This window comes from Mytilus californianus, unplaced genomic scaffold (genome assembly GCF_021869535.1).
Source record: "Mytilus californianus isolate M0D057914Y unplaced genomic scaffold, xbMytCali1.0.p SCAF_1, whole genome shotgun sequence".
NCBI lineage: Eukaryota > Metazoa > Mollusca > Bivalvia > Mytilida > Mytilidae > Mytilus > Mytilus californianus.
This window is the reverse complement of record NW_026262581.1, coordinates 79,553,810-79,625,898: the sequence shown is the minus strand read 5'-3', so window position 1 is coordinate 79,625,898 and position 72,089 is coordinate 79,553,810. Positions and strand designations below refer to the sequence as shown.

General features: G+C 32.1%; 1 protein-coding gene across 1 annotated transcript; it reads left to right on the top strand.

Annotated features, from left to right (window-relative positions):
• The first annotated feature begins 26,800 nt into the window (after window positions 1–26,800).
• On the top strand, window positions 26,801–69,903 carry LOC127707981 (FRAS1-related extracellular matrix protein 1-like). The gene is made up of 11 exons (XM_052212763.1): window positions 26,801–27,471; window positions 29,815–30,231; window positions 51,319–53,540; window positions 57,818–60,421; window positions 61,119–61,321; window positions 63,744–63,893; window positions 64,252–64,358; window positions 65,653–65,916; window positions 66,127–66,289; window positions 67,091–67,264; window positions 68,143–69,903. The coding sequence occupies exons 2-11, from the start codon at window positions 30,013–30,015 to the stop codon at window positions 68,409–68,411; spliced, it is 6,375 nt and encodes a 2,124-aa protein (XP_052068723.1). The 5' UTR covers window positions 26,801–27,471; window positions 29,815–30,012; the 3' UTR covers window positions 68,412–69,903.
• The last annotated feature ends 2,186 nt before the right edge of the window (window positions 69,904–72,089 follow it).

Sequence of the window (72,089 nt, the reverse complement as noted above, 5' to 3'; positions counted from 1 at the left end):
AGTCTACAGAAATCAACCGACCAGCTAAAGTAATAGGAATTGGATCGACAGTAAAATAAGGATGCTACACAAACAAGAAAAAAAAAACATACGTCTAAAGATTTGTGCACAACGATGTCGATTATAAATAATTACGAACATGAAGAAATTATGTCGTATAGAAAGACAAATATCTCAGCAACACAAATGACCTTCGTCAAAGTCGGTCTTTTGCTACACACACACACACACATATGTATATCCCAAATGTATTTACAATGTTGTATAAACAAAATTCAATAATGACTGATGGTACAACTTTATGATTACTTTATTTGCTGTTCACTTGTTAAAAGTAGGGCCGGGGATATAATATGTTTGCTGATCCATCCATAAAACCATTATAAATGAAATTAAATTCGAGTCCGTCTTCTTTTATTATTTTCCGGATACATTACCTCTAATTTCGATAGATTCTTGTTAATGGTCTTTTTCTTTTTTAGCCATGGCGTTGTCAGTTTATTTTCGACTTATGAGTTTGAATGTCCCTTTGGTATCTTTCGCCTCTTTGACATTTCTAGGCTTTGTTCCAATTTTAGGACTGTTTTCGAGGATACTATGCGTATCTACAGTAGACAGTTTTGAAATAGAAAAAAATTGTTTTTTAGCTTAATGAGATTGATGCTGAAACTGATATTTTTTTCATTTCGTTAAAGATTGAGTTGTTACTTTGTTGATACTATATATATCTTCAACCTCTTCAAATCAGAATGATTTATGACTACCTTAGTCGTTCATAAAGTGAAAATTTAGTTTGAATAATGTGTAGTAGCAAAGAACTCAGAGTCATATCCACTTTCTGCGACCAGCACAATTTTCACTGCAATAGTTTCTTATAGGATCAATGGCTATATCCTATCAGATGAAATTGTTTTCAATTTGACTATAGATGTGGTTTGAAGCCTTTCAATTAACAAAACCGCAGACGTCCTTCTTGTCAAAGTCATTTCATCATGTAAGCGGTTATTGTTATTACAGAAAAATAACCTCAATAATATATGCATTCTTTAATCGATATACCAATGCATTGCCTTTTGCATTCATGACATCCAGTCTTGCATGACTTTATATTCAATCCTGGTTGAAGGTAGCTTTAGACTTATCTTTATGGCTGGATTTTACCTGTTTTATAGCAGAACATAATGAAATGGTTAATCATGGTTATGATAACACATCATAAAAACCGTGACAGAATTCGATCTCTTAATCTGTATACAATCGTTAGAACTGCAAAGACTCGATTCCTAATTTTACGTAAAACTCTTATAAATGAGCCCCAAACCTACTGACTTTAGAACAGCTGTCCTTTCCAAATTAAAGGAATAAGTGCTCAAATAAAATTCAGCAGCCATATTATCAAGTATAAACCAATAAAAAACGTACGGTGATACTGTTAAATGTTGAAATAAAACGATATTTTACAGTATCAACATTGTTAAGGTGATCACCAATAATCAACATTGTTAAGGTGATCACCAATAGAAATAGTTTCTTGTTGGTGTAGGTAAAACACGATGAGTTTCTTGACTTCCGACAGACACATAGATGGGCTTTGGTCATTGTTGAAGGCCGTACGGTGACCTATAGTTGTTAATTTCTGTGTCATTTGGTCTCTTGTGAATAGTTGTCTTATTGGCAATCATACCACATCTTCTTTTTTATACATTAACACGAAGCGGCTTTGAAATAATTTTATTTGTTATTGGCTTTGAACTAGCTGTCAGTAATTGCGAGTTCTCTCAGATCTGTACTTAGTGTCTTTTTTGTTGTTAGGGATGAGGGACGGATATATACCCTGCAACTTCCTGTCTGTGTTTTTGTTTGATGTTTTTCTTTGTATCGATCTGATGAGTTGATCCTTTTTCAACTAATTTTTATAGTTTGTTCTTATGTTATGCTGTCACACCACTATCCCAGGTTAGGGGGGGGGGGGGGGTTTAGCGCTCAAAAACATGTTCAACCCCGCCACATTCTTTATGTGCCTGTCCTAAGTCAGAAGCCTGTATGGTTGTCGTTGGTTGACGTCTGTCATATTTTTTTTCGTAAATTGTTTTGTTATAAATTAGGCCGTTAGTTTTCTCAATTGAATTGTTTCATATTTTTCATGTCGGGGCCTTTTATAGCCGACTATACGGTATGGGTTTTTCTCATTGTTGAAGGCCGTACGGTTGCCTATAATGCTTACATCCACTTTATTTGAACTTTGGTGGATAGTTGTCCCGTTGGCAATCATCCCACATCTCCTTATTTTTATATTTATGCAGGTCCCAACCCTCTCTCCTTTAACATCAATTAATGGAACAATAAAATGCATGAAAGGACGTACAAGAAAAAAGTACAGAAACAACACTGAACTCTAAAATACAAGTATAACCAAAAAATGCAAACAACAAACACAACACTAAAAACGATACCGTTTCAAAGAATGCTTGCAGCTATTAAAAGTAAGCTCAAAGTACCTAATAAACTTGCTGATACAAAAGTATGCGATCCCACACTGTTACGCATGGTGGTTTTTATAATTGTCATGTTTTTTACAGTACTTTTAGATACAATAAAATTAAAACTAGTAGTAAAACGGATATAAACCGATCAATTCCCAAATATGTATTGTCAGAATAAAACATATCAATTGATAAATATTTACTGTGAGAATTAAAGAATGCAACACTGAATGGTGTGCACCCCTACAATGGATTGTAGTCAATAAATATTACTCATTGACAAATCTATAGATTGCATGACATAAGCTATAATCAAATGATTTTTATCTTCACCTCTGACATAATGTTTCTCAAATTATTGACACCATCAATACATAACGTGCTGTAAGAGACCTCATTTGACACGGATTGAACAAGAATTTTGACATAATGACAGAATATCTAGATAAAGAAACAAGAATGTTCAACTCAGTCGTAGGGGTCCAGAGATGATACCAGTGGATAGACAAATACTTGACATCATAGGAAATTCTTTATCATTTTGATTAATATAATCTAGAAAGAAATTCAAAATTGGGACAATTAACAATATTTTGTGAATTTGGACATTTTGTCATTTTTACAGCACTGGATCAATACCGCTACTGGTGGACTATACAGTCCCCGATATTATCACCAGCTCAGTAATCAGTACTTCGGTACCGACATGATTTATAACAAACCTTTCTTAAATCATCCATTAATTAATTAAGAAAAACTCAAGTTTCAATTGTCTCAGGCAAAGTTGACCTTAAATGGATTTGGCTATTATGTTTAGGTACTTTTTGGTCATATAGCTCTTCAACTGTTTCGGTTCTTATACATCATTGGCTTTCAAATATTCCCGATGAAGGTAAATCCAGAAAAGCGCTTTCAGACGCATGATTGTTTTCATTTTTTGATTTTCCTTTTATTATAACCGTCTCGATACTTTTTACGTCATTACAACACTTAAATTCAATTTATGATCCAAAAGTGTATTCAACTTATTATTACATAATAAATATGTTTCCCCTACTTGCAGTAAAGTAGAAAACAAAGGATTATCATATATCAGTTGAAGTGAATATATATTGGATTAATGTCATATGTCAAGTTGTCTTAAAACAAGTCTAATATCAAAGTCATTTCACGAGTAGTTCAAAAATTTTAACTAGTAAAACATACAAACACTACAAGACCTTATTTCACTTTTCACCAACGGCAAAGCAAAATCATAAACGTCTAAGACAGCAACCAATTAGATGGATTGATGAGATAATTTTTTTCGGTTTCAGTTGACGTATGAAGAAATCTGTATATCGGGAAATATAGAATTGAGGAGTAAAAAAACATTGTTTACATCAATTTCTTTAAGGTGTAGTTGTCTCATCAGCAATCATACCACTTCTCCTTATTCTTGTATGCAATAAAGCGCTCTGTATATATTATTTCAGTGCCGGCTTATTTTCTAAATGTGATTGATATTTGGCCGTTTGAATGTTTATATAAATTCCTGAAATAAAATCATCTAACATTATAAAAGAATCAAAATCGCTCTCTTTGTTATGATACATAAGAATATACAACAGCTTATAGAGGATTAAACATTGAAGAGTTGTGGTTAGATGTCAAGTAATTGTAAAATGCAACCATCCATTGTAAATCAAGTATATATGAGGCAATAACCAGATTATTAAATTTGAGCAAATGCATGATCTACTGCTTTATCATAAGTAAGATTTTGGTATCAATTGGCCTTCAGATCGAAAACATCTACCGAGAGCATAGAATGAAAATTTTAGTTAACGTTAAAACAGCATGGACCAGCATGGTCAATACTTTGTGAAGGTCACATTCACAAAGTATTTTGTTTTCAGTTATTCAATGGAAAAGATTACATATGTAGAGGAAAGATAGTTTATTTTTCGCATTTGTTTGGTTTTACTATTTTCCAGAAGAAGTCTGACGTCTAAATGTCCATTCACCTCCAACAATTTCTCCCAGGTTATTTCTTCATTCAAGAATCAATGCACAAAAACTTCATTAAAATTACAGGACAAGTGTATTTTACGAATACAAATTTAACGTACACTGAAAGAATAAGTATAACAGTGCAACAAAGTACAATCAGAAGGCGTAACCAAGTGAACCCAAAAATTAAATGCGCCCCACCAAATAAAACGAGTACACAAAGAAATAAAAAAAAAAGTCGGGAGAGAAAGACAAACACCCAAGCACACTATACATAATTTATAAAAGACAATGTTGCAACTTCTTCAGACAATGTTAACCTTGCTACTACAGTCTTAGTTGTTAATTTGATGTTTGTATAAGCTTTCCAATCGTTTGAATCTGATCTAACGTAATGGAGGTTATTCCAGACCCGCATATTATGGTTCGTTATTGTAGTAATTATACACTGAACCAAACAACTTGTACTTTGAAATCGCTATCATACTGGTCAGTATTGCTGCCGGTGGATCCGTGATGAAACGTCAAATACCCAATGCTTTATTATTGGCATGATTGGATATGCGTGTGTTTGCAGTGACGTGTCGGATTTCATTGACATGAATAATGTTTTCGTTACCGTAAAAATAGATATTTTATTAACTGGTAAAAAAGTTAACTAAGATTTATCCCAAAAATAGAGATTTATTGTTGAGTATGAATTAATTGAAAAAAAATGTTTTGCATATATATTTATGGCAATACTATTCATAAATCTAATGAGTTAATGAATTGTCCTTTGGATTTATAGGCTTATTGATGGAGGTAATAATACAGCTGTATTGTTCAACCACTCCGTATGGTATTGCTTGGGATAAACACCAATTCGCTTATTTAGTTCGAAGCAATGATAAATAGTTTCTTTCGTTTTTCTGCATTGTAATTCTCTACAATAGGCCCATGTACAGGATAATGTCTTCCTGTACTGTCTATGACATTGCTGTATGAAATCTTCTATAAAGTATAATGTGTGTATGACGACATGATTAGGTACCTTGACCTTGCTTTAAAAAAAATGCATGCATTCTATGTTACGATATTAAGAGTTTATTAATTTATGTTTGTTTTGCGTGTTTGTTTATTATCTATTGCACTTTTTATTAAAAGTCTATTGCTTTTCCTGTACTTATTTTTTTTAAATATTGTTTGTTCTTGAATAAACCTTTTGTTAATCTGTTGATTGAAATTAAAAGGAAGGGGGTTGAGATATAAACAAAAACTAGCTAAACCCCGCCACATATTCATACGCCTGTCCAAAATCACTTGACTACGCCGGTGATGGTCGTATCATATCTCGATGTTGTTTGCCTTTCGGAAAATTTTCTCTTAATGCCAGATTTGTTATAGTACCTGTTTAACCTATTAAACATTTTCTACACTCAGGGCGATTTAGAGCTTGCTATATTGTATATTTTTTCTGTTGAGACTGTATGTCACCCTCTAGATGTGTCATTTAGTTGCTATTTCATTGTGTATTCCCTTGAGATGCAGTCATCTAATCAAAACAAGCGATTACGTTGATGATAACAGCTTTTGATAATTTCTGTTTGGATCAGTTATTTGAGTATGATTTTCCATCCCTAAAAAAGTATGTGTATCTACGTTGACCATTTTGTTTTTGTAAAAAGGAGTTCACTAATTCTTTGAACCTGTCTTTACGTTTAGAATATTAAACATACTTGTTTTATATGTATTGTTTTGTAGACTGCTGATGGTCTTTTCGTCGTTTTTCGTGTTTTGCCATAGTTTTGTCGGTGTCTTGTCGACTTATTAGTTTTGAGTTTACCTTTGTTTGGTATCTTCTGCCTCTTTTACGCTTCTTCTTTGATCTCAATAAATCAATTTCTCTGAAATACCATTTGTCAATTATAATGTCCTTTAAATTTTACTGAAAGTCATCTCTCTTATTCAGTTTTTCCTTTCTAGCCTTTTTTCTATGTGTTTTTGTTTTGTAAACAAAATTGCATTAAGCCTAAACTAAACTCTAAATGGCTAATTACCTTCTCAGTCCATCCAATCTTCAAGAAAAATAGGACGAGATTATATTCTATAAAAGTTCTTCATTTTTTATCAGCGTTTTCTTTGACAGTTCTCACTGTCAAAATTCTTTTAAAATGTTTGTCCATGTCAAAGAAAACTTTGATAGTGACAACAGGGCTTAACATATTTTTATGAATTTTTGATTATCCTCTTCTTATTCACCTCTCCCCTAGAAGAGACAGTTACGAACAACAATGCAATATAACATACTTATAAAATTCAGGTATCCAAAAAATGAAAGAAGATCCAGTTCCTCGTCTTTAGTTGAAATTCCAAATCAACATAAATAAATTTATGATTGACCAGAATTTCAATTTAACAAGTGTCGTTGGAGTCTGATTGAGTTCCAAGTGAATTGTCGAGACCTTACATTACCTTAAAGGCTTTACGGTTTATGAAATTAGATTTGTTTTGGGGGCTTTTGAACAAAAATATGTGTTATTACAAGGTGTATCTGAAAATGACTTACTAGTATACAGTGCCATAGCAAACTAGTCACACGTCGACCATTTTATTGGATTGTGGTAGGGCTAATAACTACTAATGTGTTAAGTGAGTTGAGAAACATAAGTTTGTAAAATCTTAATGTGAAACTATTTCAGTTAAAGAATTTAAAAAAAAAAGCTAGAGATGACATATTTGCAGAAATATTATCATTTTGACACATTTTTTGTGTGTTATATATCCTTTTAATATCGTACATATACTATCAACGATATTCATGGGCTCTTCTATAGAATTCTCTCATTATCATGATTTAAATGCCCATTACTAACTGATATGCTATGATACTCTCTATAGACTTGAATTTGATATCAATTATATGATGGCCTTATGATAAAATTTGACATACATTTCATACTTTTAGCTAAATAACTTATTCAATTACCCTATTCTGACGTGCTACTCAGTTGTAAATTAGAGTCTTTCATAAATCACATTCAAGATGTTCATTCAATGAAATATCATACTACAAATTCAAACCGCAATTTCGAATCCACCTGGTCAAAACATGGCATAGGTTTTTCCAAAAGTCATATCTTGTTCTGTTTCTTAATGTTTTCCCATCCTCTTTACTATCTTTTCTTGTCATTTAATTCATTTCTTTCAATGACTGGTTTTTTTTAAATTTATTTTAAACGGTGTTTTGTTCTGAAATAATCCTGTTTGTATGATTATTGAAACACTTAGCTATGTGGACGTATTTTTTGTGTAGGCTTTCAATGCATCAAGCTTTCATAATAGACGTAATTTGTGAATATAAAATATTTTTCAAAATATTGTATGACTTTTTGACAACATTATCATGTTCTTGGACGATTATTCTCAGCCACTGCAGGTGTCTTTCGTTTTTCTTTTTTTTTTTTTAGATAAGGTGAAGAAGTTTCCATATCCTTGTCTAGAAGCAGGTACAACATAATGATCTCATAATCTTGATTATCAAAACACTTACCTATGTGGACGTATTTGTTTGTAAACTGTCAATGCAATCAAGGTGTTCCTGCTTATTTCAGGGTTGCTTTAAACATATTGTCTGACTAAATCAATGGCATCAAGATTTGATAATCGACGTAATTTATGTGTATAAAATATTTTCGAAATATTGTACGACTTTTAGTCCACATTATTATTTTCTTGGACGATTATTCTACACCACTGAACATAGATTTGTCCTGGGTAGAAATCACTTAAGTTCGGGATCTGCGGGTGACATTCGTTTTTCATCCTTTTTTCAAAGTTTTTGTCTTTTTCTATTATATAAGGTGAAGAAGTTTCCATATCCTTATCAAGAAACAGGTACCGCATAATGATCTCATAATCTTCATTGTGAATGATGTTAAAAGACGGGAAACCTAAAATGCACTAATCCACCATTTTCTACATAAGGAAATGCCTGTACCAAGTCAGGAATATGACAGTTGTTTTCCATTGAGCTTTTGATTTTGCTTTTTTATAAAGGACTTTCCGTTTTGTATTTCCCTTGGAGTTCGGTATTTTTGTTATTTTACTTTTTACAAAACAAGTTAAAGTAAGTGTAACAAAACCTGAAGCAAGAGCATTCCCCAATAGAGTAAACTGTATACATCGAATAGATTTTGATCGGATTGGACCTTTTGTGTATACAAATGTTAAATAACTTAAGACAATTCATTTTTCTTCCACACAAAAATGAACTTTTGACGGGCTTTAGTTTTACCTTTGTTGATTTAGGCAGGTTTCATAATATGAAATATACCTTTGGTCTTAATCCATTAATTGGAAAATGACTTTAAAGGTATGATAAGTGTAATACTTGTATAAAACTTGGGCAATAGTTGTGTCAGACTTTAAGACGAGACGGTGATATTTTTTTTCAAAATGGAATACATAGAAATAAGAAGATATGGAATGATTGTCCATTAGACAAATCTCCGCCAGAATCCAAATGCCATGAAAGTATGTCTGTGAGGTGTTTGACACAAATCATAATTACAAATTTGATGGGTTTGTGAACACATACCTTCAAAGATTGAAATGGTGCATAACACCTGTCTTATCTCTTATATATGTAGTTTACAAGCAGAAAACCACCAAGCAACACCATTTTTGCATATAAAACTTTAAAGGAATTAAGCATGACAATACATTTTGCATATATCCGTATATAGACACATTTTACACGTGTTATTGTTTAGGAAAATTTCAAATTTTTGCACATTTTTTAAAAAATTTTTGTTTAAAATGGTCTTCAACTTTGTTATTGATTTTGCCTTCCGATTGTTTTGATTTCAGCACTCATTGTTAGTCTTTATATAGACAAAACACATGTCTGGAATAATAATGTTAAGCCTGGTATCTTTGATGAGTTATTTCATAGTATAAATTGAATAACTTTGGCCTAAATCCGTTAATTTGAAAGATGACTGAAAAGTTCAAGATGCCCATATGTTGTGGTTTCGGTTGGATATTGTGTTATGTCTTATCGTCTGGGGTTTGAATTCTGTATTTTCGGTGCATTTCACATATGTCTTAATTTTCAGTATAGTCGAGTTAATTTCCATTTTCCATGGATAAAGTATTGTGTTAGTCCAAATAATTATGACGTCGTCACAGCATTTATTTGAAATAGCCTTTCAATACCATTATAGTCATGAAAATTGTTTGGACTAGTATTGTGAAAATAATTGTATGAATTTCAAGATTATATATTCGTTACAAAAATACGTAACTGTTTGTGATGTCCTGTACTGTCGTTAATGGAAGATGTTCGTTGTTATTCTGCGGTTTACATGTTGTAACGACTATTATATTATTTATTTGTGCGTTTCTCTGTGCTGAGTGTTCTTGCTTTTGTTTGTGCTGTATTTCTGTCACGTAGTGTTGTCATTTTTGCGATATTTATTAACATTGCCATATAAGCGGGAGGTTTGGCTAGCCATAAAACCAGGTTCAACCCACCATTTTTTTCTTAAAATGTCCTGTACCAAGTTAGCAGTTGTTATCAAATAGTTCGTTTCTATGTATGTTGGCGTTTGTTTTGTTGCACTTCAGTGTTTCTTTTGTTCCGTTGTTTTCCTCTTACAGTTGATGTGTTTCCCTCGGTTTTAGTTTGTAACCCGGATTTGTTTTCTCTCAATCGATTTATGACTTTTGAACAGCGGTGTACTACTGTTGCCTTTATATATATAAATTTATATGATTTAGCATTTTATTGATATATAAATATATTTATGTTATTTAGTGGGCATGTTTTACTGATGAGTCATATGTAGACGAAACGCCGGTATCATAAGCCTGGTATCTATGATGAGGTTTTACAACCACTGGGTCGATGCCACTGCGATGGATGTTTCGTCCCCGAGGGTAACACTAGTAATTAGCACTTCTGTGTTGACATAAAAAATATCAATGATTTTTTCTTTTGTGTTGTTGTAAATCTACTGGTACTTAAATGGCTAAGTATTCCGAAACACTCTGTGTTTCTACCTAGGTACAGATAACCTTATTTGGTTCACTTCTTTTGCAACTTTAAGTTTTCAATGCTCTTCCACTTCTTTAATGATTTGGTCTTCCAACTGCTATGATTCGAGCGCCACTGATGAGTCTTATGAAAACGAATCGCGCGTCCTGCACACCAAAGTAAAAAGCATGGTATCGTTGATGAGTTTTTACAACCACTGACTCGATGCCACTGGTGTTGGCAGTTTCATTCCCGGGGTATCATTTAACATTTTTGACTTCTGCAGCAAAGATATGAGGACGATTTACTGAAATTGGGAATATACCAGGCTTAAGTTCGCCATCACGAATTGGTTGACAGATAAGACTTATCTGTGTCAGACCTACTAGAGACTTGTTTTCAATATCTTGCATCTAAAGATACCAGGAAAGTCGTCTGAAATATAACTTAACCAATTGTTTTCTAATCCCTTTCTTGTTTGATTGAGTCCAATTTCGCTTTGAGTGTGATGCATCCATTGAAGAGAGGCGAAAGATACCAGAGGGACATTCAAACTCATAAGTCGAAAATGAACTGACAACGCCATGGCTAAAAAAGAAAAATACCAACAGACAAACAATAGTACACAAAACACAACATAGAAAACTAAAGACTGAGCAACACGAACCCCACCAAAAACTAGGAGATGTTTATACTGTTCATGCACCTGGTATATCTTAGTTTGGAGTTTATTAGATTCCCTCAGTGTTTTAAGTTATCTTGGTTGTGTTTTTTCAAATCTAATTTACAGTGTGAACATAAGTTAACTACTGTTGCTTTTTATCTTACTGGAAAGTTATATAGATAGTTTTCTTTGCAAATTCATTTCTTATTTTCCCGTCTTGGTTCAATTGATGGATGTTAACACGCAAAATACTTTTACATACGCTTTTATGAGATGGTGCATAATTTCCCGCTGAAATATAACCAAACAGTGCCTTTATCTCAGTGATATCTCGTTCATTAAACACATAGGTTGTTTCCGTCGATCAATCATTCGTCGTAACTATAAATAAAAGTAAAGAGGGTAAACACAAATGCTGCTGTTAAACAGTTTATAAGTATGAAGACCAAGTTTGTGCCAAATATGGGGATAACGGATTTATCGTTTGTTTTAATTAATTGTTTACCACTGATTATGATACGGCTAGTTAACTGGTCAATTCAACTGCATGTAGTTGTGCCTGTCGAAGTAATAAACTAGACATTCACAAGTTAATGTCTTTGTGTATTTGTTGTTATTTTGTTATGATTGTTCTGTTTACTTCGTGATTTTCATAAACATTTTTCAACTCGTTTGTATGTGATGTTTTTCCTCTCTAAATTTGAGTGATTATTTTTTTTATTTTGCTTGCTGTAAAAAAACCGCAGAAAAATATCCCCTCGCTATCATTATGAAGACCGAAATAGGGTATAAGAAAAAAACACAAAAAAAACCCTCACATACCAGTTTTGAACTAGAAATCGCGAATTTGTAAAGTTCTCTAAAATAAACCTCTTTACAGTATATGGTTCATGACAAGTAGAAAAAGTATTAACAAAAATACCGAACTCCAAGATAAATTCAAAAAGGGGAAAGTTCATAAAACCTGATAAAACCAAATGATGGACTATATCAACCAACGGAGCTAATGGAAAACAACCGTCATAATCCTGACTTGGTACAGGAATTTTCTAAACAAAATGGTGGATTAAACCCGGTTTTATAGCTAGCTAAACATCCGCTTGTGTCACAGTTGTTTTGACAAACATATTGCTGTATACTATTTAAGATTTTAAATTGCTACCCATATCGATCTTCATTCATTGATTTTATTTACCAACGACAAAGTTGTTGCTGTCTAACTATATATTCAATATACATAGATATAAGAAGATGTGGTAGACATGCACGTATTCTTTTTAAAATACTACAGGGTCGTTAACACAGTCAAAACGACCCATACTTTAATTGATACAAATTCTTCTTGACGTAACAATACATGCTATAAATAGAGGCTTTTAAAGCATTAAAATAGTATATTCTTGTAAAGCATTACACTTCGCTTTCTGACTTTGCAATAAAACTTATTCAAGGGCTTACAATTTCGTTGTCATATATAATTGATTTGAGTATTTAATGTCTGCACTTACAAGTACATATTTCTAATAAAACAAACATTAAGACAGAAATCAACTAAGTTGGAGATGTTTATTTTTCTGTCTACATATCATTTGTGTGTGAAACATCAAAGATGTTATGGTATTTTTAATAATTGTCTTTCTGAGTTACTCTTTGATGTTGGTTTATAAAATCTATATGATTTTTAATGAAAGGTAGTTGTTTTATATCAGTCTCCACCATTATTAGCTTATATCAATCCTTGATTCGACATCTGTAATACTCCATGCACTCAATTTCGTCTCACACTTGCTTTTTTATTCACTCTTTTAAGGTTTTGCTATTGATGAAATGGTCGAGGTTTGATAATGGTTGGATGACAAACCCATGTTTTATTCCTTTTTTATGATATATAATTGTAGTCTTTCAAAGAGATCGATATGGGTTTTTATGGCCCAAAGAAACCAGAATTCACCGAGGAGGTAGGTCGAATACTATGTGTTCCTTACGTTCATATATATTCGACTAACGAAGAACATACTTTACAGTTCAACCAACTGTGCCCTCTTCTTGCCGACTTGTTCCTTTATTCTTATGAGGCTGACTTCAAACAGGAACTTCTTAGGAAGAAAGAATAGAAGTTAGCAGTATCCTTTAACTTTACTTTCCGCTATATAGATGATGTTCTCTCACTAAATAATTCAAAATGTGGTGACTATGTTGAACGCATTTATCCCAACTAGAGATAAAGGATACAACAGATACAGCTAAGTCTGCCTCATATCTTGACTTATATCTAGATATTGACAATGAGGGTCGGTTGAAAACAATACTTTACGACAAAAGAGATGATTTCAGCTTCCCAATTGGGAACTTTCCATTTCTATGTAGCAACATTCCAGCAGCGCCTGCATACGGAGTATATTTCTCCCAATTGATACGATATTCCCGGGGTTGTATTTCCTATCATGATTTCCTTGATAGAGGGTTGCTGCTCACAAGGAAGCTATTAAGGCAAGAGTTCCAAATGGTGAAGTTGAAATCATCCCTTCGTAAATTTTACGGACGCCATCACGAGTTGGTTGACCTTTATGAAATATCCGTTTCACAGATGATAGCGGATATGTTCCTAATGTCGTAACTATAATCCCGTTCCCTTTTCACGAATGTGACCTATCGAATTAGACTATTTACCTGGTTTATACTAACATGAGCAATACGACGGGTGCCACATGTGGAGCAGGATCTGTTTACCCTTCCGGAGCACCTGAGATCACCCCCAGTTTTTGGTGGGGTTCGTGTTGCTTAGTCTTTAGTGTTCTATGTTGTGTTTTGTGTACTATTGTTTGTTTGTTTGTCTTTTTCTTTTTTAGCCATGGCGTTGTCAGTTTATTTTCGATTTATGAGTTTGAATGTCCCTCTGGTATCTTTCGTTCAAAGTCCACTGAGGGCAAGACAAACGTACTTTACCGCAAAGTTGCAGATCTAACTGTATTGGGCCAAAATGCAGACAAAGAAAATGTAATGTTTTGGGTGTTAGCCCTATTAACTAGTCCATTTAATAGAGAATGTCTGCGAAGTAAGTGATGTCATTCTTCACGACTGATGAAAAACAGATGATTTTCAAGGCACTTCGAGTACATGCAACCATGCATAATGTACTGTTACGACCTTAAATAGAGCCGACGAGGAAAAGCGTTAATACACCTATGAAAGATATATTGTACAGCGTAGTTGGCGGAGTGGTATAGGGATGGATATAGTGTACACGGAGTTGCCACGATTTTACAGTTCCATGATGTTAAGAGAAAGTGTCTGTGAACCAATACCAAGTGTACGAGTTTTAAACACCCCCAAAGTTAATAGAAATTGCTAGCTGGACCACTCATATCGCATAATGACAGATGGTGATATGCCGAGGTGACGAACAGACGCTGCCATTTAGTCAGTGCGACGTTTTATAGGAGTTACTCGTGCAGTTTCATTTGCGATATCGTCATGTGTGATGAGGATAGGGTAAAAAGGATAAAACGGATCGGAGGTTATGCATGGTCATGTATAATGATATAGGTTTTCTTGGGATAAAATGTACTTTCAACCGACATACAATAAAGTAATACCATCACGTTTGATGAGATTGGTTGAGGGGTTCGAAATCCAGCTCAGCCAAAAAACTTTTAAGTATAAATGTACAGTGTTTACGAGTAAAGTCAAAGATTAACGGCTTGGAGTCGTAAAATATATCTGGGTACAATGACATGTATTCGTGTACAATAATATATCTTGTGATCTAGCAGATTAACATACTCCCTGTCCCAGTTTAGTACAAATCAGGGTGTATTCGTATGACATTAACGTGTATCTTCCTGAATATGCAAGTTATATTAACAGCTGGACATGAAACAATCAATTGGACATCAATGAATTATTCCATGCAAGGAACACTAAATATATATGTGCATATATAATTATAAAAAGCAGTGTTAAAATGCTTACACTAAGAACACTCATTATAGTAATCTAATTTTACCCCTAAAAAAACATATGACCTGAGATTGACTGGACATTATTGTAATATTTTCAATTAACAAATAATGGGATATGCAGTCAACATAATTACATGTTCCTGGATTTCATAAACGCCTCTTCATTTGAATAACAGTAATTTGATTTGAGCCAATAAAGCATTCAATGGTTTAATTTTTATTTATGTTGTTTTTAAAATAAGTTCACATTCCTTAACCGTACGCTGACACTGCAATCCTACAAGTTTAACACACTTAGACGCTTTTAAATTTAAATGTTATTGGTTAAAATTTAAATTCGGTAACATTTGGAGATTTCTATCTAATTTTAAGTTTGACTGTTAGCCATTTATTTTCAAAAAATATCTCGAAAAGTTTATCATATTGTCGGCACATTTTTACGAGGTAACGATAACGATGATTTCTGAAATCATCACAATACTGTCTTATCTACAGAGATTTTCTATTTCAATATTCGATTCCTTTCTTGTTTTATGTTTCTCATTTATATATGCTTCATATGTTAAGTGCAAAATTTAATAGATAGAAATACGCGTATGAAATTTAAAAAAAAAATTGAACACATTGTTTTAACTCCCTTTACCAGATGACGTCGACCTTCTGACAGTGAAGGTCACGAATCAATATTTCCTTTTTCATCGAAATAAGTTTTAATGATCTGAATTTTAAAAACGTTTCCTGGAGAAAATTATATGAATGGTAGTCATTGCGAGTACACAACTTGGCGATGTACATTAACATCCGTATTTGCAACAGTATCGAAATGTATTTGCAATGGTATCGAAATACTAGTAAGCGTCAATAAAGACACTTATTGTTTTGCCTCCGCCCTCCGAACAAGAAAGAAATGTAACAGAAAGTTCTCTAAAACTAAAGTGACCGAAATGTCAAAAATCTTTTTTTACTTTTTTTTTTGTTATTTTGTTTTGTTTATTTATCCTATCTCTCATTTAACGTTTAGGATTTTACTAGTAGTGTTCTGTATATCCAGTCATTATAAGAAAACAACAGTTTAATAATAAATCAAGGGGTTAATACTTATATTTTTTCTCTGTGCAATCAAACGCAGAAACAAAAATAAATAGATGAACATTGAATTAATGTAAATAAAGAAATAGTAAAAATGTAACCAAATGCACTTTTTCTATTCATGTCTTTCAACATTTGAAATAGACAATTCTGTAATTTATTCTTTTCAAAGATGAAACGGAACCTATGAAATTTGTTTATAAAGAATTAAATCATATGGGGATCTCGTTTTACCATTAAGAAAAAGATTGCAGTTTTTTTTCTCCCGATTGAAAAGATACACATTGTCAAATGAATCATATTTTGATTAATTATATGTATATTACAGTACCGATTCCCTAAATAGCCCATATATCTTGTGCACTAAATCAAATAAAACGAAACTTAATCTTTTAATTCCTGTGTTATAGGGGTGAATTATGCAGCTATCTCCACCTCCTTTAATCCCGAAACTATTAATTGTCTTGTGGTTGTCTATCTTAATCGACGAAATCACTCCGAAGGTCTTCACTAGTTTTGATGCATTACATTCACTTGACAAAGAGTCAAACTAATATTTACGTTGCTTAGATTGAGTTCACATCACTCATCGTTATTAAGGTATATATGTCTCCATTTTATCAGCTGGTGGGATTTTTTTAAATTCGTTTTGACAGAAAGTTCGTGTTGTTATATCATACTTATTAAAGTAGTATAAGAGCATGTATAACAAATGGTATACTTTTTATACAATTTGTCAAAAGGCAGTTTATATCAGTTTATTCCCTAAATCATATTAAAAGTACATGTCACCTAGCTTATTTTCAAGTTTTGGGATTGTGAAAAAATGCATATATTTTGTTGTCACTTGAAGGAAAACTAAATGGTTGAATTTTGAAATAGAATGCAAGAAAATGGCTGTTGTTGAGTACCTTCAAAAACTGATAAAGAAAAAAAAAGAGATTTGTAGTCTATTGTTTTTTTATAACTGGATTAATTCAATAGTATCATACCAATATTTAAGTACATAAGTGATATCCCTTATAAATCTAGGTTTTTAAATTTGAGATACAATCTTTTTCTAAGTATAATGTAAATAATGTTATTTTGAAAGTTAACAGGTTTTAGTATAAAATATTTTTACCGATCATTTGCAATTCAAGATAGTGGCCTCATTTATAATTATATTCTTCTTTAATACTACCTTCAGTGAGTACAGTCGAAGGTTAATGCTCGGTTAATAAAACAGGATTAGAGCTGCATATAAAGTATCTAAAAAAATTCAAGAAAAATAAATAATTTATACAACAGTCGAAACTAGTAAAAAAAGTAGGACCAGAACTCAAAAACTTAGTTACATTCCGTTAGTGTTCAGAGATATATTGTCGGAATTCATGTTACATGCATGACTATGCGAAAATGTAAATTTTAAAGGTTTAAAGGCTGTCAAAAACTGACGTCGTTTGTGGAATAAATAAAAGAAATATCATCCCTGCTAAACAGTGCCAATATTCCGAATACGCTTACTGGCTTCAACAATCATCTATAAACAAAACAACGTATTTTAGGTACATGTGATTCTTATTATATATATAGTAAAACTGAATTTTGTGTGCGAATTATGACTGTTTCATTAAAGTATTATTATAAAGCAAACAGAAAACAGATTTTTTAACTACGAAATGGTTTGGGATTAAGAACTCTAGCCTTTCATACACGTATAAAAACAGACATAATAAATATTTCAAAAGACCGACGTTGGCATCTTTATATTTTTTCGGTATATCTTATTCATAAATCAATTATGACGCAGTTTTTATATTATATAATTAACCCTAAGACTTAGTGGAATGCTATTAAACTTCGTGATTATTATGAATGAGAATAAGTGCGTGTTGTAACGTTATGAAGAGACTTATCACACATTTAAGACGTAACCGTTTGACACCAAACACCTTTTTAACTAATTGTTTGTAAATAGTAAAAGATTTTTCGTTCCACTGATTAATTTGTAGTTAAATAACTGGATGGACTTCTAAGGAAGACCCACCACAACGATAGCAATGTCAACCTTAAAAAACAAACAGAAAAAGTTTCTTAATCCTCTTGATAGAATTATTCCAACGCCTCTTTGTTTATTTTGGGTTTGAAAGTAAATCTCTCAAACATATACTTAAGATCATTATGCAATTAATTTCTTTAATGAAATACTAATGATATTCAACTTTAACGAAAAAAATACTTTGCATAATTTGATATGTCACTTCAGATATTGTATCAACATGATTAAAAGTTAGGAGTAACAGTGACTGTTTGATTAAAATTAATCAAATCTTTTTATTATTTAGTTTATATTAACGTATAGGTGAAATCCTACTTTGAGGTTATCAGGTATAGAGTCCATGCACATTCGGTTTACCGATACGTTGTATCAAATTAAGATTGTCTTCAAGTTAAATGGGTGGTTAGTCCGTTGAAAGAGTTCTTGAAATTGTATTTGAATTTTTTCCTCCCATACTTTTGACTCTGAACCTTGTCAACGAGGTAAATCAAGAATTTATTTTCGAGTCGTGTTCCCATTTTAGAAAATAGTACTGGAACGGACAAACTACCTCCCAAAGTTTAAATCTAGCAATGCGCGTCGAATGGCGCAGATTCGGTACGTTTGACCTTTCAAACGTAATATAACGAAAATTAAATTACTCATTCAGCGTGAAAACGATATTAGTGACAAATTGACGTTATGAATATTCTATCGATTATGATACTCAGTGATCAAGCATTAATCATATAATCACGGTCTCGATCGCAGTCTTGAATACAATACTGACGACTCGATCACAATGACATCACGTGATCGCGATTCAATATACTAATGAGGGGAATGATAGCTTTTTGAATGTGGGGTATACCTGGGACTATTATACTATATTATGTCCCAGGGTATACGGAGTAAAAAAAATGAGGTGTAGAATAATTAAAAGGGATAAAACAAAAGTGGGAATGTGGGATATAGGGGGGATCTGGATAAAAAAAAAGGGGGGGGAGTGAAAAATGGGGAAAATAACAAAAAAGTGGGATTTGGGAAATGAACCCCCCTCCCCCCTCATATATCGTCGACGTGACCACTACCAGCTCAATTATAACAATATCTGCAAGATTACAATAGAACTGGATATATCACAATTATATTTCAGACTTGGAAAACATATGAAAGAAAACAAAACAAAATTCACAAAAAAACTTATTTATCTGTTAAAACAAATCACGTGAAACTCTTCCATCTATTTCCACCTGCTTATCATGTCTATTATTGGAAGATAAAGTTTTGTTTTTTGTTTGTGAAAATGTTTTGTTTTTATTGTTATTTTGTTGTCTTCAGATTTTGTGGATTTCTCTGATAATGTTAACACTATACATTAACACGATTAAGTAAAAACTTTTTATTACTCCTCTGGTTTTATTTTTTTAAACTGACATGTGAGACAACAATACCATATCACCTTCCAACACAGACACAGTCAAAGCAGATACAATTAAACACTATCTAAAATGGCAGATGTTTGCTTTAAAAATTAACAAATAATTAACAAAATGCATGTGCATACGCATGTTATCAGCATGTATAGGTGCACCAGTTGTGTCTGGTATTGTGCACGAATGTGTGTCACTGTTATACAAATGTCTGCTGCTGATAAATGCAAATTCTTTACCTGCTTTAAAAAGTAGCACTTTCGGTTTTTTTTTCTTTTATCAAATGCCGTCGCTATTTGTAGATTTGACCGTGATGTTATCTTAACAATTAAAAACATACTGATAAACGCGCATTTACTGTGACTTTCTAATAGGGACAATCTTTTGCTATCTGACTTTCTAAAAGGGGACGATCTTTAGCTATGTAATACATGGTTAGGAACGATTTTTCTTAGATATAACACTGTAAAAAGAGAAAAGAAAAAAAGTTCTTAATGGTATTTCCATTTCTCTACATGTTCATTCTGTAGACAGATCACTCAAGAAGAAGAAAGGCAGCAGACAGCCATGACTTTGTCTTACGTCATAAGCAATATGCAATGTTTTTGTTAAAAAGAAACATAGATATATGATATATTTTTTTCTTTGTTACAAATTACATATTTTGACGAGGTTTACCACCAACAGCTTTACATCAATGTTTTTTTCTGATTGCTGCAAGCTTCACGGATGATAGCAACATGTCAAACGATGTTTGCAACTTAGAACTAAAGCATCTTTTGAAAGAACTTTCCAAATCATTACCCAAAGTAAGAAGTTACAAACAAAAATATGATAAAATCATAATTATTCTTAAATGACTAGACGCAGAAGCATCTTTACACAACTTACAGAATCATATTCGTTACATAAAAATACATTGCTGCATTGGCCATACATCTTAGTGATCTGTTTTATGATTAGGAAGTTACAACGTACAGACTCAAAGCTTATTCAAAATTCAAATTTTCAAATGACAAACGGTGGATATATAACAGGCCAAATTTTTATAACGATATCACAGAAATAAAGGCGAACACTTTAGTCCCAACGATTATTATTTCGAATGTTTTATAAACTTTGATATCGTGCATGAATAGTTGAAACACTTGACTAAATTTTATATTTTAGTGATAAATTCGGAACCTCATTTGCTTGTTCTGTAAACGATGCATATAAATACAAAACTAACTCCACAATTTTTAGAAAATGGGTTGTTTCATTAAAAAAACCATAGATAGTCCAAATCAGCAGCTAGTCTCTTGTCTGAATTAATGTAAATTCTTTTCATTGGTTCTTATCGGCATATAATTTTTGCATTATATATTTATTTGAAGTATAGTTTTATATAAGTATAAGGAAAGAACTATGTATAAGTTGAAAAAACTCCAATCATATTGCTTGATTCAACATAACATTAAAATATTATGATATGATATAAAGATGTACTCAAGATTAAGATATACAAGACACGCAGATGCTCCTGACGGGTAAGCAGTTCCTGCTCTATATACTAGTGGCACCTTTGGCTTATGCCAAGTAACCTTCCGGAGTACTAGAGATCACCCCAAGTTTTTGGTGGGGTTCGTGTTGCTCAGTCTTTGGTTTTCTATGTTGTTTTGTGTACTGTTGTTTGTCTTTTTCATTTTTAGCCATAGCGTTGTCAGTTTATTTTCGACTTACGAGTTTGAATTTCCCTTTTGTATCCCTCGCCTCTCTTTTAATTATCCGTTGATAAGTCTTATTCTATTTATCATGAACGACGAAAAATGGCGAGGTTGTAGCTGTAACAAATCGAAAACATAGGCGGTCATCTTTGCCACAGTTATTCCGTGACGGACAACTAAGTCATGATTTCGCATTACTATAGTAACATAAACAAATAATGTGGTAACTATCGATCCATAATATTACTGCGCAATATATTGTTTCGCTAGATAACTAGATACAAAAAGAAAATGAAACTCAGTTCAGACACAGTTCACATTAATATCACGGATGGAGTACATAAAAAATAGGCAATCATACTACATTTATATTTAGTATTTTTAAGGAATATGGAAAATGAATCCATAAAGTTTCCAGTTGGTTTGGTATAAAGGAATCCCGACATTCTTATATACGCGTATACTAAAAGAGGGGCATCAGTGACCGAATGGTCTGAGTAGTTTATCTAAAGTGATCAGTAGCCTGTCAACACGGAGGTTGTGAGTTTGAACCCCGCCAAGGCAAGGTGTGTTAACCGCTGATCTCAATTTGACTAGGATTGCCAGTTTTCCTCCAAGCACTCCCTCGGCTTCCTCAACCAATAAAAACTGGCCGCCATGAAATAGCCAAGAGTGCTGAAATAAATTATATCTAAACGATATTTTTTGAACTCGCTGAATAAATCTTTCGGGTCGACCTACATGCGTGACCACAGTCCTATAACGTTACAAAAAAAACTGTACTAAGTATCCAGACTACACATGTAAAGTTGACCTACCGGAATGTTATATATTTGTACTTTTTGATGTATACATGTTTTGAAGGATTAGCCATCAGACAGAATGGCATATAATACATAGGTTATGACCAGAAAAATAATTACAACATAATAGAACAATTAAGTGATTATTATCTCTCTCACCTGCTCTTTACCTCGTGTTTTAATGATCTTGTCCATAACACATTAGTTGGAAAAATACTATATGAACAATCATCATTTCTACAGATGTTTCCTGTATACTATGATGGTTTTGCCAAGAAGGTAGTGCAGATTTATCTATCATAAGTACATTCTTCTTATGTTTTATTCTGTTAATGAGAAAAGTTATAAGATACTTTGTAATAATCGAAAAACATAAAAATAAGGACATAAAAAATGTCCTAACAACAGTTACCAACGGGAAAATGTCAAAGGAAACTGAATATGAACCAAATTGAAAACAGAGAGTGAACTATATATAAGAGACTCATAAAAATATTGGTTAGTCGATCATAGTTTTTTCGATAATTTCCATCTCATCTCTATTTGCATGAAATTTTCAAAACAATGATTTTGACAGAACTACGGTTATTTTTTTTCACAGGCAGAATAATCATACTTATATTGCCCCTATTTATCTGTAATGGTATCAAATATTGGACCTGGACGGCGAACCTAAAGGTATACTGAAAAAGGATTCCAAATTAAGTAATAACTTAGTAAAATGTCTTAAGATTGATAAAATATTTCAGTAACAAAAAGTGTTCTACTGTCCACATAATCCAGGAGAGAGCAATTGCAAGGTATTTCTAAGTATTTTTGTTTCGTTCTAAAATGAAAATTTAATAAAATGACTCAAAATTGACAAAATATTTCAGTAATAAAAAAATGTTCTACTGTTCATGTAATCCAGGGTAGAGCAATTGCAATGTAATTTTAAGTGTTTGTGCTTCGTTTTGAAAAGAAAACATTGATATATAAATATGCAGGAACAAATGAGAAAAATGCTTATGTTTTATCTATCTTACGTGGATTTGCGGGTACAAGCAAACTCATTTTTTTTTGCTAATGTTATTTTTGTTTGATGCTCCTGCATGTTTGCATTCTGATTTCCAATGTTTTTTGTCTACAGAGTACCTGGTGAAGATTATTCCAGCACGTGTGTCGTGCATACTTATAAAGATGCCATTCGTTTAATTTTACAGTCTGATCTATATAACAGACATCCATAATGTCGTATTAATAATAAATGATTATTTCCGCCGCTACATTTTATTTCAATGTAAATCACATTTCTTAAACATGTAGATCACCAGTGATATCCCATGTTATAGGGAAATAGTTTACTTACACTAAGCGATAACGGAAATTGTAGAAAATGGCAATAAACTTTTTTAGTAACATTCGATACATCATTTATCATACCTTTTCTTCAAATAAAGATACTTAAAACCCGTATACGATATGATTTGCATGCGCACAACACTTTTTTCTGGAATAGCATTCGTCAGGTCCGCAGTCGAATAGAGTAAATTATTAGATTCTATATCGTGTGAAGACTAGCGGACGACAACAACAAAAACCAAAAACTATAACATAATTTTGTAGACTTTATTTGCGACCGGCAAATCGCCAATTGACGGCGGAAATCTTCAACTACCTCGAGTCAACTACAGTACTGTTAATCCTTAGTTGGTAGACATGGATCAATACATAGACTGTCAACTAATATAATCATAAAAAATGGCACATGTAGAGCTAACGTTTGTTTCAAGAATATTCAAAAAAGCAACTATTATAGGCTCACTGGTTGAAGTGACAAGTTTGTTTCCTCCAATCAGAGGAAATTTTCCATATTGAAACTCTAGCCAAACACGTTTGTAGTCCGAAATTTTAGTTTCAAATTTCTTAGCCAGGCAAAATAATTTAGCTTATTTTAGATGGACGATAAAGGATTGATCCAACTTAATACATTACGTTTTGTGGTATTTAAGATCACGGAAAATTAACCAAAAAACCTCCATTTTAGGACTCATGAATATGAAGTTACAGTTTACACAGTAATATCTTTAGTTACGGGATGTCTTTTCCAAAACTGAAACTTTTAGAAAGACTAATGGTTACATTCAAATTTGTTTAAAGTTATGCTTATTATTTGTAGAACTTTACCGAGACATCATAAATTGATAAATTTTCACAAAATAAATATCAAGATTATTTTCAGCATTAATATGGCGATAACTTAACCTCTATGTGAATGCATCTCAGAATTTATATACATTTTTTTATGGGGAAAGACTTTTAGGTGTGAAAACCAATAGTTCTCGCCTACTTTCAAATTTTACAAAATCGTTCAAATCTTGTCACAATGCCGAAGCACTATAGGTAAATAATACCATAAAACTTGAAAATAATGTTAGTTTTCATTTTGTGTTATTACAAAAAAAAAAAACAACAATGGTCTAGATCTTTTCACAAGTTGTTTTTGCCTAAATTAATCTGATAAATCATGCACTGATTGGGAGGAAGATACCCCTCAGAACTAATTAGTTAAACTATATCTTTCAACAGCTAAAAATCATATCTCTCTCTTTTTTGCTGTTGCTGATGCTTCAGTGGCCATGTTGATAAAGAGATAGGCGAATATTTAGTCTCGTTTTTGGGATTGAGTAACATGAGATCATTGCATGCATGAAAACTATTCGAAATTTGTCTATATAATGTAGTTTAAGGCTTTACAAGTGTGTCGCTTAAGGCTGGTGTTGATTATATGTAAACACGACATATAATATTCATAAGAATAAATAAATAAATAAATAAATAAATAATGTTTGTAATCCTTATACCTATTATAAAGCTTACAACTAAGCACTTTTTCGTTAATACATTTAATATTAGTGAATTTAAAGTTGATCTTGAAAACTTTATTTCAAAGTTTATAAAAAATGTAACAACCTAGCTTGGAAAAAAAACTCCATTCATAAACAATGATAATGTTTTCGAAATGCATCTGAATCTAAATTACTCGGATAAAAGAAACAAACATTTTGTCTCAACGTCTGTGTGGTTCAAAGAGCAGTTGTTGAGGGTTTTTATACATTCACGTACAATACAGTATAATACAATACAATATAATACAATTAAATACAATGTAATACAATACTATACAATATAATGCATTACAATACAATTCTTTACATAACTATACAATAAAATGCAATACAAAACATTGCAATACAATACATAGCAACACAATACAATGCAATACAATGTAATATAATGCAATACGATACAATACAATAGAAAATAATACAATGCAATAAAATACAATGCAGCGCAATGTAAAACAATACAATATAATACTGTGTAATTCAATACAATACAATACAATACAATAATACGCAAAATAATGCAATTCAATCGATGTATTGTAAAACAATATAAAACAATACAAAACAGTACAATGTAATTTAGTGCAATGATATACAATACAATACAATGCAATGCAATATAAAACAATACAATACAACACAATACAATACGTACAGTGCAACTCAGTACAATACCATTCCATACCATACCATGCCATGCCATGCTATGCCATGCCATGCCATACCATGCCATGCCATGCCATACCATGCCATGCCATGCCATGCCATGCCATGCCATACCATACCATGCCATGCCATGCCATGCCGTGCCAATGCCATGTTATGAATTGCCATACCATGCCATGCCATGCCATGCCATGCCATGCTATGCCATGCCATGCCATGCCATACCATACCATACCATGCCATGCCATACCATGCCATGCCATGCCATGCCAAGCCATACCATGCCATGCCATGCCAAGCCATACCATGCCATGCCATGCCATGCCAATGCCATGCCAATGCCATGCCATGCCATGCCATGCCAATGCCATGTTATGAATTGCAATGCAATGCAATGCAATGCAATGCAATGTGTAATACAATACAATACAATACAATACAATACAATACAATACAATACAATACAATACAATACAATACAATACAATACAATACAATACAATACAATACAATACAATACAATACAATACAATACAATACAATACGAATTTATCCCAATTAAGGTCACATTGTTGTGTTGATTGCTTAACTAGATGAGACACAAGAGTCGTACAAGTACGATAAGCCCAATGTCTACACCAGCAAAGCAAAGAGTTCAAGTGATTTAGTATGTATATGCATAATATGCATTTATAGGAACATTCTAACATTATAAAACATTCATTATGGCATATAAATAAATGAAGTACAATCTTGTTGAATGTTTATAAAGAGGTTTGCAAAGGTTTTATAAAGGCATGTCTCAAGGGTTCTGTATCATAAATTGTCATGCCTCATGTGACAGGCAAACATGCTATATGTAGAGAAACTTGTTTAAAAAATGAAAAATGTATATAATCAATGATAAAGTTCAAATACAGAACATGATTCATATAGGGACTAATCAATGCCATTAATTTTAATTAGATAGTCAAATAGAAAGTTATTTCTGTCGAAGAATAATTATGGCGGTGAAAATAGATATAAACAGCAAGAATGTTATATGAACCTGCATAGGTAAAAAGGTGTGGGAAAATGAGAGATCATTAATTTAACTATGTTTTCTACCTGGCTATTAAAGACAGTCTTATGCTCAATAGAAAAAATTAAAGGTTTTATATGACGGCTATGATAGCATAGTCACGTGGTCAAACACAACAGAAGAAATCTCTAAAGGTGCACGCGAGAAAAATGATTAGAGATTTAGATACATTTTGTACCATTGATGTGAATATCTCGTGTTAGGATAATTTTGTTGTGAAATTAAAATAAAACAAATTCAATTATTCCGTTTTTGATATCAAACTGGGCATTATTTTGTCAAGTGAAAATTCTTGTATGTGATTTGATTCAATGGACATCGAATAAAATATGTGCATAGGAAATTTCTTATTGGAAGAAGTATTATCAATATTATTAAATGAAGCATTTGAATTTTTTGAAAGTCAACCGTAAAATGGGCGTGCGACATCCCAATGATGTATATCATCTTTAAGTCTAATTGAACACGAATATTTTTCATTTGAAAGCACTGGGATAATTTTTAGTAAAATTGATTAAAAAATCTTTTCACTTTTGGAACATCAGTGAATGAATAGAAGATGATTTATTTGGTTGTACGACAAAGTTTCTACAGTTAAAAGTTTAAATTTGAGAAACCTGTGTCAGGACTCGGTAGGATATACATTTCGTTCATATTTCGGCTCAGTAAGTAATTATTAACTTTACTAATTTCTAAATTAAAAACTTAGTACTTTATGCTTTCTCGTAGATAAGCGAAGTTTATAATAATGTACTGCAAATGATGTCATTTTACAACGATATACAAGTTTACAAAGATAAGCGGGTTTATATGTGGATAGGTGTTGACCCTATTTGACTGAAAGAGATTAATGATAGAATAGTTTGGCTGTAACACGAATAAGCAATGTTTTATTAGAGAATATATTAAATGTAAATGATTAAGATAATAGTTACAAATATCTAGCATCATTGCTACGAGCTTGTTTCTTTTATAACTTTGATTTACTCCCATATTTTATTGGAATGTAATTGCTTTATACGTGGTTAAAAATATTTTAAGAGTATAATATATTATGAATTGTAAAGGGGTTTTTATTGATTTTTTGCATAATTAAACGCTAGAAACTCGTCTACGAATACCATTAAGGCATCCATTCGTTTGTTATGTAAAATAAACTTTCTCATATAAAGATCGCTATCTATAGCCGTTTGTTACCGTACAATGTCGATTTATACGCTCTTTTTATGAAGTAATGAATTTTATTGTCATATTTTCGTATCGCGGTTGCATATTGTCCGCATACCTTGTTTTTTATGTCCTTTGAATAATTTTTTTCCTTTGAGCAGTATGAAAGTAACAAAACACTGACTATGCTGTACAGGTGTAACTTAGATTAGAACACCTGTGTTTTGGTTGACAGTTTGCGTGACTCGGTCTCTGTATACTTGCACCCCACATACCAATTCTATTATTATTCAAGATATATTAAAACCACTGTCTTCCGCTTAGTCGAATTTACCATCATCGCTATTTTCAAATTTACGGTTATCAAATTTCAAAAATTATTATAGCGATAATTCTCTTAATATTTATTTAAGCATATTGGGTGCATGACATGAAAATGGTTTACAAGATTATCTCAATTGATTTTAGGATTTTGTTTTATCATATTTTATTTACTTACCCGAATAGATTCCTTTGTGTGCGAACATTTTTCTGTAATTATTATAATGTTCCCATTCTTTCGTTGTTTACCGTTATAATTGTTATTTGTTTTAACGTGTACATGTGAACAAGTTACGTACCTTATATTTGATCTAGATGTTTTCTAAGTAAATATATGGCGATTCGGGTTTAAGTAAAGTCACTGAATTCGTTTCTCATCTATGACCTATACCAATAATTTCAATATTTTTCTATTTATATAGCAACAGGACAGTTTATGATTATGTATATAATATTTCATATGAGCATAAACACCAACTGCTTACATCCACGATAAAAAATGTTAAAATTTAGGAAAATTAATTTTTATGGGGTTCTTAGCAGATGTTGCAATTACTTTCATTCACAATTTTAAAGAAACGTATATTCATATATGTTAATCTGAACAATGACATATCGGCTGGACTAATATGTCAAATCTATTAACATTTGTCACGCACCTAATTGTCTTGTAAAAATAAGGTACAGGTGTCAGTAGTATAAATCTGTTTATAATTCATTAACTGCAATCTTTACAATATTTTTTTCTATTAATGTCACAATTTATTTTAACATCTTGATATTCGCCTAGTATAAAGGAATGAATGGCTTTTAGACACGTCTTATAAAGGCCATTTCAAGATACAAATAGTATATATAGAAATGAAAACAATGCCTACAGCCATGAAGAACTTAAGAAGTTTTTTTCAATCAAAAATATTTTTCAATTTGAAATATTTTTCGCGCAAAGGACAATGAAAACCAAAAAAGAGAAAATGTAATTAAATTTTAAATACAAGTTGAAAATCAAGGTGTGAACTTTATCAAGTAAAGCGGTGAGGTATTTGATAGATTGTAATGTTTGTTACAGTTAAGCGTCCAAACCTGACACTCAAAAAGATATATCACAAATCTGGAGTGAGAAAGTAGATGATTAAACTAACTGTATATAATTCTTAAAACGTAAATCTTTGTTTATATAAGTGTAATCTCACCTTACCTAATCTATTTTATTTTAATTCCATACTAAATATGGCCCTTTTAAAGTCGCATTGTTAGATTTCATGATCTTAAACACCTATGATCACTCAAAACAGTCAACGTGCTCCTAGTTAGAAGGCGTTCACATTTATGTGTTGCAATCGCAGCTAGAAAAAAAAAGTCATAGTAACATTTTGTGTGGAAACTGCTAAATCCGTTGGGTTATCAGTTAGCTTTTTCTCTTCTGCATGTTCCCATCGTGGAATTATTAGCTATAATTAAAAACGAAAAGCGTAACGAATGTTGGAAAATGGATTTATATTAGCTGTTTATTTTCGCAGGTGTTTGTTTGTTTTCTCAGAGAGGATTGTGTCTAAACAAGGAGAAAATCAACAAAAAGTGAAAATGTGAAAGTTATTTGTGTCAGGAAAATAAAAAAATAATATAGTGAAACAAAGAAAGGGAATGTGATGGAAGCTGTCAAGTAAATGTGGTGCAAAATGGAGTACTAAGCACTGACAATTTATGACAGTGTAAAAATGAAAATTCTACGATTTGCAGTTTTGTCGCTGCTTTCACTTTGTGCTTATTGTCAAATTGTGATGGATACTAAGGAGTTAACAGTCAAAATAGGAAGAAGCGTGTATCTTAAACGTGATGATATTCGGTTCACTGTAACAGAAAAGGGGGACGAGTGTAGAGTAGAGGTTGTCAGAAATGACCCCATCACACAACGAGTAGGATTCGTGGAACCACATGTAAGTACATCAAGTTCAAAAATATTTTTTTATCTTATCTACAAAAGCAAAATAACATTAATAAAACTAACAAAAAATATCCTTTGCAAAAAAAAAGCAGCAAAAAATCAACGTAATTAATAGTTCTTGCATGTTGAGAAAATAATTTAAAGAGTAATTCTTGCTGTTTTATTAATTTCTTTATTCAAAACTTTTAACCAAATTGTCAAAATCATACAAAATTGAGAAGTAACCTGTCTTGGGTTTATATAATCTCTTTTTTCACAATGATGTTATCTTATAGTAAAAAGATATCAAACGAAATAGTAATATTTTAAAGTGTTGTACTTTTATCTTCCTATTTTTTATTTCTTTTTCGGAGTTACTTTTATCTAATCGTGTCATATTTTAGATTCATTGTTGTCTTTAAATATTTTTTTAAGTAAGTCAATATGCAAGTTAACATTAAGTTTTTTCTACATATTTTCTTTTCTTTTTTTAATGATGTCATTGATGATCTGTGCAATATATACATGCAGAGCCATTTATTTTGCTTTAATGATGAAAAACCCTGCGTGCTTCTCGTCAGTAACTGTCACTGATTCATCGTAGTTTTGTCTATTGAGAATTCAGTCTTTTCTGTTGAAAATATCAACAACTTGTCTAGAACAAGGCTAATTTCTTGTCTATAGAATAAATCTAATTTCAACCTAATCAATCGCGCAGAATTGGGCTGATTTAGACCTTACCATACGCTCTATAATTAGGACGATTTAAACCTAACCATACGCGCAGAATTGGGCTGATTTAGACCTTACCATATGCTCTATATAAGTTAGCTGATTTAACCCTAGCCAAACGCGCAGAATTGGGCTGAGTTTAACCTTACCATACGTTCTAGAATTAGGACGATTTAAACTTAACCGTTCTCGCAGAATTGGGTTGATTTAGACTTTACTATACCGTCTTGTCGTTATCAATTGTTGGAAATCATGTAATGACCTATAGGGCTATCTCATGTTGTCTTACAAGTGTTGTTAGGTTGCTGTCTCATTGGTGTTTACCCCACATCATCTTTAACCCATTTTCAAAATGGTGATTTTTTTTTGAAACGTTGCAAACAATAAAACAAAAACAAAAAAATGTATATATAAAAACAACTTAGGCAATATAAATAATAATTGCGGAAATCTATTAAAACAAACGAGAAACATCATAACTAATGTTAAAGGTAGTTACACCACAGGCAAATTTAACGTTTTCTTATTTTGTGTTGACACGCTGGAGTGGTATGATACATTTTCATATTAATTTTTATATAAATAATGGCAGTTCTCATATTCTTTTTGTTGAAACTAAAATAACTTTCTCATTAATGCCCCACGAAGTTGTAGATCACATTTCTCTTCTTTAACTTCACATTAAAATATATAAGAAACAGGAATGCGAGAGAAAAGAAATCTGTACTTTGAATTTCATTGAGATTGAAAACAATTATATATCTGTGATCAGTTTTAATTGAAACTGTCAAAGGTACATATATCTGAATGACAGCAATTTCCACTGACGACTTTTATTTGTTTGTTAAATAAGCCTTACTTGTCACATTTGAAAATTGATAGGTCACGATAAGTGAAAAAAAATGGATTAAATATTAAATTAAAAGTAAAACTATCGATCATTATGTTTAAATCGAGAGAAAAAAAAAAGCAAGAATTGACGTTCATGTTCGAAAATACTTTGTGGTTTTTACTGAAATAGAACGAGCAATAACTCGCAGAGTATATATGTAGCTGGTAGTATAGACACATAAAGATGAAAACGTTGGACAGCAAAACCACATATTATATGTTGTTCGTGTTTTTGTCATTCATACAACTTTTATTCGTGAAGTGAAACGTTCTCGAAGAAAAGGATATGTAAATGTTTTCCAAAGTTTCAACGTTAAAAATATTAAGGGGTAGCTTCTTTTCAGGATTTTAGATGGACTTCAGATTTCTTCATTGTGAGATATCTTGCAGGGCAGAGAATAACCAAATAAGTTATATTTTTCTCTATTCTTTATTCCTCTGGTCCATTATTCTCTATTCTTTATTCTTCTGGTCCATTATTCTCTCTATTCTACAAATCCCATCTAGACACTCACATATCCGACCGGCAGCGATTGATCATGGATTGTTGTTTAAGAAATTCCCAGTTATTCTTTTTGTAAGTTTGATCCCAGTTGGTCTTGAATACATACACAATGCCACTGGAGCTCGCACTGGAGTATATAGAGGAGCTGTATAGCCTTCGCGGAGCAGCTGACAGTTTCATGGTGTTTCAGTAAATTGAAATAATTTTGCCCTTGAGTTAATGTCAAATTTTCAAATGACAAAAGAATCAGAATTAAGTCTTGCAGCCAGATATATATATAATCAAGTTTAATTCTATTTAAAAAAAAAATTTTAAAAAAAGCTTCAGTTTGGACGCAAATTGATAACAGCAGCCAAGATTTAATATATTAATTTCCATCAGTTTACGCGTTGAGATTTTTTTTTTGTATCTGATATTTGTTTGTTTTTCTTTTCTCCCAAAGATACCATTCAGTTATAAGTTGCTAAGTATATGAAAAAAATTAGGAATTTCGATAGTATCTTATCAATATCTGCTGGTTACACTGTTGATGAAAGTTTGTTGAGATATTACTCAGTTGATTATCATCAAAGTCGTAAAATTATATTGTATTTGCACATGACACCTGTGCTAATTTTTAACATTTTACTTTCTCTAAAAAAATATCATTCAAAAGAAAATAAATAATTGTATTATATTTTCAATAAATAATGGATAATGTGACTATTTGCAGTTACATACATTAAAATTAAAGCAAAGTACATACGCATTTAACATCAGTTATAACTTCTGGTTTGACACGCCTACAATCTACAGAATAGCAATTCTATTCCAATAATAAATTCAAATTATGCATTTAAAATCATGGGAAACATAAAATTTGAATGCGAGTCTCATCTCTTTCTCTAAAGTAGGGTAATGTTCGTGATCCCGGACAAACTGCATGGAGAAAAGATGGCATAAAATAAGCCATTTACAATTGTTATGTTTGCCTTGAGCACTTTTTAAGCTATACATTATGATTTCTTTCTCTCTTAGTTATTTTTAATGTATATAGGGGGAAAAAAACTTTATACCTTACACGTAGTCTTACTCAAAGAAAGAAAATAACTCATTATTCAAGTAAAAAATAAACATTCTCCATAACAAGGAAGGATGGCTAATTTTAGAGGTTGATACTATTAGCAATATATAAGTATTGGCTTAAACAAAGAATCGGGATTATACTCATACAAGTGAGAGGTTTAGCTAGCTATAAAACCAGGTTCAGTCCACCATTTTCTACATAAGAAAATGCCTGTACCAAGTCCGGAATATGACAGTTGTTATCCATTCGTTTGATGTGTTTGAGATTTTGATTTTGCCATTTGATTAGGGACTTTCCTTTTTGAATTTTCCTCGGAGTTCAGTATTTTGGTGATTTTACTTTTTGCTGATCTATTCTAAAGAAATATGAAATTCATCTTTCGTAAATTGCAATGAAAGGTATCTATATATATATTATAAGATCCATTTTGTTACATCTTCGTGATCCGTTTATTTGGCAATCTCCAATGGCAGTCAGCAGGGTTTAAGAACATCAGTTGTTCGACCTGCTAGTCAAATGCGTTTTGTTAAAATATATTTTTTCACTTTTTTGGTCTTTTGGAAAATGTTGTTTGTGCTGTATTTAGACCCCTCTACCAAGAAATTTGTTTTGCATGCACACGTATAAAAATTGCGGTTTTATCCAACGCAATCATAGGGTTGAACGTTGTTTTCAATTTAGACTTCTTTATATATATATGGTTTGAAACATTAACTTAATGTGAATAAAAGAGTTACTACGTCGACTTTAAAGTTGTTAAGTTGACGAAAAACAAACGCATTGCAAAAGGGGGGAGCTGTTTAAAAGCCCATGAGTATAAAGTAACTTCAATGAGTTCAAATAACATACTTAATCTATGTTCGAAAGTTTAGTTTAAATTAAATCGAATTAGATGATATACTCTATTTACTATCTAGACACTTCCGTGAGGGAGAATATTAATTGTCAAATCAAAATACCAGGTAAACACGAGGCTGAAATATTTTTGCCTGACGGACGATGGACAATACAAAGGTTATTTACCAGGTGTTTAGAGTCGGGAAATTTTCACATGAAAGATACTGTGATGGGACAGAACCTTATTCATTTGACACTTTTATATTCTACCCACGAGTAACGAAGGTCGAAAACCATTTTATAAACTTGTTGACAGACAAATCTACCAATTCTCCTGACATAGTGAATTATAGCTTTAAATTGACACTCTGTTATTACCGATTCATTCATATACAAGACACAATAGGAGAGATTCGTTTTGTGTAACTAATATATGCTACTGAATATTTTAAATATGCTCTTGAAAAAATGTTATGTCATGCAAATGGAAGGAAAAAGAAAATATACGAGGCCAATTATACTTTCAAATCTACATTTTACATCGCATCACGTCCATTTATATATATAGACACTAAGACTTGGAAATAACACTTAAGTTTCATTCAATTGTATACCTTTTCAGTAATTAAAACATTAAACATTGCATTTCACACAGCTAAAAAAGTTTACTGTATGTTTAATGTTTGAAAGGGAGTCTTATAGTGTCCAATAGAAATCTGGGTTACATATCAATTGTGTAGTTTATAGTTTCTAATATGTATGTAAATGATCATGATAAATTTCAGGTAGGTTCTTTTGAATTATAGAAATTTAAGAATCTATGCATAGTAAATCATATAAGGTAGTACGTGTAATTGCTCTAAACTCCTGTAAATGAAAGTCCTTTTGAATTTCAGATTGGTTTCAATCTTTCCAGTTTTATTCGACCATTCATGCATAATATATGTGATGTATTAATTAACAAAAAGATCATCCGTTAAATTATGTTTATTACGTTGATACACCTCCGAATTGATATATTTGAACCACCAATTTATCTGTTAATCACGATTCCGTTGATATTTGGTATTCGCAATTTGATTGAAACGCATTTTAGCCTTCGCCTTCGATGTTCAATAATCAATCATGGAACTATTGGTCATTCATATAGTCTGGTTTCATCTGATCTCACTGCTGTTATCAACGACGAACGAAAAAGTAGAAACTAGCAATTATTATCATAATATGTAGATTTTTAGCCAACGAAAAGGTTTATAGAGTACAAAATATGTAATAGTTTATCATTTAATCATTGCAGATTAATACTTATATCTAATTTCCTTCAGATATCTCTCAACTTTGCTTTACCTCGCTCGCACATTTATCTATATCTTATTCGTCTTAAACCTTCAAGAAACTTTCAACCTGGTACAGCTTGAATGTTAACAACATCATTTTAAGACGATTATATTATCTCTTTCTTTGTAAACAACAATGAAACGATCCGGGATTATATCTAGAAGCTTCTAATGCCTCAGCATGTTTCAGAACAAACTGGCGATAAAAAACCTCGAATGTGAACAGTTTATGATTAAATGAGCGCAAATTCTAATCAGAAAAATACTTTTTACTCTTCAAGTCAAACGGGTCATAAACAAGATATCATCTTACTTTCAAAAACTGATAAATCATTTAAAAAAAAAAAATGCTTGATGCAAAATTTGAAATTTATACTTTTGAAGTTCTAAGAATTGCATATTTGTGCGCATTGTGTGTTTGTGCCCTATGACACTTTTTTCTCCTAGATGGAGAACTTTTACGTCATTTGGTCTCTGGTGGAAAGTTGTTTCATTGGCAATCATATCACATCTTCTGATTTTTATATAAACATTATATTATTTGATGTTTATCCGGGAACGTTTTTCATCGTTTAAATGTTTAGTACAGGAACCTGTTTCCTGAGCTGAAAATTGAATTTTTAGCACATTAAATCATTTTTGACAATATACCAGTTGTAGAAGTGCTTAAGAAGTAATAAAATTCACATTATCACAGCAATTGGTTTAAGTATCTATTGAGCAGTTGTTGAATGGTAGTCGTGGTGGGGTGAAAAGATTCGTGTACTCCATCAAAAATCAAGTCATCACCTATTCAGACTTCTATAGATTGCTTGTCATTGTAGTCACTTTAATGGCGTTTTTATTCATCAAAATTCTGATTTGTTAATCTCTTCATAATGAGATGAGATTTCTGAAGCGTTCTTCACGAAAAGTTGAGATCTTTTAAAAAGAGGTGTATACGGTCAAGAAGGGTTATATTTCCGGTAAACAGAACCAATTGAATTTTTCTTGTGTATTCTTCTTTTAAACAAATAAAACCAACAATACTGTTCGCTTTCAATGTTATAGGAACATACTGTCGTGTACAAATTTGTATAATTGATTTTAACTTTACAAAAATAAACACCACACGAATAAGAACAAACTTGAAGCTACGTTAAGTTAACATACAATCCTCTACGCCCTAAAGAATGCGCTTCATCGAAGCAATTTTTTTTTGTGGAATTCGTCCTTAATATGATTATGACTTTTCCTATGTGATATGATTATTGTTTCTTCAATCGAAAAAGAGTTGGTCCATGATCCTTTCGCTCCATTTTGCAACTCCAAAGTGTCTGCATGTATATTGCCATTTTCTTGACATGAGAATAAGCTCAAAATAAATTAACTTTTACTTTTTAATATATTTAAATATGTATACAATAGTAAAATCTCCATTCAAACTTTATAATCAGAACAACAACCACAACAAGACAACAATAGCAAAAATGCACTTTATCGAAATATTGAACAAAACATATTTGAATGTATCTGGTCATGTGCATTCACAAAAATAATTTTGCCAAATCATAATACGTTTCAAGAAATGCTCCCCCTGCTGAGTTTAAAAGTAATATTTATTAATTTTGAATATTTTGGATGAAACGGAAGACACGATGAATATCATCTTAATTCTGATTTATAGTGATCGAGACATGAGGTTAGCCACATGACACTTTGAAAAGTTAATCATGTGTAGTTAATTACCGTCTATTTTGTATGATGAATGTCTTTTTGTATAAACTTTTGAAGAATCTTGGTATTGAATAATGTAAACGTTCATACTTCTGGAGAGGCGGATGTTGCATGCTTCTTTTCTAAATTTATTTGTACTGAAGTATTTGTTCTAGTAGCTTGATGGAAAGGTTTACAATACCAAATCATGCGGGATGTCATGTGTTTTTGTGCTTCTTTGCTCGTAAAGGTTCATTATCCAACTTCATAAAGCTGATAAAATAATCTTAAATAATAAAAAAAAAACAAATACTCAATTTGATTTCTAACTTTCCATCCCCATCTGGAAAATACATTTAAATTTTCCTTTGATCTTCAAAGCTCAAAGCAAAAACGACCGAAACATGCATTTAAAAATGAAAAGAATTTGAGCAAAAACTGCTTTTGCTGCAAGTGATAATTTTGTAAATGGCGAATTAGTAGAGTTGTGATGTTGAATGATTAGACAGAAGTCAACCCCAAGGCCCGTACTGATGGAGATGTTCGTTCAATAACTCACCTACTTCATTTCTTTGACAACTGCTTTATTTAAGATAAATAATAAGGCTGGATATATGCCTCGGTGTTAAATCGCTTACAGTAAATATTAAGAAATTGGAAATAAAATGATTTGCTATGACTCTACACCTGCACTTTGACTCCAGGGTTTTTCTCATTTAACTGGACAAAGTCAAGTTTTCCTGGTTTATAGACCATGTTATATATACACATGTGTCTTAATTTATAGTTAAAGGCCTTTATTTAATATGTAGCTCTATTGATCATGAAAATAAAAAAAAATCACATCGTTTACATGGTAATTTACAAAGAGTCAATTAAAATTAGTTAATAGTAAAACGGATATTTAAGTCCACGAGAGACCGATCAAGCATTTGTGATTTATAGTGGTATAACTTCAATAGATATAAATGAGCCTTTTAGTTTTTATTGGCACGGAAGCAACTGTTTTAACAACATTTAATACGTTTTCTTTAAGAAATATTGGCCATTAGATATATAAACTGAAAATTTAAACTATTCAACAGGAATGGGGTAATTATTCTACCTCAGTTGATTGCATGTTCGATATGATAGCTTGCATGCTGCTGGTAGTGTAAAACAGATTATATGTATAGCATTGCACAGCTTCGCAGCATAACATCAACGTAATGAGCCGGAACTCACTGAAAAATACTAATCAAACACAGTATCTGTCGTTAGATATATGTCTGCAAAATTCCCTGCACTTTTCATCCGCAAAAATGTTTGGCAAAAGTACTTTATTTTACAAACATTGTGTAACCTCATCAATTAATTCATGATAGCAATATACAAAAAGGGCAGCAAAGGAAAATAATGGATATATAAATACGAGACATTGTCAAAGGATATTTTATAAATCTTTTATTTCAAAATATCTCATTTGTAAAATTTTAGTAAGTTTTTAAACTGGAAACATCGCTATCTTTTCCAGCATAAAATAGGGCGGATCCATCGGTGGAGAAGGGGAGGACATACAAGCCATCTATATATATATATATATAATGGTCGAAAAATAGTTTTATGTACATTTTTCGGGTTGTTTTACCGCCGCCCCTTATTTTTCGGCGATCCCCTACACCCTTCCCATTCCCCCATTGCCAGAATCTGGAATCATCCATAGTAAAGTTAATGTGCAAATTTCAGTTGATCCGATATGTCATTGTAAGAATTGAAAATTTAGGTGTATACGTAAATGAATATCTTATCCAAATGATAAATCCCAGCAAACACAGACGACCAAACGAAAATGGCTGGATGTGACGCATGCGTGACATATGATCAATCATAGAAGGAATTACTCACCCTATAGTCGTACCTAAGTTTCTCTGCATGTTTAGAGTTCTTTGGAGGAGAGCTTCTTAAATTCCAAAATTTAATTGTTTATACCTGGACCTCTGATATTTGGGTTCATATCGGAACACACTTAGTGGTACATTGTATTAACATTGAACACCAACTTGTCATGATAACTTGCTCTAAAAGTTGACATGATTGTGGACCTCATCAATGGATAAGATCACTTTCAAATATGAAAACAATACTTTATAAATTTCTAGCATCCGAAGTGCTTTTCTAGATTTACCTTCGTCGTGAACGCTCAAACCTAAACACAAAATTTGAATTCAAGGGATGTATAAATACGTAGAACCATTACGAGAAATTATGTATATGATATATTGAATGAAGCTATATATATATATATATATATATCGCCAAAAGGGACTTAAAAAATAGCCACATTCGTCTAAGCTAAACTTTGGGAGTTGTAAAATTTATGGTTAAACCACTGATGACAACTGACATTAAAAACAATCTGACTACAGGAATGACTGTAAGGAAGCATTAACTGGGGGATATGGAAACCAAAAATAACGAAATCTAGTATACTACCAGAAAAACACATTAATCATCGTGACATAAGCTAAAGAAAAATTCGTCTAAGAATTTCTAATTCTGATTGAATGAAGCTAAAATCGGATTGATATCAAAGACTTGTTTATTATACGATGTAAAAGCAATTCTATGTCTGCAATGATAAAACAAGAAGGCACTTATTTGTAATTTTGTACAAGTGTTACCAATATTGTTTTATCGTTTTCTGACAGAACAATTAAGAAAGGCTCAGTAATGCAGCTAATATATTCTTTGCTTGTCAACATCTGAAAAACTCTAATGAAGCATACCGTGAAACTGTCGATAATATTTATTCAGCCATTGGTAAACATGTAATGGTAAAATACTAGATGCCCGTATGAAAGAATCGCGATCAAAACTTTGACATCTGTAGTTTGAAATTGAAATTACAGATGGTATACGGGAATATATGATGTCCGTGAAACAAATTGTATTGGCGCTTCTCCAAATCACAATTTGTACATACAGACCATATATTCTCATATTACTCATCAACTAGGATCAACAAGTCGAGGAACTTGATTTATTTAGTTTATTAATTATGTTTTTACAATATTATATTTTCTTTCGCTTCATTTAACTTTGTTCATTATACGTTCACTCTAGACTAAACATTTGTAAAATTATAAATGTTTCTTCGACATAAATATCTTCTTGTAAAACTTAGTTAGCCCTCGCAGAAGTGGACCCAAAATGGGAAAGCCCAGTCCCTTTCCAGTTCCGTTAAGTATTAATACTAATCACGTAGGTAAGAAAAATACACTTAGACTCCTTTTGCTATAGGCATAACCCGAGTAGCAGAGAAACATGCCATATTTATATTTTTAGTGCTGGTAGTTGGTGTAACTAACCATACACTTGCTGAAGCGCGCGTCTATCTACCACTTATAACAATAATCATTTTATCTTCATCTTATTTAACGCTAATTTTACTATTAGCATATTCTCTTTTTGGTAAACCACCAGGGTAGTTCTGGTTAAAATTAACTTAACGAAGAAAAAAGGTATAGCTTTGGATTATCTTAAATACAACATCTGTTTCTATACACGTTTGTTCAAGTATTAATCTGTGTAATTGATATATTAGAATGTGGATGCGGTATACAGAATAGAAAATAACAGGCAAAAACTTGAAAAGCAAATAGAGAAAAATAGGCACAAATGAAAAGAAATAAATAAGGTAGTACTACAATATAAAGAATAGATATTAATCGGGGAAAATATAAACAATGGTCTAAGAAATAAAGAACCTCATCCAGCCCCATAATTATTCAGCCACTCTCAAGATTATTTTTTATTCTTTTCTTTTTTTAAGTTTTATATTAAAAAACAGGTGTTAAACAAAAAAGGTAAAACGGTCTAGTTAATCTAACTTTTCTTAAAAATTGGAAGATGTGTTATGATTGCCATCCACAAGGGACCAAATGACGCAGATGTAAGCAACTATTTCTCTTTAATTAATTATAGTGGTGTTAACCTATACACAATTATACGGACACAAAAAGAGCTTAAAAATGTAATTGAAACAAGATAATCTGATGGAGTTTCAAATGCATTAAAGTTTATTCGATATCCTTGTGTTCATTCGGAACGAGGTCTATTTATCAAGACCTTATTTCAGTAAGCTTCTCAGTAGATAGAGACAAAAAGATCGTCGTGCGTAAGGTCTGGCTCAGGTGTTCAGTATTTTATTTTTAAGCTTAATCGGTTTAGTGGAATGAGTAGTATTTTCCGTAAGTAAAGACATGTATTAGCTTGCATCAGCTGTTAAAATGAAGCTTGTAGGATTTTATCTTATCAGAATATTCATGTGTGAGAAAGTATACCTAAGAAATATAAGAACAAGCTCTTAAATTAAATGCTTGTTATTTTCTGCGTTTTAAGCTGGAAACATTTCAAATATTTTGAGGGTATATACATGTACATCCAATTTTGCTTTTTGTTTTGTTTGAATGTAATATTGTATCGTGTTGTGTGCACGAAACAGACTTACATGGCCATGGCATGTTTCCCAATCCAATTCGACTTATTTTGAATAGAATATTACCTAAACAAACTAATTTTGCAAAAACAGGAAATTTAAATCTTTTAGAGAGTACAATCCACTGAAAAACACAACAGCTCTGTGAAAACTATGGAAGACATAGCTTTTTTCTGTTATACATTCTATGTATTTGTATATGTAATATCTCTGAAATGAAAAGGTATTCAATTTATATTTTGGCTTGAACATCTCGTTACTGTTTAGACACGGTCTCCGAAGTTTTAAAACAATACTTGTTGGTGAGGAGTTGACTTTTGTCGTTATAAATACCAAAACGAAGGGTAAAATCCTTTTCATACTGGTGAATTTGATCACATGTGGAGTGGTTTTTCGTTTGCAAACTACATTTTTCTATGACGGATTTATCCCTTATAAAATCTGACGTCCAATCAGAATTGACCAAACAAAATATCGTTCCATCACACATGTGTTGTTGAAAATATAGAAATCGGATGAAATTACTACATTAATTTAAACTAGTACATGTAATTTAGCTTAGAAATTCGATTTCATATCAATTTTGCTATTAACATGTTGCTATAGATTATCTTCAAATGAAAACAAGCCACAACAATTGATATAGTTTGGTCATACAGTGCACAAAACAGATAAAATGTGCTGGGGAAAGAATAATGTGGCAATGAGTTTAATTTATGGCCTGTATAAATGTGTTACAAATGTAGATTGATTATATAATCTGACAGAATTACAGTTCAAGATGCACAGCACTCACAAATCAAATTCCTCCTTTTCTTAATTAATATGTTTGCGAAATAAAATTACATCATGACGAATGTGTAATTAAAAGTTCCACTATAAGAGATCTTAATAAAACACAGCTAAGTTAAATCCATTAGCTCGCTTTCGAATATGTAAACAATGCATGCAAAGGAAGAGTATAACTCTCTAACCCCTATACATGTTTGTGAATAAAACTGCATTATTTAGAAGTAGTTTTGCAGTTCATGCTGTGATAAGTGGTCTATATTTTGCCCGTGTAATTGATAAATCTGTGTTATAATTGACACTTATCTTCCCCGTGCGTATATATGATATAACTCAGAACCCAGTTTTACACATAGTTTCGTGGTTTATGCTCGTCTGTCTCTTTTTGCTTCAAAAGTCTAACACTCGACAGGAATATTTTGGACAGTAAAGATGATACTACTTTTCAAGAATCAGTTTTTTTGTGATGGTCTTGTTTTGATCATTTTAAACATGAATTAACTGACTCTTTTCAATTTTTATCTCTTCACTCTGCATTTACGAACGTTGATTATATTTAGTCATGAATTTCATTTTTAGAATACTGCAAATGAATACATCATTTATAGTTCATTTACGCTATGAATTATTCTTTCTTATTTTCTGCATTTTATAATCAAAATCTACTTTGAATCGTCTACTTCGAATCAATCAAAAATTGCGCCTGTCAGTCCGTTACATAAAAGGCTTGTTTGTAACATCAAATGCTAAATTCGAGTCTGGGGTATCCGTTACCATTAACACGTATGACACAATAAATATCATTAAGTTTGTATAGGAACCAAAGAGCTTTAAAACGCTATACATTTTGAATCTTGTTTTCCATCTTCACCAACTTGATATGATTTTTCCAGTGACAATATTGTGAATCCTTTCTAATATTAAGGCCAGAGGACAAGGTCAAGTTCACTTGGTCGTATTAAAAGGTTAACTTTAAGATATCAAGGTCAAGGTTACCAGATATACCTATGTACGAGACCGTTTAAATATCGATTTTAATGTGGTGCCGAGTTAGGCTCATAGCAACATTATAAAAATATTGCACAGAGAAACTTTAAGAACAAAAATTAATGAATGCATCGAACTCCAAGTTATTTGTATAGAAAATGCAATTTCGGATAGATAGTGTGACATTCCGGAAAAGTTAATTTCAATACATGTATCTAGACGTCTTCTCTGGTGAACAGTTGAAAGAACAGGGTTTTCCCAACTCAGTATAAATCAATTTGGTACCATTTTTTTCCCCGGCAAAGAAAGTACCAGTTTCCTTATCTGGAGTTCTACTAATGCTATAATGCAAATGCTATAAATAAAAAATCCTAGCTTTTATGTGTAAATAAATCGCAAAACTATATAGTAATAATAACTTACTAATTACTGTCAATTTTCATTTTTGTAAAATTGATGCAATTTGGGTTTTGTCAGTTGTGCACTCTATAAGCTATCGCTTGTCTATATTACTTATTAGCTGTATAAATTACATGTTTAATAACAGTCCCTTAAATTCCAGGTCACCGCAAAATACTTTAAATATATTGACATTTTATTAACTTGCTATGGATGACAAAGCAGTTGTGCATGTTTTACTCAGTAAATGAGATAAAATTATCACAATAAACAATCAGATATTGAGTGCCACTGAGTAGATACAGGTGTTTCTTAAGTCATTAGGGGGTAATAGTGTGGAAATTATAAAATATAAATCATTCGGTCACATTATGTATTGTATTATTATTAATTCAAACGTGTAAATTATTTAAACAAATTATTGAATATGGTTGACTAGATATGCACTATAGAATACCTAGTTGATATTATAGGTTTATATTACACCGATGCTTCAATATTAAAGTAACCAGTATCAAAAATTAAACATTGTTGTGTAAAGAACCTTTACGTTACAGAGGTCATAGATTGTCCTTCAGATACTGAATACCATAATTATTGACGTGGTATAAATTGTTTCCGTGGGTAATTAATTCGAAACTAGCGGTTAAATAAATTTCAAACAATGCCACCACTTAACACCTGGTACTAGCCTACGGTTTGTGCTTTCCACCATAATTAGACCACCTTCTGTGATTCTTAACTGAAGAGTTCTTGTACATGACGAATTGTATAGTCCAACCATCTTCAAATAAGAAATGACAGCTTCAAGATATTTGCCCTGAATGACAATGTGTCTCATTAGCGAGTAGAAAACGAAAACTTGCACAATGTCTCCAACTAATTAATTCATTATCGAATTTCTTGACAGAGTTTGATTTGAATAAGATCCGTTAATAAACCAACGGTTTGGAAAACAGAAAATTTCGGCCGTGGGTAGTTTGTTAAATATTCACAACATTATTGCAACATCATCTATATCTTATAACATTTCAATTTTCCCACCACAAAAAGTCGTGGTATGAAAGCAATTTGGAGAAACGAATATTTTGGAGAAAGATAAATTAACTAAATTTGATTACATGCACTCAATTTTAAACCACATTATTAAACATCGCTGTATTAAGCAATAATCCCAATATCAGTTTTCTTATGACATTTCTCATTACAAATATTATGAAATAAAGGTAAATTTCTTTCAAGTTTAAAATGCAACTTCAAGTTTTCAAGCATTAATCTGAAATCCCATTACCTTTTATGAATTATTCTGTTTGAATATACAGCATAAAATGGAAATAGAAGGAGTTCGTCGTCAATGGACAAATGCAAAATTATTCAATGAATTTTATAAATGCGATTTTTAATCGTCGGGAACGGTCATTATTTACCAACTTTGAAGTTTTATTGCTTAAACAATTTACAGTGTTTTACAATAACAACATCGTAATGTGTTCTTTATAGAAAACAGTGTTCCATACTATTTCCCATGCAACCCATCGAACTTTCAAATATTTCGTCGCCAAACGTCTGTCTGCTAACCCTTTCTGTAAAAAGCAATAAAGTTAAATTAATATTTATCAAACGACTTTTGGTGCAAATTTAAATATCAAAACGATACTCGGGACTAAACGTCAATTTATGACATTTTTGGTCATGCTTCTTTTAAAGAGATACTTATTGAAAAATAAGTATGATTACTGATACACTTACATCTGCTTTTTATCTTTCATAAAAAGACTATAAAGAATTTTGTTAAATATAAGTAGTGATATAAAAATGAAGAAGAAAATAAAAGGAAATACACAGCTAGCATTAAATTTTCAATTGAAAATATGTGGATGAATTAGTTAATCGACTTTCAAACCTTATTATGATGGAGTAACTATAAATTTACCAATTTTACATGCAGGGAAATTGGGCCAAACTTTTAAAAAATATATTGTGATATAAAAAAGATGGCTTAGGCTATAATAGCGTTTAATACCTGCCTATCTCAATGTGAATTAATATCTTTTTACAGTAAAAACTTGACTAAAGAACAATATCCTACGGCAGATCAATGATTTTGATAAAGGGTTGGGGCACTATTTAAATCGGTAAACTGAGTGAACTTATATATTCATTTTTGTTTTAGTTTTCAATGAGGAATAACTACATAAGCCTCTTTTCTTAATCCAACACTTGTACTGCACTTTGTAGATGCATGACAGGCATGTCTGAAATAGATCTAAACAAACTAATATTGAATTAAGACGTGGCCTTTTAATTGTCAAATGACTGAAATTCTAACTTTATTGTCGCATAACATGAAAAAAAAATACCAATTATAACAATAGGAAATATCATCACAAAGAAGGGTAACACCTGTGTTAAAAAATTACAGCTATTTATCCTACTTTTTGTAAATTACTAAGTCTGGGTATTAATTCTATGGCTTAGAGCTTTGCTTATAGTTATTAAGTGAATTTATGTGGTTTTTAATTTTTTTTTCATTGGTTATAATCACTCTGTAAACTCAGATGTGCATAGTTAGTCGAACAATGAGATCGGTCCTTCTAATAACATACCACCTGCTGGGTTAAAATGGTCTCCATTTCAAATTTGAAAATAAATTGATTTCATTCATTAAAGGTTATCATAGACTTAATAGGCGGTTAATTCCATTAAAATATTTTATTCACCTCACAAAAATGCTTAACACGCAAATACACTTTTAAATATACTTCACATTGAAGTTGATATCTTATATATATGCTTTACTTTGAAGTAAATTAAAATTTAACATATGAAATACGTTTTTTGCTTTTTCCTTTAGATACTTGACATTTTTAAACAGTTATATCGATATATGTAATTGACCGTTTTTATAGATCAAATAGGTTTCATGAGGAAACGTTTGTTTGTGTCTTGCACTGTATGTAAGAGTATTTAATTGTTGACGGGTTTGTAGCTTTAAATTTTTTACTGTTTAGAGGCAAATGCAAAGATATCTCTTGTCTGCTATCTTTGATGAAAATTGGTTTCTGTGAATGCAATACAAATGTATATGATTTTTTTTCTGGTAGGATTCTACCTGCTCTTTTAATGAAAAAAAACCCCCAATATCATCTTGTTGTCCATATGCATTTTTTAGGGATATACTTTCAAAGAAAGGGTCGTTACACATATTCTCTGATTGAATCCATGCTGTGAATAAATTGTAGCCATCTTTAGGTGATCCATATAGAATATCTAACAGTGCTACGAACATAATTATTATGAACGGCACCCATTTAATAAAATAAAAGCACGAGAGTTAGTCAGAAAAGGATTATCTGCCACCATTATGGGGTAATAACACAGGCACTACAGTTTTTTTCACGATTGGAAATCACGCCTAAATATACGGGTGGCATCAATCAACGAATTTGACAATCATAATAACCAGCGTTACAAGAATATTGCAACTGTGCGTTTACTGATTCAGTCTACATATTCAAGAAAATACTGAATGTGTACAAAACCGAACAACAAAAGATTAAGCAATAACAACTATTAGTGAACCAGTCCTCATTCATCTATACAACTGTTCAATCGATGTGTGAAACAGTTATAAAAATATACTAAAGATCAAAATGAAACATTTTATTCAGGCATTAAAAGACATCACAGATATCAATACATGACGTAGTTTATGAATTTTAAAATGTTCTATTTTTATTTAATTCTATTTTTTTTCTTTTTTGCGCTCTCGCGTGTAGCGTTGATTGTTGCTATCGAACTGTAAACTCGATAAATCTCCGCTATCACCTTGATCGGATATTTCGCAGACCTAGAAAAAACTCGACACTTTCTTGTAAACGGAACTGATATTTATTAGTCTAATCAGTATTTTCTTTGCAAGATCAGGATTTTTTGTGATGTTGATGGGTAGCATGCTACTATACTCGAAAATCAAGTTTATTTTCCCTTTAAAATCTCAACATACAACAAGTCTTCAATTCCTCAATCGAGTTTTTATCAGTACACACACTTCAATCTTTATCAAATGATTTCTTTATCTTTTAATTTCATGCATTTTTATCGCTATATTCAATCTTCGCCAATTACCATAATCATTAACCTGTCAAAATACCACACTCCACGTTTTACCTTCTAAATGCATTAGTTTGTTACTTCTTCATTGAAATCGATCCGTATTGCATCGATTGCTTGGACCTGACATTTGTCTGTGTAGCATATTTACATCCATTTTAAATATTTCAAATATAAACTTATTTTCCACATGGACTAATCTAAAGTGTATAGGTCTAATGGATATCGGTCAAGAATATTGCATGGTTTCCATGTGTTACATCACAACACCAGTATTTCCAAAAAAAATGTCTTTGCTTCAGAGAAGGCAATTATTAGCAAATGAACAGTGTGTTAATGAGCTCATTAGGATATTCCTATTAGCTTTTTCTTCACAATCATGTATTTTTATTAGTTCCGCCTAAAGCAGAAATCTTACAAAAAAGCAAAACTTGGAATTTTGCCGTCGTTCATCAGCTAAAGCGTTCAATAAGTAGAAAACTTCTAGAGAAACTATTTAATGAAGTGATGCTACATTAATTCATTTGTCAAAGTTCTATGTCTTCTTTGATAGTTTCGTGCCTACAGGTATTAATTAACAGGTATATGGTTTCTTCCTCGTCTGCCTTGAAGTGTTCAATTAATTCCGCGCTGTCAAATTTTTTTCAGAAGAAGAATTCTGTTATCTTTCCAATTGCTGTTTTCTTTCATTGATGCATTGACAGTTGTAAAATAAACACTATGTTTTCATCTGCACCATTTAACATTTGAGTGAACTTTCTTTGCTCCCTGACAACATTGTTGAAATGTGCTGTCAGTTATAAGCCGGAGAAAGAATAGTTGATCAGTGTCCAACATTGGAGTTTTTAACGGCATTTTTTTCATCAATAATGTAAAAGTACTTTGATTTCTTGGTCATATTTTGGGTATTTGTGAACCGTCGAGTATTTGGTTAAAGTATGTGTTTCATAACATGAGGCTATTTTCCACTTCTACGTTGCTTTACTATTTATTTTTATTTACTCTTTTCTTTCTTTTTTAAACGTTGGGAAAGGGTAATATTTAATATGTTGAAAAGAAAATACAATCATCTGCTTTTCGGAATCCTTAGCTTCAGTTCTTTAGTATTTGTTGCTGCATGTACATTTTAGAAATAATATGGGATTACTTAAATTCAACATTAAATTTGTTTCTGACATTTGCAGTTGTATTGTCTTTTTTATCGTGGACATTGTTTCTATGTGCATATTATATTCTATAATTTAGCAGCAAAACAATGTTCCGAAAAGCAATACATTGATTAATTATAAAGCATATTGTTATTACCGACACGAGCCTGGCAGAAGATACCACACAGGCTACTAAGTGTTTTGCACGCTACCTTCTGCTTCTGGACAATAAATTATTTTCAATTACAGATAAACAGATAATAATTCAGTTGTATAAATATAAAGAGGTCTCCATTAATGCAATGTTCCTTTGATCTGAGTGGAAATGATGTCGAATGATTTTGACATATATTTCTAGTTCTGATAAGCACACTTTAAAAAGCAAAAAACTACATAAATTAAATTCAAATTTCTTGTTGTATAAACTCTATTTAATAGCATCTACTATACCGATATAATGAATGATGTGGTCACAATATTACCTTTATTCGTTTTAGGTTTTCCAAAAACTGACAAAAAGTATTAGGTTTTCATTTGATTTGTTGACAGGTCAGAAGTATTTAAATGATTTTGTCAAATTATGGTAAATTTACACGCAGATAATCTTTGAAAAAATTTGATACCTTCCAGGGGATGCTATCGATTTGTTAATATTTGGCTTCCAGTATTGAGTTGAAATGTTAAAAATGCGTCATATTTCTAATAAGATAGATTGACGAATTTTTATACGTTCTTCATAGACATATTATGATATGCCGTTGTCGGCCTGTCCACCCGCCGCCCGTCCACACGTCGTAAAAAGCAAGAGAACGTTTTTATCAAATTTTATTAAACTTGCATGGAAAATTTCAATTGTTGAAAGTAATCTCCGTTTCGAATTATTTTTTTATTGAGAGTTTAGGGACAATAACCGTCAAATTTAAGGCATTTTGAATTTACATTTATTGCGAACTAGCTCGATTTTCACATATATTGTGCACTAACTCGACTATGCTCTTACTGATTTACTTAAAACTTTACACAAGTGTTGGGATTAATGAAAGTAATCTAAATTTGGATTTAGAAAATTTCCGATATGCAATTTCAGAGTTTGTTACTTTTACCGTCAGGTTTGAGACAGTTCTTCACATGTCTCGAACTTACATGAGCATGCTTATATCACATTAACTACATACTGTTTATTACATTGGTGAAAGTCAATTCCCTTTCCGATTCTGGTATTTTTCTTATCTGACATTTCAGAGGTGTGGGATTTTGACTCTCAAGTTTAAGGCAATGTTCATACGCCAAAGAATAAACCCCGTCATCGCTGTTTCTCATTCTGATTAAATTCTTCTTCACTATTCTATTTTATTCTTACAACATTTTAAAAATGCATTAGACGGGCGTATGATGCGCTCCTGGTGCAGCTGTTAATTATTATTAATAATTATTTTTAAAGTCTCATATCAGATTAAACGGTCTATTTTCCTAATATCTACATACAGTGAAATTAGATATCTCGTTATTTATCAATAACGAGTTCAAATGCAAAGGAGAACCGAAAGATACCAAAGGGTCATTCAAACTCATTAGTCGAAAACGAAGAGACAATGCAATGGCAAAATACTAAAAACGATCAAAAGACAAACAACAGTTTACAAAACACAACATAGAAAACCAACAAGTAAGCAACACGAATAATTAATCCTCCCCTTGGTTTCGTCTTAAGCTGCCCACATCAACTAGGGGAGGTCTGGGTACAATGCCGGATGCAGGATTAAGAAAGAGATTTTAAAATTGATATTTTGTCAGACTAATGTGATCGGGTACGGTGCAATGCATAGCTATGGACTGAGAAGCCAGTTCATTTTAAATTTCACTAGGTAAGTAGGTCTTTTTTAGACCAGGTTTCATAATAAAAATCAGTTGACTACGTTCTCGTCTTGCATATGATTGAAGGTTGCCCATTAGACGTCAAATATACATATTTGCATCTAAAATGCCACGTCACAACTTCAGTAGTTCGTCACCATTTTAGAATCACACGTTGTGTGTACACACATAACTTTACGGACAGCATCACTAAACATAATTCTACCGAGGTAATATGTTTTCGTAATTTTTTTTTTCTTATCTTTACAGATATTTGATTGTGACTTTCCTCTATCTACCGTTGAATATTTCCATTCTGGATCACCATTACTATCAGAAGACCAGATCAAATTTCGTGCATACAAATTTACAAAATACTCGACAGAAATCGAAAACTTTTATGTGAATGTAAGAATTTTAAATTCTACAAACGATTTAGTGAGGACTCGTGGACTCCGGTCTGTAGTAGTTCCAGAGGCAAAAGCAATATCAAACAATATCGACTCAACAGTGTTAGGATTTAATATTAAACATTTTCCGAATACGTCATGCAGCGTTTCATTCTCACGTCATCGAACGGTATGGCCAATTGCAGGTCAACTTATAATGGGAAACTCACGTGACCCTGTGGACACTTTTAAAAAATCATGTCATGAATTTTTACTTTCGCAACTTCATTACCAGCATTTAAAACCTCACAGTCCAGACGTTGATTACATTCCTCTTAAAATCGAGCATTATGATTCACTAACAAGTAACGAGCCCAATGTAGAAAATTTCTTCCTTCCGGTCTATATAAAAGATGTGCAACCAAATTTTCCTCCGACATCTTCACATCGTAGTCTTTACATGATGGATGTAGACGAATTTGTTTTATCTTCAATTATTCCAGGAGTTATATTTGCAGAAGATTATGAGACGCCAAATTCCAAACTTGTATACAATATAAGTCATCCTCCCGGAGAAAACGAAGGTTATTTCGTAAATTTAGATGATCATACAACGCCTATAACGTCATTCCTACAGACCGATATCGAAAATGAACGAATTGCATACCAACCACCGGGTGTTAGTTATCTCGAACAAAGAATCTATAAAGTCGGTTTTACCGTTTTTGATAGTCATTTTGCTCATAGTCAGTCGATATTTTTACACATAGCTGTGAGATCATCTGCAACGTCAGCACCAAAAGTGTCGAAAAATAGTGGTTTGATAATACTTGAAGGTCAATCTCGAACAATAACACAAGATAACTTACGTATAGTTGACAGAAACAATTTGAATAAAGTTCGACTCTATGTAACGGGTGGCCTTTTACACGGTCGCATTGAGGTTAATAGCAAGCAATCACTATATTTTTCCGTAGAAGACTTGCAGCGAAAATCTGTGGTTTACATTCATGACGATAGTGAAACAACTAAAGACCGTATAGACCTCCGGATAAGTGACGGTGTTAATACAGTTCTCACTAATTTTCCTATAACAGTGATACCACGTGATGATACATCACCATATGTAGTAAATAATTTAGGTTTAGAATTAAACAAAGGAGGAATCAAGCAGTTTAACACCGATATACTTAAAGCACATGATGTAGATACTGTTGATACCAATATTATTTTCGTTATCGTTCATCCACCTGAAGCTGGGGAAATATTACGCCGACTTCATGTAGCTGAGACAGGAACTCGTGTAACAAGATTTTCTCAACATGACCTTAGACGTGGTGCTATTTATTATCGTCATTTTGGCCGAGAGATGTTTATTGATTCATTTCAGTTTAGATTACGGGATCAACACGAGCCACCAAATAAATCAAATGTCGAAACTTTCCATATAACTATTAACCAAGTAAATGAAAATCCACCAGAACTTTCTCCGGATGCCACACGCTTAATGCATGTGCTAGAAAATGACATTGCATATGTTACTAAGGCAGAATTACAGTACACAGACAAAGAAACCGATGACAACCAGTTGACCTATATAATTACAGCACCACCTTATTTTGTTTCCAATAGAGGAAACGAAGATGCTGGTCGGTTAATAGCAACTCACAATATGTCAATGGTATCTAAAGACCAATCACAAAAAGAGATACGTACCTTTAAACAAGAGGACATCAATCACATGAAAATTGCTTATATGCCCCCATTAACTGATATCGGACCAGGCGCGCGACTAGTAAGATTTGTTTATACGGTACAGGATTCCAGTGGAAACCGGGTCCTTGGTCAGTACTTTGACATCGATGTTCAACCTGTTAATGATAAAGCTCCGACTTTTGTAACGTCTAAACTTTTGGTGGAAGAAGGTGGAATTCTGGGAATAACAAAAGATCATCTATCAGCAACAGATGTTGATACGAGATCAAATGACTTGTTTTTTATCGTCGAAGCTACTCCATCGTTTGGTGTCCTGCAGAAAGCTGGTGATATCATGAAAGTTGACAGTACATTTAACTTGAAAGATCTCAAGAAGAAACGTATCAGGTAAATGGCTTGAAAAAATAATTTTTATGTATACATTTGAATAATGATGTTCCACATTAAGTACATTTAGTTAATTGATGAATTAAGGAGGCACTGTCAATTCAGAAAATGGGATAGGCAAAACGAGACCAAGATAGCAAAAAACAAAGGCAAAAATAAATGAAGACATAGAAACCTAAACATTCATTAATATAAAGTTTCAATGAAACATGAATTAACTAAGATGATTTGTAAGGATAAGGGACTACAAAGTTAATTTTGGTAAAAATCCAAGTAAAAGTTACTTGATCAAATCAAGTTTCATGCCATTATCTTTAACGTGTGGAATGATCACTGATGATGTGAACTGATGTAAGATATTGTAAAGTCTTAAAGTAAATATAAACCTAGATTTTTCCTGATAAAACAAAGCTGTATATTTTACTAATAATTTGTTGTTTTATAAAAGCAAAAGATTAATTCTCACCAGTGACATAACGAATATTTGAAGATTAACCTCACACATGAAAATTAAAAATTATCAGTTTAAGATTTAATAGTGAAGAGTAATCATTTGTCAGGTCTGAATTGGGAATTACTGAATTGGCACCAAATTTATCATCGAGAAAGTTAATTATTGTCAATTCATACATCAAAATAATTCGAAATTTATATCAGTATAAACGATTTTTATACGACCGCAAACATTTTTGCGGTCGTATATTGGTATGACGTTGGCGTCGTCGTCGTCGTCGTCGTCGTCGTCGTTGTCGTCGTCGTCCGGCGTCGTCCGAAGACACATTGGTTTTCGCACTCTAACTTTAGTTAAAGTGAATGGATCTCTATGAAGTTTTACCATAAGGTTCAATACCACAAAAGGAAGGCTGGGATTGATTTTGGGGGTTATGGTACCAACAGTTAAGGAATTAGGGGCCAAAAAGGGGTAAAAAATAAGCATTTTTGTAACTTCCAGACATAACTTGTGTGTTAGTGTATGGATCTCTCTGACATTGTACCACAAGGTTCCATATCACAATTGGAATGCTGGGATTGATTTTGGGGGTAATTGCCTCAAAATATTAGGAATTAGGGGCCAAAAAAGGGGAAAAAACAAGCATTTTTCTAGTTTCATGACAATAACTTGTGTGAAAGTGTATGGATTTTTCTGAAATTGTACTACAAGGTTCCATATCACAAAGAGAAAGCTGGAATTGAATTTGGGGGTAATTGCTTGAAACATTTAGGAAAAAGGGGCCAAAAAGTGGCCAAAAATAAGCATTTTTCTAGTTTCAAGACAATAACGTGTGTTCAAGTGTATGGATCTCTCTGAAATTGTACCACAAGGTTCCATATCTCACAGGGAATGCTGGGATTGATTTGGGGGGTAATTGCCTCAAAATTTTAGGAATTAGGGGCCCAAAAAGGGGCAAAAAACAAGCATTTTTCTAGTTTCATGACAATAACTTGTGTGTAAGTGTTTGGATATTTCTGAAATTGTACTACAAGGTTCCATATCACAAAGGGAAAGCTGGAATTGAGTTTGGGGGTAATTGCCCGAAACGTTTAGGAATTGGGGGCCAAAAAGGGGCCAAAAAACACATTTTTCTAGTTTCCAGACAATAACTTGTGTTCAAGTGTATGGACCTCTCTGAAATTGTACTGCAAGGTACCATACCACAAAGGGAAGGCTGGGATTGAGTTTGGGGGTGATGAATCATAAGGGGGTTCAAAAAATTTGGGGGGGGGGATTTTTTTTTTTCCTTTTTTTTCTTTTTTTCCTTTTTTTTTCTTTTAAAATTTTCCATTTTAAGTTGGTTATTTCTGATTTATATTTAAAAGCAAATAATAATGATATGGTAGGAGATACATACCAAACAGGATGTGTAAATTATTATATAATAAGTATTGTGCAATAGCAAGAAATTTTCAATTGCACAGTATTGCGCAATAGCAAGAAATCTTCAATTGCACAGTATTGCGCAATAGCAAGAAATATCCAATAGCACAATATTGCGCAATAGCAAGAAATTGTCAATTGTGCAGTATTGCGCAATAGCAAGAAATAATCAATTGCACAGTATTGTGCAAAAGAAGCTATTTCATATAAATTGCTTATTTTTTGACCAATTGCAATGGGGTTTTATTCTTGAATTCTTGGGGTTCTTTAATATGCTGAATCTAACCGTGTATTAAGTTTTTGGATTTTGGGCCCCGTTTTTAAATTGGTCCACATTGAGGTCCAAAGGGTCCAAAATTAAACTCTATTTGATTTCATCAAAAATTGAATTATTGGGGTTCTTTGATATGCCGAATCTAACCGTGTATTTAGATTCTTAATTTTTGGTTCCGTTTTCAAATTGGTCTACATTAAGGTCCAAAGGGTCCAATATTAAACTAAGTTTGATTTTAACAAAAATTTAATTCTTAGGGTTCTTTGATATGCTGAATCTTAACATGTATTTAGATTTTTGATTATGGGCCCAGTTTTCAAGTTGGTCCAAATCGGGGTCCAAAATTAAACTTTGTTTGATTTCAACAAAAATTGAATATATGGGGTTCTTTGATATGCTGAATCTAACCATGTATTTAGATTTTTGATTTTTGGGCCCCGTTATCAACTTTGTCCACATTGAGGTCAAAAGGGTCCAAAATTAAACTTTGTTTGATTTCATCAAAAATTGAATTCTTGGGGTTCTTTGATATGCTGAATCTAACCATGTATTTAGGTTTTGGATATTGGACCATAATAGGTGAATGTCCAATTTAAAATTTTTAAGTTCTTAGACCACATTCATTCTGTGTCAGAAACCTATGCTGTGTCAAATATTTAATCACAATCCAAATTCAGAGCTGCATCAAGCTTGAATGTTGTGTCCATACTTGCCCCAACTGTTCAGGGTTCGACCTCTGCGGTCGTATCAAGCTGCGCCCTGCGGAGCATTTTATTAACATTTCAATTGAAGTACATATTCAAGGGATATGTTTATATATTTATAGTACATGAAATAAACGTAATATCTGTAAAAAGCTGGACACTAGTGTTTAATAACAAAGGGCGCTGCTGTAAATTTTGTAGCTTTCATTGGTAATAACAAACTACTGTTTTAAGGTTTTAATTACTAGTATTTGTTTTTCATAGGATGAATTGATGAAGAAAGGGCAAAATAAGTTTTGTGTATCTTAAATATCATAAAAACTTGATGCTACTGAAATAGTAGTAATAATTAAGAAAAAAAGTACTATGAATACATTTTTTACCACTAGAGGCTAACTACGTATATATTGGTTATATTGAAATGTAAGATACAGATTCGTACAATAATTGCAATATTTAGAAGAGATATATATCTGTTGAAAAACCTTAAATCTAAAGCAGCTTTATGCTAACATTTTTATTGAGGTTAACTCGGTAATCTGAAAAAAATATCCACTGTAATTGTAAAAGAAAATGCTTAGATTTTACCATAGAAACAGTTCCAGACAAAAGAGAAAAAATTACAAGAAATTATATTTAATGACTTTTCCTGACCAAAGCAAATTTCTTTGAAGTTGACTCCGTTGAAGTTTGTAATGAACACCAGTATTAACTATCTTTTGATGTTTTATAATCGTAAAAATACGTCTCTTTTGCCTTCCACAATAATAACTAAATCAATATCTGATGTAATATTCTTTCAATGAAACATCTAAAACAAACAATAATACCACATAATCAAACTTTCACCATACCATAAGTATTTAAAGCCTTTCCATTCACAGGCTCCAACTTTCGATATTCTTGTTAGCTTTATGCTTTGTAAATATTGATGTTGCCTGCAAGAAATAAGGAATGGCATGATGTTCATAGGTTGCGTTTTATGATCATTAATTATTACTGTATGTTTAAAGTAATTTGTAAATGATAATTAATCTAATGAAAGAAAAACATTTCCTGACATTTTTTCAATTACAAAATAATTTGTCTGTGCACGAAATCCCCATCTAAATCATCATTTTTTAAAACATTCTTCTTTAGCAAAGAGTATTGAAGAGTTTGAGGATCATCGAAACGAAAATGTAGATACAATTTTTACATATACTAAATGACATAGCGGAAATTCCGAATGAGCACACCTATTGTAAAAGTATAGAGTTGAAGATATTTGACGAGACACGACATTTTTGTTTACGGATTGTTGTCAGATCTTATTTATAAAAAAATAAATTTTTAAGGTAATACACAACTCCCTAGGTATCTATGCTTACAGTAAATCTTGGCTTTTTTTATTTCAAAGCAGTGCCTAATTTTACATTTGTAGGTATGTAAACGATGGGTCCGACGTTGTATTGGATACGTTCACACTGACACTGTCTGATGGAATCAATAGAGCTACTAAAGTTATGACCGTTGACATTGTGCCTCTAGATGATGAAAGTCCACAGCTTGGAAAGAATCTTCGACCTAGGCTTATAGTTTCTGAAGGTTCGGAAGCATTGATTACTTCATCTGTATTGTCAGCTACTGATGTAGACACTGATGATAAAAAATTAGTTTTTCTTATTATTAAACAACCGAAACATGGTGTAATGCAACTGAACAACCGACCAGCAACGAAATTTACACAGAAGAACGTCAAAGATGAGATTGTTAAGTATATACATACAGCAGGTGAAATAGGAACAGCAATAATGAAGGATAGTGTGACTTTTATTGTATCAGACCAGAATTACCTGGCAACAGCTGATCTACCTGTGTATGATTTGAATATAACGATAACACCAATTGATAACTCCAAACCAACAATTATTACGGGAAGGGAGGTCTCTGTTAAAGAAGGAGGTAGTATAACATTAACCCCAGATATCATTACAGCAAAAGATCCTGATACTGCACCAGAGGAAATACAGTTTATGATTGTTCGTCAACCACAGTGGGGATATATTGAGAATATAAAACCCACTCCAGGATCAGAAAAATCTAATAGGGGCAGAAGAATTGCAACATTCCGTTTACAAGACATAATAGATAATTCAGTTAACTATGTACAAGCAACTCATAAAGGTGTGGAACCAGTTTACGATGACTTGGAGGTTTATGCTACAGATGGAAACCATAGATCCCCGGTTAAAATGTTTGGTATTCGAATACTACCTCAAAATGACGAAGAGCCAACAGTCATGTTGCATGACTTTAGTCTTAATGAAGGCGACAGCATGATGATAGACAAATCTATGGTAGATGCAGTGGACATGGATATGCCGAAAGATAAGTTAAATTTTGCAATATCTCAACCCCCAGAACATGGAAATATTGTTGCAATGATTAGAACACGTCGTGGAGATGTCGAGGCAGAAATACAGGATTTCAGTTTAGAAGAATTACATTCAGGATTACGTCTTAAATACAAACATGACAATTCAGAAAACTTTCATGATAGGTTTGCCGTCACTGTATCAGATGGACGACATGAAGTTAAACGCCTTTGTAATATATCTGTTAATCCATTGAATGATGAAAGACCAGAAATAACCAAAAATGCTGGTCTTCAATTAGAGTATGGAGACTACGCCATGATATCAAGTGTTGTTTTACAGTCTACTGATCCTGATAACAGCGAAAACGAAGTTTATTATATTGTTACCTCTGTTCCTACAAAAGGTTCGTTACAATTTTGTTCTGATCCCTACATCCCAGCACGTGTATCAGAATGTAAGGACCTTCCAGTTGGATCCAACTTTACCCAATATGACATAAATATGAATCGTATCAGGTACGTGCATACGAGAAGAATGGGAAATTCTGAAACAGACAGCTTTCGTTTCCTATTGTCTGACGGAAGAAATAAGAGACATATTGAAACATTTGAAATTAGAATAAGAAATTCACAGAAAGCAAATCTAGCCCTTTTGAACAAAGGTTTAGAAGTAAGGGAAGGCGAAAGGACTCCAATAACATCTTCTAACCTTAGCGCTTCTGATGAATCTACTAAACCTGAAGAAATAGTATTTGCTATTATTAAACCACCAAAACATGGACAAATTGAAAATGTTTACAAGCCTTTACTGAGTATAACAAGTTTTACACAATTAGATATAGCCTCCCAGAAAATTGTTTATAATCATTTGAAAAAGGGTGATAAAACAAAGGATTCTTTTTCATTTACTGTTACAAATGGTTTAAGTCAAGCAAAAGATGGTGTATTTCAAATTGAAATAGAACCACTTGATAGAATTCTACCATCGTTGAAAGCCCACAGTCTCATTGAAGTATCACAGGGAAGTGACATTGTTTTAAATTCTGGGCATCTTTTGGCAGAAGATCCGGATACACCTAGTATGAATGTAACATACCTTATTGCTAAACCTCCAACATATGGTCATTTATACAAGGGAGGACTTGTCGAGACGAAAAGTTTCACACAAAGGGATGTTGATTTAGGTTACATGACATATGAAAGTGATATTTCATATGCAGGACTCGACAATTTTTTATTCAGCGTATCTGACGGTCGCCATACAGGATTCTTGTTGAATGATACTCTTCAAACAAATCCTGTCATATGTAGTATATTTATAAATCCAACTGTAAATGATGCACCAAAACTAATCGTTAATAGTCCACCTGAAACATTGGAGTATTTTGGGCAAAACAAATATGGCTTTAGACTTTCAAGTCGTAATCTGAAAGCAGTGGACTCTGATACTGACAATAGCAGACTGATGTACATTATTGTAAAGCGTCCTTTGTATGGTCACATCCAGAACGTAGCAACTAAACGATTTGTAAGACGACGATTCACACAGAAAGATCTGGATGAGAACAGCCTGCTTTATGTACTGACTAATAATAAGGAATCAAACGTCCGCGACAACTTTATATTTCGAATATTAGACAGCAGAGGAAATAGTTTGGACGAGATAAAGTAAGTACCAGTGAGGACCTTTTGTGTAAGGAAATTTATTGAGTTTAGTAAATATGGGAAAAGATGTTAGGTGTACGTTAACAAGACAGCCACTCAATATTAAAACAAAGTCAAAACGACATTAAGACTTTTAAGTATGAAATTTTTAATAATGTGGTTATCAAGGGTAAAATCTGTCATTTTGATGATTCAATAGCATGTTTTACTAAATGGTCACGATTTCATGACTACAACCAGCAATCTGAAAAACCAGACAAAAATGCCATTCAAGCGTTAAGAAAATCGATGAAAAAATATCTAGCGCACATGTTTCATGCAATATTCATCGTTCATTGAAATCGATCGAACAAAAGAGACAGACAATCAAAAGTTAAAACACCTGAAGATCACCTGTGCCACACAAGATAAAGAATGTACTTTTCTAATGCAGAATCACACAATAACATGAAGAGAGTTGTAAAACATTTAACATGAAACCCTCCACCTTTTAACCTTTTATCTACAAAATGTTCTGTTCAACTTATACCAACAATCAAATACTTTGTACTTGTAAAACTCCATGCTGTCAACATGAATATTCACTTGTTTAAGTATGGGTAACATTTTTGGGCTTGCAAATCGTTGGGTTTTTTTATTTTGTGTGAACGACTTTTTATATAAATTACTAAATATCGTATTCATAATTTACTTTTTACAGGTTTCAAGTTAGCTGGTCTATTATTGAATTTGAAAAGAAAGACCTGGTGGTGTGTGAAAATGTTGGTACACTGAGCGTTAAACTACTTAGGAAAGGTGCACTAGACAACATGGCTTTTGTTGGGGTATCTATAAAGGAAATGTCGGCAACAGAGGGTGTAGACTTTGTTCCAAGCACTGCTCAGCAAGTGCAGTTTAATCCAGGTACACTTTATACACTAAATTGTAAAATAACAGTAGTATATTATAAATGATAATTGAATATTGCAAAACTGCTATTTCCTCGTAGTATTGGTTTGTAGGCAAATAATATGATTAAAGGGTAATACCTGAACTCATTAATAAGACAACAACAATCGAACAATAAACGACATAATGGAAAAAGTCCCATGGGAGATAACTTATAACGCGACAATGAACGTCCACTGTCCTTTTGTAGCTAGTTTGAATTTGATTATGATGACGTCGTTATCAGCAGAAATTAAAGTCTTACAAATAAAACACTGCTCAAAAATACAAATCGAATGAGTTATGACTAAAACATTTTGTCGTTTTCAAATGAAACAGAAGACAAAGATTTGTTTTGTCAGCATTGCTGTCTTTTTGTACTGCACATTCGAACGTTGAGAAAACGCCCTGAAATCTACAGGAACCTTTTTTATATTTTTTTTTGTTTTAAATAAGCTCGTTGACATTTATTATTCGTGTTATTGTTTCAAAATGCACTATGAAAAAAAGAAATATTAGAAAAATGACAATACCAGAACCTTGTCGCAGGTTAGGTGGAGGCTTTAGCGCTCACAAACAAGTTTAACCCCGCCACAATCTATATGTTACTGTCTCAAGTCAGGAGCTTTTTTTAGAGGTTGTCGTTGGTCGCTGTCTGTTACATTTGTTTTTCGTTTATTGTTTTATCATAAAAAAAGGCCGTTTGTTATTTTCTCGCTTGAATTATTTCACATTTTGTCATGTTGCTTAAATCCGCTTCATTTTTAATAGTTGTCTCATTGACAATCATACCACATGTCCTTATTTTATACAGTAGAACGTTTAAGCCTGCTTAAACAAGGTCAGATATTTTGGCATGTTAAAAACACAAATTTTGAAATGAAATAGTTAACCGTTTACATTTTTTTTTATTTTCCCTTGTTGCCTATTTATCAGAGCGTTTGAATAAAAGTAAGCTGACAACGTAATAGCGTGCCAAAAAGGCCATGTGATAGAAAATCTGAATTGTCAAAACATTTCAACAAAATTCAAAACTTCCCATTTTTGGACGGGTTGGACGAAGTCCAAAACCGACTTATAGTATGGTTATGTCGGGCTGAAAAGTGTGAACCTAGTTTGGGTGAACTCCTGCTACAGTTTTTAACCCAGATCCCTGACGGACACTTCACAGGAAGATTGCACATATGTTAAAATTGTGCACCTGCTATTATGGAATTGTTTGAGGATTTTTATCTTATTTTTCCAGACTTGGGAACTTAGTCATTTTTCAGCAAATTTGATGAAAGAGGGTACAAGATTTGTGTAATCATCTCCTCCAATAGTTTTCAACCCAAATTCATGAAACTTCACAGGAAGATTGCACATATGTTGCAGTTGTGCACCTGCTATTATAGAATTGTTTGAGGACTTTTTTTTCTCATTTTCCGGACTTGGGAACTTAGTAATTTTCCAGCAAATTTGATGAACGAGGGTACACGATTTGTGTAATCAACTTCTCCACCAGTGTTCGACCCAGATCCCTGAAACGTCACATGAAGATTGCACATATGTTGAAGTTGTGCACCTGCAATCATGAAATTGTTTGGGGATTTTTTTTCATTTTTATCAGACTTGGGAACTTAGTCATTTTTGAAATGTTTAAATGTTAAGTATATAGCATTCTCCATTGTTGAAGAAACATTCTGTGCAACCCGTCCACTTGAGTCTTGATCTATTTTTAGGCTTATTTTTCTCGAATACGAGCACGGTAAATGAAAATAACACTTTATAAATTGTGTGCTTCAAACTATACCTATGCTCTATTATATAAATTTTCAAAGATCTCCTCCCGGTCTACGTTATATATAACAAAATTGCAAAATATGACAATAAATGATAAACTGTATTTACTCCAAATCTAAAGTGATTAACAAGTAAATGAAATAATTAAATAACCCGGTCTCGCTGTTTTTGGAACCAAGCGATTCCCTCAATTTTTTTTTGTTACCTTGGTTTGACTTTTCTAAATCGATTAACGAGATTTGAACATCGGTAAACTACTGTCGCCTTAATCTATTTCTGTGGATCGTTATGATAATAAGTATATATTTATTATAACATTAACCTATTATATCTGTTTGGGTTGCTAATCCAATTTTGTCAGTATGACGGAACTACAAACAACTGTCATACAAGTGGGACATTTAGCTAGCTATAAAACCAGGTTTAATCCACCATTTTCTTCGGAAAATGCCTGCACCAAGTCAGGAATATGACAGTTGTTTTTCATTCGTTCCGTTGGTAGATAAAGTCCAGCGTTTGATTTTGTCAGTTTTTATAGACTTCCCCTTTTTGAATTTACATTGGAGTTCTGTATTTTTTATTACTTTTTTATTATCTAAACATTTATATTTTTCAGGACAAGGACAAGCTGTATGGGATGTGAGAATTCCCGACGATGGGCTATTGGAGATAAACGAAAAATTCCGAATTGTTCTTGAGGAACCTGTCAATGCGATTATAGGGGAGAAGGATCGTGTTACAGTTCGAATAATTAATGCCGAGAGTGGTATGGTCTTTTCTTTATTAACACTAGAAAAATGAAAACAACGGTTAATTATAAATTTTCGGTTTTCTGGCAAACAAATAATATTTTAAACACATAAATTTTTACTAAACCCAGCATCCATCCTATTATGTATAGATGACACAGTCTGAAGTTGTTGTTCAGAATCACGCATCTTTCATTGTCTAATCGCCTAAAGTCAACTTTGCATTACGGAGTAAAAATTAATTGAGAACTTATCAGAGTATATTTATTTTGATAAAACATGACCGTATATTGAAATGCCATTATTATGACACGAGATATAACTCTCTTGTAAATATCATGTACTAGGATCATGTAGTTTAATACTTGTTTTAAGGGGAATGCCCACAATACCTTGGAATGATATCAAAAGATCAAACAGAGTTAGTTGACATTGATGATTTTCTTTTACCTGCTAATGGAAATACAGATACTTTTATTAAGGTAAGCAATATTTTGGTTCTTTAGCTCTAATCGTTTTTCTTCACATTAATCACATTAGTGTTCAAAGACAAAAGTGTTGCGTGATTTATTTGTTATCAAAGAAGAAAAATACTCATATAGTTAACGCAGACCACAAGTTCATTTCTATGAATCTAATAGTTCTGGTTTTTATCTTTTCGAAACGAGACACTGATGTGAAATTAATTCGTTTAATACTAATACATATAGCTTCACAAGATACAATTATTGAAAACATACAATGTCCACATGTTTCTTGAATTAAAAATAAATATAAGAAATTGCCTACAATACTCAAATTGGACACAAAGACATAAGCTAATGGTGAATTGAAATTCACCATTAGCTTATGATTCAATACCAGAATCTTAATAACGATTTCGCTAGAATTATGTCACTGCATAAAACTCAGACGTCAAAAGGACAGATGCAGATATGTTCGATCTGTATTATGTTTCGGTTTTCTAACATAATCATTATCTAAACGAGCAGAGCGGGTGATATGGAAGTGCTATGTTTTTCTGTTCGACATTTCAAACACTGTAAACTTTGTAGATTTCGAAGACTTGTAAGAAAGATTTATATAACAAATTCTCAGTCGAATTATGCATAATTACTTGATAATTTGTGTGGAATTGGGCTTTTAAAATGTCAAATATTTAGACTATTTATAAGTACATGTAAAAACGTTCTGAAAATACTGTTAAAATACTGTTAGATTATTTTCACAATTTTTGGAATTATCAGCCATAGTTTTCCTATTTTTTTATCATCTCTCAAAAAAACCATAAGGAACTATATCTATTTTCCATTATCGAAAATGTTCAATTTCAGAAAAAGTTATCATTTTGACTATCAGTAGCGGAAACTTTATGAACGCTTAACTCACTTCAAAACTTTTAAATATGTTGACCTAACTCACATGAGATGTATTTTCACCCTTTTTGGAGCACTATTTTTAAACATTATGAGTCTATTTTTTGACGGTATGCAACTGTTATAACAAGATACTGTATTAGGAATATTGTGTTAATGGTAGATCTTCGGACATTTCTGTTAAAATTATTCACAAAATTGTTAAACTCAAGTCGATTTAGAGCTTGATAAATTGGAATTGTTATTGTATAATTGAAAATCAAAATAGTTTGTTGAACCCTTTAAGTTGATTTGTTTTTTTGTTTGTTTTTGATTTTTGTTTTTTGTTTTTTGTTTTATTGTCGTCGCCGTTTATGAATCCCATCTTTTTGTGTGCTTTAATTGATTCTTTCTTCAACAGCGACCTTCTTCGAATCTGTTCAAGTCGGGCAACCCAATAGACAACACATACAACACTGAACCAGGGAAAAAATCAGTACCAAAAGCTCCCTCTAGTGATGATGCTAATATAAACAAAACGTCTGACGAAAATGCAGCTAAACGTAAACGATCAAAAAAGAGAGGAAGGAAGAACAGAAAGAGAAAGAGAAATGGAAAGAAAAGGCGAAGGAACAAAAAAACAAAAAAGAAGAGAAAACATCTTCCACCTAAAGTGAACATTAAGGTAACATTTTACAAACTTTGCAATTTAAGAATTATTTTTCAAATTACATCATCACATTTACTAGTACATTTAGTAATAAGGTAGGAAAATGAGAAGAGAAGTGATTCCTAACTCGTTAGGATCTTACATACTTAAATAACGGGACAATCTCTGTTTGAATATTTAAATAAAGCTAGTGTTTAAAGTTTCGGTCAATCGTGTCTATTGTAGGCACCACAAGAGTGTACCTCAACAACAAAAGGACTCCTTCATTTTGATATGTATTCGCAACAAATGTACATATGTGATAATGGTCAATGGAAGAAATGGACTTCAGATAGCAAAGAAGAACAGCAGTCGGATAGTAGATCGGATACTGAGCTGTGTAATATAGGTGAGCATAAATAAAAAGAAATATTTAAGGTAAACTTCAAGAAGATAACAACCAAACAACACCAAAGTACAACTTCTTGCAACCAACACATGGGTTGTAAATGGTATACAATATGCATACATTTGTCAAGCTCTTATTTGTCTCAAGTCCAGAAAAGTGGAAAAAATAAAAAGTAAGCCACTTGAATAAAATAATAACCATGGTGATGAAAAAGATACATATATGTTACCTAGTTTATTTTGTTCGAAGTGCTTTTCTGGATTCACTGTAATAACGAACGTTTGTGTCATAATATTTTGAAATCCACAAAAAGAACATACATACAATAGTACAATGTAGCTCTTTTCTAATTCGCTTTTTGTTTAAGAAAATGAAAAAAAATCCGATGTCAATTCATTTAACATATTTGTATATCTTGTATCAAACAATTTTTTGGGTAAGACAGTTTTATATTTCTACAAATTGTGAGAAGAGGTAAAAGGAAGACAGTTTTTAGTAGTAGTTGCTTCACCTCTTATATGAAGAGCGACCCTACATTCTTAAAACACATTTTTCTGACAGACTTATTAGTTAAGTTCTTTTTGACATCTAAATAATTAATAAGTGACCGATCGATGGCATTTTGTTTTCTTTGAATTTGATAGTCAAGAAATTCCTTCTGTATGCGCTATTCCTTCTGTATACATTAATGTATGTGATTATATATTGCCATCTTTATAAAAAATTACCTTCCTGCTATTAAACGAACAATGCATTTGGGAACTTTTTATGATTTATAATTACAATATCTTCTATATGTAGGTACACATTTTGATGGCAGATGCTATACTTTCGTAAACGAGAGGCTTACATGGAATGCTGCTGAGTATAAATGTGCAGCACTATCGCCAATGAAATCAACAGTGACATCTGTTCGATCAAAGGAACATTTTAACTTCTTGATTAATCTTGCAAAGAAAAAATCTTTCTGGATAGGTAAGTCAGTCGGTGTAGTTTCATCGTCATTAATTTGAAGGGGAAAAGTCACGTTAATTCAACAAATAAGAGTTCATCTATTTCGGTTTAAATGGGAAAGGATAAATAGATAAAAAAAGAGAAGAAAGACCTACTGTCTAATAGTAAGAATATCAAAGAAGTCATGAAGAGAGAAAAGAATATGCAAAAAAGGGAAAAAAGTTTGTGCAAAACAGTAGGTCATAGAAAAAAAATTAAAGAATGTTTGGTAGATTGTTCGATGATGTGGAAGATTGAATCAGTATCCCTTTCAGTTTACCAAAAGACTGGCGTATTACACGGAATGGAACACATACAAGACTAAACTATTTTTCTTTAAGTCGGAAAGAGATTACCGTCGAGTGTTACCAATGATCTTTATTGAATTTCAAAATTTGTTATAAAGAAATATGGATCAAACAAAAAAGCAGACTCATAAGTACAATATTGCTAAAGCTGAAAGTAAAGGCTACAGACACAATATGTGGTGGGATTAAACCAGTTTTATGTGTGCACAATTTTCCCCTTTGCTTATCTATATGTCGTAAAAGTAAACACACAAAAAAATCTGCATTGTCAAGCTACCAAGAGGATAAATCTTACTAGACTTTTTTTATCAAGTTTAACAAAGCAAACCTAAGCAGAATGAAAGTATAGTCGTACTTGATCTAAGAACTAAATGAACAAAATATACACACTAATTCAAACTAAAAACGGGTTAAAACGGCAAAACATTTTCAAACAATCAATCCAGCACAATATGAAATTATTTTCATGTCAAAACTGCAATCAAGTTTGAATGGCTGGACATATCTGACAGTATTATATTAATAATAGTTTCGATATTTCCTTCGTTTTAGGTTTAAACAATAAGGAAAATCCCACGGAATGGAAATATCTAAATAAGGAGTCGTACCAGTTTGCCAACTGGGGGAAAAGACAACCGAATACACGTGGTCGAAACGTGAATAAACATTGTGTCCAAGTTGGGAAAAACCAAACATGGCGAAATAAACGATGTGATACAACCACCAAAAGGTTTATATGTGAAGGAATTCCAAACACTAAATCAATAAAAACAAAACGATCGCGTTCAAGAAGAAGACACAAGTATTCAAGATTCTTCTAAACTTTTATGGAAATAGTGTTGAAGATTTTAATCAGTGCCGTTTTTGGCACTACAAAGGTTGTGATGTCACATGATTGTGCTGATATGTCTCCGACAAAAGACTTAGTGCTGACGAGAAACCTATATTTATATTAAGATTAAATATATTTAAATTACAAGACAAACTTTGCTAATGTTGTAAAATATCCTTTTACAAAAAGCAAACAAAAATATTATTTATATGTATAGACTTGTATTGTTAGTGATTGTATGATTGATATATATGTGATAGTTGTTTTAGTTGCAACGGACAAAAGGGTACAATTATAAACAATAACATGTATATAATATGTACAATTAACGTACATGTAGCTTTAGAAATGTGAGCTGTTGATAATTACCAAAGTAAAACATAAGGGCATGTCGATTGTGATACTGTTTTTGTTAATCATATATATATATATATATATCATGTTTATATCAATAATCAATTATTTTACTTAACAAATTATATCCCCACTCTCATACTGGGGATATATTACATTCACCTTGACCGTCTGTTCATCCAACATATATTTCCGTCACACTTTTCTCATGTAGTAATGAAAAGAAATCGTTGTCAGCAGCTGGAGAGTGACGAGATGTTACGTCTGAACACTTTTCGGATCTGTCAGACACCTACTACCTGTTTGCACATAACTTGAATTTTATTTTTGCAATATGTTGAATGAACTTAAATTTTCGTCACACATTTCTCAGGTACTACTGAACAGAATGACATCATATTTGGACAAAGCTGGGCAGTATAATGATTGACTGCCTGATTCCCGCACCTTTGAATTACGAGTGGTGTTGTGCTTAGCACGATACTCGAGAGCATTCTTGTTTCAGTTGATCAGGTGGTGTGGCTTTATTTTCTTCCTAATTGGAGTTTTATTAGAGAAAAACACAAGCAACATTAGGAAAATGTCTGATCATACTTTTGAATTGAGTTTAGAATATGCACCATACTTTGGGAGAAACATTATACTATAACTTACACTTAAGAGACAATAGAGTTGTCTCTCTTCTTACAAAACACTAAAACTGTTCGAATAAATAAATTGATTGATTGATGAGCGCAAAAAGGATATATCTCGGCGACCGAATAAATAGAGAATGTTTAACATTACTAACGTGAGATTTCAAGAGTTTCTTTTTTCACAGAGCACTCACAGTTGTTTAGTAACGTTTTGTAGTGTATTTTTACAACGAAATCAATAAAACTATAAGAAATCAGTATTAGAACTTCCCTTTTCTTAAGTAAAACATCCCTAAATTACGTAGATTTCTAAGAGTTCCACAATCATGTTGATTTGATGCAGAATTAAACGTTGATAATAAGAAAATAGGTTAATACTCACATTTTTTTTATTCATGCTAGCAGAATGTTTTCAGTAAAATCTGCAAAATAAGTAGTAATTTTTCAACAAATCTATTATGTTGACTGTTACCTTGCATTGCTCTCGTAACACAAACAAAATTATTCATGGAAAGTAAATTGTATTGCTGATGTATTTTGGTTATGTTTAATTACTTGTATTTTGAAATCGATTTGGTTATTAGATGCTAGATGCTTTTTTGTGCTAAGAACACATGTCCACCCCTTAAATAACCCATTTACGAATGAAGTCTTGTGTAACAGTCATGTTCGATATGTGCAGTGTTACATTTTAGTTTTTAGGTCAGTATAAAAAATCAAATTATGTACAGTAGTAAAAAATACAGTCGATATAAGATTTTTTTATATTTCATTTGGCATTAAGGCAATAAGGCATTAACGGATTTTGGGAAATACATAAATACACCAGATCCCTTCTTCTTATAATCATTATCTCTTGTTTCAAAAATACGAATAGAAATGAATTTTGCTTCTACAGATATCTAAATGTTTTCAGTTCGGTTCAAAATTTATGTCAATTAGGCAAACTTATAGTTTGTTTTCATTGCACGTATAATGTTATGATGTAAATGCATTTGGCTATTTTGAAACATAATGTCCGTATACTAGTAACTGGTACTGGGTTATTGTGACATACGAATGCATTTCCATATATAAACAACTGTAATATGTATTCTTTTTGAAAAGGTTAAGTTCATATTTTACATTATCAAAATTCTTCAAGTACTTAGTATTAAGGATTCGCAAAAGCAAACATAACGAACGTGTTGTGATAATTTTCACAAGTTAACTATGAGAGGCTGCCAATGTAAAATTTTAAACATTCAATATTGTATAGCATATAGGAAGACTAATACTAATTTTATGGATTTCCAATGTGGAAATTGTACACTTTGCGACCTTTTTGTATGACACTTTTGTCTTATTTTGCTTTGATGCTAGGTCAAATGACAAACCACTCAACTAATGCTGTAGTGTATTTTACAATTGAGAGTTTCATCTTCCATATAATCACCTGAAATGAATCTCGCCTTGATTATTTAGCGAAGTTTTCTCTTTAGATGTAACCTGTTGAACAGTTTTGGTGGAAACTACGCTTTTGTTCATGACTGGAATTTAAATTTCCTATTTAACTCGCAGTTATTTTTCTACAATTTGAATAAGAAGATATCTAAATTTCAGTAGTAATTTAGTATTGTATTTCTATACAAAACACTAAATGTTTGTCATCTCAACATGGATTATATTTTTCGTGTTTAATTCATTTTCAAAGTTGAATGAAAGATTGGGATTTATGTCATTTGTATAAATATTATCATTTGTTTCTGTTGTTGAGTTTGTAAGCAATAGTTAATATGACTCATGTTGCTTAATTATTTTATAATGATAATAAAACAGAATTAGTGTTACAATTTTTATTTTGTAGAAAATGAGAATTTTGGACAAACGTCAATGAGACAGCTACCCAACAAATCAACTTAATTAAACAAAAACAATTTAGACGAATATAACGTCTACCTACTCCGCGAGTCTGGATGGCTGTCCATCGCGTTTCACATAAAGTGGGTAACTTTTTGTCGTCATCAAAACTCATCAAGGAAACCCTGTTTTCTCTAAGCCGAAAAGTTTTAAAAAAAAATAGAGTTCGTACAACTTTGTTGCATTATAAAGAATGGCAAACGTAGATACAAAGGGAAGGGATAAATCATGCTTTGTAAAAAGCCACTCTGATTCAAGCAAAAAAAGTCTTTAAACCTAACATCATCAAGATGCTTGATTCTGTTTATTAACAACACTCGAAAATAATGAAGGATAATTTTTAGTGATTCTTTATTTTTTCTTAATTTTAGTTTAAATCAATTTACCAGTATATAAATATTCTGATGATTCTAACAACCATCGTTTTCGTTCATCAAAGACCATCATCTTCTTGCCGACTTGTTCCTTCATTCATATGAGGCACACTTCATACAAGACCGTCTTAGGAGGAATTAAACGAAGCAAGTGTAATCCTTTAACTTCACGTTCTGCTAAACAGTTGATAAACTCTCACTTACTAAATTATTCGAAGTTTGGTGACTATGTTGAACGTACCTATTTAATCGAGCTTGAAATAAGGAATACCGTCGATACAGTAAAGTCTCCTGCATATCTTTACTTAGTTCTATAATTGATCATTAAGGTCTGTTGAGAACACATTTTTACGACAAAACAGATGATTTGTGAACTTTCCATTTCTATGTAGCAACACTCAAAGT

Bases quoted from the DNA above. Each gene is read 5' to 3' on its own strand.
- LOC127707981 (XM_052212763.1), top strand. From the start codon at position 30,013: ATGAAAATTCTACGATTTGCAGTTTTGTCGCTGCTTTCACTTTGTGCT. The intron at 60,422-61,118 runs GTAAGTACCAGT...TACTTTTTACAG, and splicing joins AATAGTTTGGACGAGATAAA to GTTTCAAGTTAGCTGGTCTA. The intron at 63,894-64,251 runs GTATGGTCTTTT...ACTTGTTTTAAG, and splicing joins AATAATTAATGCCGAGAGTG to GGGAATGCCCACAATACCTT.